This window comes from Vulpes vulpes, chromosome 1 (genome assembly GCF_048418805.1).
Source record: "Vulpes vulpes isolate BD-2025 chromosome 1, VulVul3, whole genome shotgun sequence".
Classification (NCBI taxonomy): domain Eukaryota; kingdom Metazoa; phylum Chordata; class Mammalia; order Carnivora; family Canidae; genus Vulpes; species Vulpes vulpes.
Genome location: NC_132780.1, coordinates 3,729,429 through 3,789,425, shown reverse-complemented (window position 1 = coordinate 3,789,425; position 59,997 = coordinate 3,729,429). Strand labels below are relative to the sequence as shown.

Below are 59,997 nucleotides of genomic sequence, written 5' to 3'. Positions count from 1 at the left end.
ACGACCTACCCCCCAAGCCCGGGCCCACGACCTGCCCCCCCAGCCCGAGCCCACGACCTGCCCCCCCAGCCCGAGGCCACGACCTACCCCCCAAGCCCGGGCCCACGACCTGCCCCCCCAGCCCGAGCCCACGACCTGCCCCCCAAGCCCGGGCCCACGACCTGCCCCCCCCAGCGCGAGCCCACGACCTGCCCCCCCAGCCCGAGGCCACGACCTACCCCCCAAGCCCGGGCCCACGACCTGCCCCCCCAGCCCGAGCCCACGACCTGCCCCCCCCAGCGCGAGCCCACGACCTGCCCCCCCAGCCCGAGCCCACGACCTGCCCCCCCAGCCCGAGGCCACGACCTGCTCCCCCAGCCCGAGGCCACGACCTACCCCCCAAGCCCGGGCCCACGACCTGCCCCCCCCAGCGCGAGCCCACGACCTGCTCCCCCAGCCCGAGGCCACGACCTACCCCCCAAGCCCGGGCCCACGACCTGCCCCCCCCAGCGCGAGCCCACGACCTGCCCCCCCAGCCCGAGGCCACGACCTACCCCCCAAGCCCGGGCCCACGACCTGCCCCCCCAGCCCGAGCCCACGACCTGCCCCCCCCAGCGCGAGCCCACGACCTGCCCCCCCAGCCCGAGCCCACGACCTGCCCCCCCAGCCCGAGGCCACGACCTGCTCCCCCAGCCCGAGGCCACGACCTACCCCCCAAGCCCGGGCCCACGACCTGCCCCCCCCAGCGCGAGCCCACGACCTGCCCCCCCAGCCCGAGCCCACGACCTGCCCCCCCCCCAGCCCGAGCCCACGACCTGCCCCCCCAGCCCGAGCCCACGACCTGCCCCCCCCAGCGCGAGCCCACGACCTGCCCCCCCAGCCCGAGCCCACAACCTGCCCCCCCAGCCCGAGCCCACGACCTGCCCCCCCAGCCCGAGCCCACGACCTGCCCCCCCCAGCCCGAGGCCACGACCTACCCCCCAAGCCCGGGCCCACGACCTGCCCCCCCCAGCGCGAGCCCACGACCTGCCCCCCCCAGCCCGGGCCCACCACCTGCCCCCCCCCAGCCCGGGTGCACCACCTGCCCCCCCACCCCGGAGCCCACCAGGCCGCTGTGCGCAGAGCAGGGCGGGGGCGTACAGAGGGCAGGACCCTGCCAAAGCAGTGCAGGGCTCAGGCCCGCATGCCCCGCCGGTCGCCCTGTTCCCACCTACCCCAACCCGCGCCCCTCCTTTGCCCACCACCCACCGGCCCCCCTGTGGATCCCCAAGATGCGTCCTTGGAGCCAGGCTTGCAAGAAGATACTGGGCAACGGCTTAGGCCTCTGGAAATTCACCCCTTCCGGGGACCCCTGAGCCCACCTGACCGCCCGGGTCATGCCCTGGAGCATGGAAACGAGGCTTGCTTTTCGGGCTTGGGGCTGCCCCTTGGGAGTGGTGCCAACCAAGGGCCTGGTCCAGAAGAGACAGTCACCTGGGACAGACGCGGAGAAGAGCTGAGGACCCATTTAGAGTCAGGCAGGGCCAGCCCTCCTTCCCGGCACCAATGAAGTCACAGGGGTCTTGACCTCTGCGCCCCGAGCCTGCCCTGAGCTGAGGCTGGGAGCTCTCTCCACTTACCCCCACTCCCTTCCACACCCTCCCTTTTGGAGAGAAGGCAAAGAGGAACTGAAATGGCATCAGTGAAAGGTGTAGACCCAGTAACTCACTAACTCCTTACAGTGCAGGCCAACTGGGTTTTAATTTTTAAGAAGCGAAGGGGGAACACCTTGTAGTTTTTCTGCGAGCGTGTCCGTTGTCTCTCTTCTAATTCCATTGATGAGTTTTCAAAAGCCGACTTCTTCTTGAGAGACCCGGCACATGATTTAAGAATCAAATAGCAAGATAAATGGCTCGTTTATGGTAAAGAGCACCAGCCTACAATAATCTGGCTTCAGAATTTCCCCGAGACTGCAGAAAAATGCGTGGCAAAAATGTCCAGCAGAATTGCAGAACTGGCAGGGAATGTCCACGGTTGCGTTTCCACCTGAGGATGCTTTCCAGATGCGAGTCTTCCCAAGCTGTGAGAGGAATCCGTGGTGGAGAGCAAGGCTGTGGGGGGTCCTATGGGAGCCTGAAGCAAAAGGGAAAATGTGAGCCCCTATATACATTTATCAAAATACCCTCCCAGATGTTTACCTAAGTGCAAAGATGAATAAAAGCTCACAAAGTTGCCCCATTTGTCCACACCCCTTTGTCAACCCTCATAAACCCGCATGGCAGGGGGACAGCCCAGCTACCTGGGAACTTTGGACTGGTTAGAAACAACTGTTTCCATGGCACACGATAGTTCAGGATCCGAAAACAAACAGCCACCACCTATCTGTAGTTAAACTTTTGATATTTTGTTCATTGTGGATTTTTTTGCATTTGTTTTTTTAAATAACTTCTATTTTTTTTAAGATTTGTTTTTAGATTGTTTATTCATTTATTTGAGAGAGAGAGAGAGAGAGTGTGTGTGTGTGTGTGTGTGTGTGTGAACGGGTGGGAGGGGCAGAGGGAGAGAGAGAAGCAGACCACCCCCCCCCACCCCCCACCCCGTTGAGCTGGGAGCCTGATTCGATCCGGGGCTCAGCGCAAGGCTGGATCCCAGGATCCCGGGATCATGACCTGAGCTGAAGGCAGCCGCTTAACCGACTAAGCCACCCAAGTGCCCCTAAAATAACTTTTAAAGACTTGGTTTATCTTAATTAATGAGTTTTTTGGCACAAAGTGACTGCTTGCCCACATCCAGATCATAGCTACCTGGTGCCCCATTTCTAGTTTAGTGCCCCCTAGAGGCTGCCACCCGGGACAGGGCTCCAACTCGGGTTCCCCAATGTAGCCCTGGCCTGGTCCTCTGCCCCAACCCAGCTAACCACTTCTGGAATGGTTCCTGGCAGCCCAGTGTCTGCTGCGGGACTCAACACCCCGGCTCAGTGACCCTGCAACTTTTTAACAAACATCCTGATGAGCTCCAGCGTCCGTTGTAACCAGGAGTTTTCCATCACAGCCCAAACTCTTCCAACTAGTAGCGAATTTAGTGCTGGAAAGAGGGTGATGTCAGTAATGGCCCCAAGGACTTGCATGCCAGCAGGGGCAGATGAGGGAGGCACAGGGTGGGGGGCCCAGGCAGGGGCTCAGGGTCCTCCTGGCGGGAAGCAGGTCTCCCGAGATAGGAGGAAGCAAAGCTGCTGACACTCACGTGTGTTTCATGAGATGCGGAGTGTCGGCCACTGAGGCCTTCGGCCAATCTGCTCCAGGAGTGAGGACAGGGAAGGGGCAGAGTTGTCCCACAGAAACTTCTGTCCAGAAGAACGGGGTCACGGCCAATGCTCATTCACACTCCCCAAGAGCCCTGCAGGACGAGGAGGCCGCCACGGCTGCTGGAAAGCTCCCCAGAGCTTCCTCCGTCATTCGCCTGCGGCCAGACACAAATGCAGGCCCGCTCTTAGCCAACCGGTCGCCAAGTTGGACGGTCACTGGCTTTCTTGATTTTAAAGAGTGAGAATTTACTTGGGGATCAAAGGCTAACGGTGACTTCGGCAAGTAAAAGTATAACAAAGCTCATGACCACCTCATCCAGGTTTACTGCAGGTGCCTTCCAGGAGGGCCAACCCTTCTTTGTCCAAACTGCACTCCAGCCCGGACACTTCTCGCACTGCAGTCTGCGCCTTCCCCTTGGGCCCCGCTCAGGTCAGGTCACAGTCACATCATTTCCTGAGTCAATGACCCCCACCCTGACCCCCCCAACCCCAATGCATCACTAAGTCTTGACAGCTAGCTCCTACCATGTGTCTCAGCCGGCCACTTCTCTCCATCACCACGGCGCCTTCCTGGTCCATCATGTATCTCCGATCCCTTAGGTCTCTGCAGAAGCCTCCGGCACGGCCCCCTGCCTCCCAGTCAGCAGCTCACATTTTCAGCGTGCAAAATGGATCGTGCCCCCTGCATTAAATACTCCAGACCCGACCTCAAGGTTCTTACCCTGAGCTTCATGATCCCCTGGGATGACCAGCTCTGCCTGTCATCCTCTCCAAGCACCCCCTCCTCCACCCAACTGGTCCTGGCCTTGGAACATTTTCACTCTTCCCAGAGCTAATTTCTACTCTTCCCTCACTGTGCCAGGAGGATAGCCAGGAGACAGAGCCAGAGAGCACTTGGAGAGATGTTCTCAGCCCTGTGAGCAGCCTCTCCAGGATGTGGACATACTGACGGACCCCCAGGCTTCAGGCCCCCCTTGGAGAGAAGCACTCAAGCCCCCCAGGCCAGCTACTCACTCAAGCCATGAGAAGACGGTTGCTTCTGTATTTTGAGCCAGTCTCTCCTTGGACAGAAACTGTCCTTGGGTGCGATCTAAGATCCCTTCTGGGACCCCAGAGGAGCCTCGCAGGACAGCGGCTCCTAAATGACTATTTTGCTCCCACATACATTAGAATCCCTGTTTCTCAAATGACATTTTAAAATCTCAGCCATGTAGGTAGAAAGTGGCATGAAAACCCCCGTATGAGGGATTTCTGAATGGCAGCTCATATACAACTTTTGGAATGGGATGACAGGAGGACCGGAAAGGAGCTCAGAGGACAAAAAATAGCTTTAGAGAAAGGGAGTTACAGTTTATTTGAATTTAAAATACTAAAAATATCAGGGGGCACCTGGTGGCTCAGTCAGTTAAGCGTCTGGCTCTTGATCTCAGCTCAGCTCTTGATCTCGGGGTTTTGAGTTCAGGCCAGGCTTGCAGGGAGCCTGTTTAGAAAAAAATACTAAAAATATCAAAACCACAGTGAAACACCACTTTCCATCCATTCGGATGGCTATCAGTAAAAAAGGAAGAAAGAGAGAAAACAAGTATTGGCGGGAACGTGAAGTTAGAGTCCTCGCACGCCGCTGATGGGGATGTGTGACGGTGCAGCTGCCGTGGAAACAGGTGGGCTAGTTTCCCGAAAGGTTGCACATAGAACCGCCACGGACCCAGCAATGCCACGTTTGAGTATCTACCCAAAAGAACGGAAAGCAGGAGCTCCAGAAGATTCTTGCACACTCAGATTCACAGCAGCATCACGGGAGGCCACGCAAGTGTCCACGGGCAGATGGCTGGATAAACGAGGTGTGGCGAGTCCACGCACAATGGAATCTATTATTCAGCCTTAGGAAGGAAGGACACTCTGACAGGTGCTATTGCGTGGTTGTATCTTGAGGACATTACGCTGAGTGAAATAAGCCAGTGGCAAAAGGACGAGTAGTAATTCCACTTACGGAGGCACCTAGAGGGGTCAAATTCATTGAGATAAAAGGAGAATGGTGGTTCCCAGGGGCTGGGGTGAGGAAAGATTGGGGAGTTACTGTTTAATGGGCACAAGAGTTTCGGTTTCAGACGATGGACCGTGGCGAAGGCCGCCCAACAGTGAGAATGTACTTGATGCCACTTAAAGCCACACGATGCGGGTGGTTAAAATGGTAAATTCTGTGTTAAGTATATTTTACCATAGCAAAAAAAAAAAAAATTACTCCACGTAAAGTGGCAAAGGTGGGGTTTGTGACAACATTTCCACCTGCCCCCTATGGGGTGAGGCGGCCAGTCTGGGCTGCTGCTTGGGATTTCGTGTGGCTCCCTGGTGCCGCTGAATCCCACCCCCACCCCCAGAGCCTTGGTCTGCCAGGGGGTGCTGGGGGAAGAGCAAGTCTGGGAGCAGGTGACGGGCTTGGTGCGGTCAAGCACATGTAGCCACAGACACTCTCCAAGTCAGTCCTGATTCTTACAGCTTTAATAGACCAGGGGCAGTAAAATCATTTCGCCTTCAGTATTGAGCAGTAATTTTAAAATTATAGGCCTGGAACAGTGATGGTAAGTATGTCGTAAAAGCACCACTCCAAAAAAAAAAAAAAAAAAGAAGAAGAAGAAGAAGACTTTTATTGCAATAAAAATGTTAGCACCAGGTCACCCCTTGGTTTACATAACCCTCTCCACGGTAATTTTGAATGATGAGCGCAGTTCCAATTTTCAATCAAAAAGCTCCCCTCGGCCTTTCTGAAGCACTCAGAAGGGCTCTGAAACAATAATCATTTGTGTATTGATTTGGGGCAGAATCAATCCAATTCAGTCCACCTCACTAAATTATTAATGGAGCAGAGCACATCAGAGCCCCGAGGTGGGTTAACGGATATAGGTTTGTTCTTTAACCCTGTGGCTGCCAGAGGAATAAAAGTGACAGGTTGAAAGGGGCCGGGTCCAGAGGCAGCACGTGCAGATCTGGGAAAGCCGTCGGGACAGGCCCTCACACCCCAAGGAGTCGGCCAGGTGGGTTAGAAGGGAGACCAAGCTCCCCTCCAGCACGTGCAGGAGGTGAAAGCAGGACCCCACTCCCCCACCCCCCCAGGGGACACGAGGCAACACGTGCAGCGCTCCCCACCCGCCGGGGCTCAGAGGGCCCCTCCTCCACATGCTGGGCAGCAAACCTTTATTACGGACTTAATGGTCGTGTTTAAATCGACTCATTTTATTCGACTCAAGCATTTCCTACTTCAAAAGGAAATTCTATGTCATTGCCTTGAAAGTAGATCCAGACTCCCGCTATAAAAAGAGAACCATAAATAAAAGCACAGCCCTAACGAAACATTGTACATTTTGCCGCCTGCATCCCTTTTTCTCTGTCTGCCTGTTTTTCTGTGTGTCTGTCTGCCTCTGTGTGTGTGTGTGTGTGTGAATCTCTACCAGGGAGATTTGGGAAGTAGTCCGGAGCGTTCAAGACACACTAGCATCAAAACTGAGAATCTCGGGCAGGCCGGGTGGCCCAGCGGTTTAGCACCATCTTCGGCCCAGGGCGTGATCCTAGAGACCCAGGATCGAGTCCCCCGTCGGGCTCCCTGCAAGGAGCCTGCTTCTCCCTCTGCCTGGGTCTCTGCCTCTCTCTCTCTGTCTCTCTGTCTCTCATGAATAAATAAATAAAATCTTTAAAAAGAAAAGAAAGTGGGATATTAAAGTCCCCTACCAAAAAAAAAACAAAAAACAAAAACCTGAGACTCCTCTATCAAATGAGAAAAACTGGAGGAGAACTGAAGATCAAATAATGTCCTTATATTGTGATTTCGTGGTATTTACTGGAGGTGCCATTGTCCCGACCCAGATCCTCCTGGTCCCACTGAGAGTCGCCGCAACCGCCCCACCCCAGGAAGCGTGGCGTGATTAGGCACGGACACTGGAGTTGACCTGCGGAGGGGAGGACTCAGTCTGGCTTCCCCGCTCCTTCTCCATGCGAGAGGCTTTTTAATTTTTATGAGCCTTGACCTCCTTACTGGGTCCCGGCAGTACCCACCTCGTCAGGTCACGGCAAGGGCTGAAAGTGTTGATCCCTGCGAGGCACGTACAGCAGCGCCCGGCACAGAGGTAAGTAAGTGCCAGCCATTGTCCACGCTCATCTCCGGGAAAACTCCTATTCAGGCTTCAGAACCCAAGCCAGCAGTATCCCCGCCCTCCCACCTCACCGCTCCTGCTCTACTTTGAATGGGCTTCTGGGGCTGCACACATCATCCTCTGATTAGCGGGCTCGTTTTCACGGCTGTCTGTGTCCTTCAGCCACCAGCTCCCTCCCGGGGGTGTCAGCAAGCCCTCCGCCTCCCCATCACTGGGGCAGCTCGGCCCCGCCCTGCGGGAGACCATCAGCAGGTGTCTCCCAGCTTGACTGAGGCCCAGGACAGTGTGGCTCCGCTGCGTCCAGGAATAGGGTTCTTGCATCCTGTCTCGGGGCGGGGGGGGTGGGCAGTGCCACCAGCATCCTCGAGAACCAGGTGTCCTACCGGTAACCCTACCCCTTCCCACGCTCCCTCCCTTCTTCCTTGTTCTACTTTTACTACGTACCTTGTACCCATGGCCGGTGCATCACAAGCTTAAAAGGGTTTTAAGCTTTTACATGAGCAGCAACATACAGCTCGTATCCTCTGACGACTTGCTCTTTGCACCCAGCATTTGCCTGCAGGGTTTATGCACCCCGATGTGCGCGGGCCCATCTACTCAACCAGGAGCCATGAACGTGCCCTTGGCCCGTGCTGCTCCCGCCGGGCCTGGCAGGGGACAGGTGCCCGTCCACGGCTGTGAGACGTGGGACTGCTTAGGGGCAGCTTCAACTCAAGGGCACCCGACAGCCTAGCCAAACCTTTCTAGAAATGTGCTGCATAGGAGCCTCTTCTTACCCGCTCCTCCCTCATTAGGGGTCACGTCCCCTTTAGGTGCGGGGGCTTGTGCCCCCTTTATTGTTCAGGCGTCCTCTCTCCAGAAACATCTTAGGAGATCTATTTTTTTAACTTTATTTTATTTATTTATGATAGGCACACAGTGAGAGAGAGAGAGAGAGAGAGGCAGAGACATAGGCAGAGGGAGAAGCAGAGGGAGAAGCAGGCTCCATGCACCGGGAGCCCGATGTGGGATTCGACCCCGGGTCTCCAGGATCGCGCCCTGGGCCAAAGGCAGGCGCCAAACCGCTGCGCCACCCAGGGATCCCATCTTAGGAGATCTAATCCCATTGTAGTGTCTGCTCCTCAAAGAACCCAAACATGCAATTCCTTTTAACTTTTTCATCCTTGTTCTACTACGCAGAACGCCACCCGTCCCGTCTGCGGCACGCGCAGAGGACACGCGCACTGTTTCGGGGCTTTGCTATTGCCACCAGAGCTGGTACATGTGACGGTGTCTGAGCCGTGGAGACGCACAGCTGGGCCCACCCCCTTAGCCGGTGTCAGGGGATTTGTGGTCCACAGTACCCCCCCCATCCCAGGCTCCTGGCAGTCACGCTTCTGTGGGACACCCCCCGCCCCCTTGAGCATGACGGTGCCTGCACACTCCTGGCTACCAAGAGCAAAAGCAATGGCTGTCACCTGCAAGATTAGGTCACGAAAAGTCATCACAGGTTCCATCATGGGCTGTCCCCTTCCCTCCATCTCTCACCCAGGCACTTGCCCACTCTACTCCGGGGCTGGGAGCTGCCCGGGGACAGGCCCACGTGGTAAGGAAGACGAGGGTTCCCAGCCAAAGCCATCGCGAACTGAATCCCACGGACAGCCCGTGCGTGAGCCAGGAAGACGATCCTACCCCAGTGGAGCCTTCAGATGAAACCGCGGTCCCTTGATGGCAACCTCCTGAGAGATTTTGAGTCAGAGGCATCCAGCCAAGCGGATCCTTGGCCCACAGAAACTATGAAACATAAAAGCCTATTGGTTTTGAGGCCACTAAGCTTTGTAGCAATGGGTCGTGCAGCAGTACCCAACTAATACCATCTCTAGATGTGTTCATAGCATCCGCCCAGGTCCCCCCACCCCACAGCTGGCAATGGGGCCTGGGCTCTTGCCTGTGATGAGGCACGACCACCAACCTCTTCTAATTACAGGCTTATTTCACCCTCACTCAGCCTCAGAGGCTTCTGGGGGCGGCACCATTGCCACCTTGGACACGCGTGTCAGATCTTAACTTCCCGGTGCCCTCTCCTCCTTCCACCATCCTCTGTCCCTCTTCCCTCTTTCTTTCTCTCTCTCTCCTTTCTTTCCATTATTCTCCAAATATCTTTGAACCCTCATCATGTACCAGGCAATGCTCTAGGCAAGTCCTGTCTTCCACAGCAATGGAGGAGCGGACCAGAATCTTGCTCAGGACGGCTATGGGATGAACTGTGTCCTCCCCAAACTTGAATGTTGAAGCCCTAACCCCCATTGCCTCAGAATGTGACTATGCCTGGAGGTGAGGTCTCCCAAGAGGTAGTTAGGTTACATGGAGACCATTGGGATGGGCTCTGATCCCATTGGACTTGTGTCCTTGTAAGAAGAAGGAATTTGGATGGAGATGTGTGAGCACATAGACGAAAGGGCCACGTGAAGACCCCGTGAGAAGATGGCCATCTGCAAGCCAGGGAGAGAGGCCTCAGGAGAAGCCAAACCTGCTGACACTTAGAGCTTGGGCTTGCAGCCTGCAGAACCAGGAGGGGACACATTTCCATGATTTAGGCCCTGGTCTGTGGTTTTTTGCGATGTCGCCCTCGCTGATGAGTACAAGGACTAACAGAGAGGAAGCTCCAACCATGCCCATACCCTCAGGTGAAGATAGGACACTAGAGAGAATAAAACACGGGCTCAGGACTGAGGGCTCTCAGGTGGCCTGGCCGAGGGACACACCAGGTGGCACAGCCTGCGCAGGCGGCCTTCAAGCTGAGAGCCAAATACTGAGGAGCTAGTCAGAAAGGGTTGGAGACAGAGCACTTCAGGCAGAGGGAACAGCTTGTGGAGAAGTCCTGGGCCCTGAAAGATGACTGCCGAGTGGACAGGCTGCACAGGTACAGGGCTTACGTCCCGTCCTGGTCCCATGCCTCAGTTTCCTTTTGAGGATGCTCTGCTCCTTGCCATTGCAGGAAGTCCAGAAGCCTCTTGGTCTACACATTCTGTCCTGCTCCCTGCGAGCATTGACATGCATGTGACCAAGGTCAAGCAGTCATCCTCTCTCAGGTGCTGGTTCTAGAGCAGAAAGAGCAGGGTGGGAAGTGGGGACAGAAAGTGGGGCAGGGCGGGGGCAGCGGGGACAAGGAGTTTGGCAGCTGGCCCTTGGGACCGGCCCTTGGTTCCACCAGTGCCAAGCTGGTGGTGCCAGCATGGTTGCTGTGCTTTCCAAGAACTGCTCCCCAAATGTCCTCCTCCTCCTCCCCGACAAATGCCCCCGGTGGCTGGGATGGGTGGTGGTGCCCAGGTGGGTAAAACCAGTCTCCTGGGGCTGAGACCAAAGTTCTACTGGGTCATGAGTCAGGTCTGTCCCAGGTCTGTCCCCTCAGCTGTCGTGTGGAAGTTTGGGGAGGGTGGAATTTACAGTAAGGGGGAGCAAGAATTAGCTGTTTGCTTTTAAGGGAACATCTGACAAACAGAAACACCTGAGGGAAGGTGCGGAAGCAGGCTCCAAGTCCACATAGCAACATTTTAAAAAAGTAAACAAAAATACAGCCATTCAGTGAATTCACGGCTCACCGGTTGGCCAGGACTGACTCACAGAATATAGAAATACTATATGCTTGCTGCAAAGAAAACAAACAAAAACTAACCACACAGAAAATAACACTGTTATTTTGGCAAATAGCTGTTCAGTTCCCTAAAAAATTCCGGGGTGGCTCAGCCGGTTATGTGGACAAATCTTAATTTCAGCTCAGGTCATGATTGCAGGGTCTTGGGATCGAGTCCTGCATGAGGCTCCCTGCTCAGAGGGGGGTCTGCTTCTTGCCCTCTTCCTCTTTCCCTCCCCCCATTCACTCTCTCTCTCTCTCTGAAATAGATAAAGAAAAAAAAATTTTTTTTTAATTTTGTGGTAAAATATATGTAATATGACATTTACCACTTTCACCACTTTTAAGCAGTTAGTGGCATTCGGCACACTCGCACTGTTGTGCAGCCATCACCACCATCCACCTCCGGTATTTTTTTTCATCTTCCCAAACTGAAACCCTGTACCCATGAAATAAAAACTCTCATTTCCTCCTTCCCCCCGCCCCAGGCCCTGGAAACCACCGTTCTACTTCTGTCTCTATGAATTTGACTACTCCAGATGCTTCGTGTAAGTGGAATTATACAGTATTTGTCCCTCTGTGCCTGGCCAGGCTACTTTTCTAAATGCATATACAGATGTCGTTGCGGAAGTGGAATCACAAATAAACACAGTTCTGGAACTGTTTTTGCTTGGCAGCACTTGGGTGACCCGTCTCCACATTCACGTACGGAGCTCTGCACCCTCATTCTCAGCACCAGGCCCACACCCCACAGAGAGCCATACGTGTCGTTTGTCTCACCCATCCCTGCTGGTGGACGTTAGGTTGTTTCTAGTCTCTTTGCTGAGCAATCTCAGTAAATGACCTCAGTCTTCATCCCCACAAAGGGATCCAATCAGGCCTTTTTTTTTTTTTTTTTTTTAAGATTTTATTTATTTATTCATGAGAGAGGCAGAGACACAGGCAGAGGGAGAAGCAGGCTCCCTGTGGGGAGCCCGATGTGGGACTCAGCCCCAGGACCCCGGGATCATGAGCTGAGCCAAAGGCAGACGATCAACCCCTGAGCCATTCAGGCACTCCTCCAGTCAGGTCTGTAAAATGAGCCCACAGGTATAGTTTCTGAGCCAAAGCGAGCAGTTTAAACACGGATGCGCATTGCCAATGTACCTAGAAGGTGGAATATAAAAATGCTCATTTTCTCAGCAACTCTAAGAGTTACCATCAGCCTTTATATAATATTTTCTTATGTGGCTGGAGGAAAAAAAATCTCACTGCTTCAATTTGCTTCTATTCAACTGCACATCTTTTCATATGTTTTCTTGGCCACTTGCCTTTCTTCCTTTGTGAATTGTCTGTTTCTACTTTTTTTTACAGCTTTTTCAAGGAAAAAAAAATTCAGAAATAGAGAGGTATGTGTGCTGCCTTCAGGAACAAGACCAAATAAAACTGGGCCTCCTTGAGCCTCTCAGAAGGGCACATTTGTCAACAGAATGAAAGTGTGTGCCTTGAAATTCCTCGTTTAGCAGGTTTCCAGGGCATTTTATTTGTTCAATATGTGAATCATTAGCATCACAGCAGCTGAAATAATCAGAGCCAAGAGGCTTAAAGGTTTCCTTCTAGCTCCTAAATCTCAGATAACAAAGAAAAAAAGCAAGTTATCAATCACGGGAAATATAAATCTACATTTTCTCAGGTAGCTGAGGCCAAGTGCAACTGAACATCACGCTGGCACCTAGTGAGCTGTATGCAGGGAGGAAGTCGCTGAGATCCTTGGGGTGTGCTTTCTTCCACTTGAATCCCTATACTGTTAACAAAGAGAATGGTGCAAACACAAGGGAGTGATGTATTTTTTTTTACCAGAGAATGAGCATCAGAAATGTCCATTCCAAAAGTTCATTGAAATATTTATTGAGGGCAGCCCGGGTGGCTCAGTGGTTTAGCACCACCTTCAGCCCAGAGTGTGATCCTGGGGTCTCGGGATCAAGTCCCACGTTGGGCTCCCTGCATGGAGCCTGCTTCTCCCTCTGCCTGTGTCTCTGCCTCTGTCTCTCACTCTGTGTGTGTCTCTCATGAATAAATAAATAAAATATTTTTAAAAAAATAAATAAAAACTCTAAAAAAAAACAAAACAAATATTTATTGAGATAACTTTCTGTCACTTGGAAAGCCAAGAGGTAATATTCTTTATATTTTTTCTTTGTTTTTTTTTTCTAATTTTTATAAATAAAGAGGAGAAAATAAGCCCAGTTTTCCTAATTTTGTCAGCAAGAGTCAAAGTCCAATTGGATTCTATCTACAGTGTGGCCACAGGTAGCCACGTTTGAAGTAGTCAGGGGCAGGAGGCAGGGAGAACAAGGGCAGACCCAGAACCACGGTGAACTCAGAGCACCCTGTCAAGTTGAACTGCAACAGTGATGGCAATGACAACAACACCAGTAATAACTGCTCTCGGGAGAGTTGTGATGCCTTCAAGGCAACAAGTTCATTTTCTGCTCCTAGGTAGGCAAAAATCCCGAGTCGTCATCCCCATTGTCATTGTCACTCTTTGATGTATCTCAGCCCAAAATTCAGATCATCTCAAGGCAAATCTTGGTGTCCTTCCTTACAACATCCTTGTCCTGGATGCCCTTTGAGCACCCTCTCCATGCAAGATCCCTGCATGCAGGAAGTCAGAAAGACTTTTCTTCACTTTACGTAAGGCCAAGGTGAGGAATAACAGGGTGTGGCTTGGCCACAGTGGCCCACCACTTAGACTAAAGAGGAAGGAAAGCGGCAGGTGATATGGGAAAACCAGCCTCTCTAGAAGAAAACAGAAAGCGTCTAAGGAGAGACATTTGAGCATTAGAATACATTGAGCTGCAAGTCACAGAAACCCAACTCAACTTTTCCTCCGGGACTCAGGCCTGGGGTGTGTCCCAAAGTTTAACACAGGAATGCTAGAGAAACCTGGCGGCAAACTGTGTGGTTTGGGTGGCTCATCCCAGCCCCGCTCCCTGTGCCTGATCTGGTCTCTTCTCCAGCATCTTCTGTTTCCTGAAACCACACGGCAAGGAACATGGCACCCCAGGGCCACTATCACCATCACCCACAGCACCTGGGTCTGCACATTACAGGCCAGCCACTCAAGTTCTAAATTCCATGAAGGGGTTCTGATTGGCCCAGCTTGGCCAGCTGCTCTCCTCTGTAGGCCATCCTGGATCAGGTGTCCAGCTGTGGGCAAGGGCTAGGGTTGTCTGGCCTTGAAGTCCTGGGAATTGGCATCAAGCAGGAGCCTTTCCTAGGTATTCCCACAGTGTGTCCTACAACTTGCCATGAACTTCTGAAATGAAAGTTTTTGGTGTGAACACAAGTTTTCAAGCCATGTGGGTAAATACCTAGGAGTAGGATCGCCAGACTGGATGGTAAATGTATGTTTAACTTTATAAGAAGCTACCAGAGCTCCCCGAAGAGGAAATAGATAGAGCAAACAGTGCTCCATCTATTAAAGAAGTTGAATTTTTAATGAAACCTTTCCAACAAAGAAAGCTTCAAACCCAGATGGTTTTGTTGGTGAATTCTATAAACAATTAAAGAGGAAATCATATCAATCCTATACAACCTTTTCAGGAACATAAAATAGGAGGGAAACTTCCCAATTCACTATGTGAATTTATCCTGATACCAAAAGCAGAGAAAGACTTTACAAGACAAGAAACATGGCATACGTAGATGCAAGATTCCTCAACAAAACAGTAGCAGATTAGTCCAGCCATCTATTATTATTATTTTTTTTTGTCCAGCCATCTATTAAAAGAATAATATATTACAACTATATGGAGTTTATCTCATGGTTTGCAAGGAAGGTTCAACACTGGAAAATCAGCCTGTATAATTTGCCAAAAATCCATAGATCAGTACCACTAAGAATAAATTTTACTGTGTGCTAATTTTTAGAAATCACCCAGAATATCAGGGAAATCCAAGATGGAATGCACAGAGTGGTCAACGAACCTGTTTACAAACGGATGGCTTCCCTACACTCAACCTGGTGAGGCAGGGAGGAGCTAAGACAGTGTTTTGATAGATTCTCTAGGAAGAAAGAAAGAAAGAAAGAAAGAAAGAAAGAAAGAAAGAAAGAAAGAAAGAAAGAAAGAAAGAACTACACATAAACTCACGTGCCGGTTGGTAAATATGTTTCTCAAACAGATACAGGCTACAAATTCCAAAGCTATGTTACATGTACAGTAGAGTTGAACAAACAAGGAGATATTTGGAGAAGATATTGGAGATAAAAAGAGGTTTTTCATTGACTAAGAAAGAAGTTACAAAAAGAAAAAAAAAAAGCAAGGTCAGGGAGATGCCAGAATGAACACCCTGGTGCTGGATTGGAGTCAGAAATACTAGTATGAACTCATTTGTTAAAGTATGTACACAAAAAATAAATAAATAAATAAATAAATAAATAAATAAAGTATGTACACAGACAGAAACACAGATACACATATTTACATGTTTAGAATAGATACACAGGATTCCCTGACTCAGGGCACTGACTCAGGGGAGCTCAGTTGGTTAAGCGTCTGCCCTAAGCTCAGGTCATGATCCTGGGATCCTGGGATCAAGCCCCAAGTCAGGCTCCCTGCTCAGTGGGGAGCCTGCTTCTCTCTCTCCCTCTGCTCTGCCCCCTCCCCCCATGCTCTCTCATTCTCTCTCTCTCCCAAATAAATAAATAAAATCTAAAAAAAAAAAAAATTCCTTATCTCTTTCTGCTGAGAGAGCCTAGAAGCAGTGACACCCCAGTAGCAGTAAGCACTCCCAGGACCTTGATCTTGATCTCTAAATGCTGTTCTCTCATTTAAGGAACCAGGGATCTTGGGAGAAGGGTTGATTATTCTAGGGCTGAGATGGAGAATACAGAGATGAGCTGGCTGGCAAAGCCAGAAAATAATAAAATGATATAAATAAATAAATAAATAAACCTGTATGACACACTCCCTCAAATCCATAATATCATCCTAATTAGGAGAAAACATCAGACAAATCTAAATTGAGGGACATTCCACAAAAACCTGACCAGTACTCTTGAAAAGCATCAAAACCATAAAAGACAAAGTCATGAAAACTGGTGAGCAATCACCTATCAGCAGAGACTGAGACACAAAGGCTACATGCAATGTGGGATCCTGGATAGGATGCCGGAAACAAAAGTGGACATTGGCGAATAAAAGTCTGTAGTTCTGTTACTAGTATTGCATCAACGTTACTGTCATTTTGATACACGTACCATGATTATGCAACACGTTAATATCAGGGGCGCTGAGTAAAGAGGACACAGGAACTCTCTGTGCTATTTTTGCAACTCTTCTGTAAATCTAAGATTGTTTCAAACTAAAAAGTCTCTTTAAACACACAAATGGAAACCGGCACACACTTATTAGAATGGCTAAAATAAAAACATTGGCAATACCAAACTCTGGTGAAGTTGCAAGGCAACTTGAATTCTCAAAATTACTGACGTGGCATTATGGAAAACAGTGTGCAGTTTCTCATAAAGGCAAACACACACGTACCCTATGATTCAGCCATCCCACATGTAGGTATTTCCCCTGGAGGAATGAAACCTTAGGTACACACATATCTGTATTTGAATATTTATAGCATTTTATTCATAAAAGCCCCAAACTGGAAATAACTCAAATCTCCTTCAACAAGACAAACTGTGGTACACTCCAAAATGGAATAGTACCCAGTAGAAAACAAGGAACAAACTACCAGTACATACAACATGGATGAATCTCAATATGGAGCAAAGAAACCAGACTCCAAAGGGTACAAACTGTATGAGTCCATTTATACGACACTCTTTGACAGACAAAACTGTGGTGGAGGGTAGATCGATGGTTCCCAGAGGTTGGATTTGTGGAGGGGTTAACTAACTCCTAAGGGGTTAACTACAAGGGATTTTGGGGGCCTGATGAAACTTGTGCTTTATCATGATTGTGGCAGTGGTGATAGGACTTTATGCCTTTGCCAAAACTCAAAACTATACACCAAAAAAGTGAATTTTATTATATGTAAACTATTTTTAATTCAATTTTTTAAAATTCAATTTTATATGTAAACCCAAAGCCCTCTTAACACCTCTTTCCGGTCTCCTCCCTACTTTTCCAGAAGTAACCACGAAAATGATTTTAATGTAGGTTGTTTTTTTTTTTTTTTTGACGTACTTATAGGTATTCCCATAGAAAATATACCATTTGTGTGTTTTTTAAAGGATAATAAACACTATCACACTGCATATATCTTTCTTCCTCTAGTTTCCTCCCTCAGCTGTCAGGGGCATTTTCAAGGGTCCCTTTGGAAGCTCTCCGAAGTCATTTGGGAGGAGATGCTGATGTGTCACCAGGACCACGAGAGGACACTGTGGACTCCAGCCACCCTCTCTCCCTCCCAGTAACGGCATCTCTGGGCCCTCATGGCCCCTGGGCTCAGTCCAGGGGGTAAGTGCAGCTGGCCAGCTCCCCTCAGCCACATCTCAGGGACCTGCCTGTGACCCAGGCCTGAGCCAATCACTGCACATTTTCTATTCCTTCCCTTGGTCTCAGAGGCCACATTCAGGGAAGACCTGAGGCCCAACTCTGCTCACAAGACTCAGCCCAAGATTCCAGAGCACTGGGAAACTCTCCACCCTGGGCTGCTGGGGCAGTGGGCTGTCGGCGTGGAGGTCCCAGCGGCCCACTGCCCCCTGACGTGGAGGCAGCCCCAAAGGAAGCAGAGCCAAGGGGTGGAGAATGAGCTAATCGGTCCTGGAAGCATCACCAGAGACCCTGGAGCCACCCCAACCAGAAGCCAGCACCACCCTTGGACTTCCCAGTGCCAGGAGCCAGTGAAGGTCTCTTTCTTCCGTTGAAGGAATCCTGAAGAGGACGCATCCCCAAGCACCAACCGCAGAGCAGAGACCAAGCGTTTACTGTAGGTCACCCGTTCCCCCCTCCAAGAGATCACCTCCCTTCCCATAGGGCTTTGGTTCTGTAAGCTGCCTGCCCTCCATGGGCCTTGACACCCACCCCGCTTCGACTGGACCCACATCCAAAAGGCACTCATGGGAATACCAGGCCACACAACTCAGCCAGAGTAGCACACGCTTTGTTTACACCCACTTTCTCTCCTCTGGCCTCCTTGCCAAGCACTGGTTCCTACATTTGCATCTTCCGTTCCATCAGGTTGCATGTTTAGCTTTTTGGTGGTGGAAGTAGTTTTAAGAAATTATATTATTATTTTTAAACCGTTACACAAATGATAGGTCAAAAGATGCAACAATAAAGTACACATGCCTTGCTGTGCCAGTTGGTTGCAAATATAAAATCGAGCATTATCTCAAAATCACTGGGAGACTTCGTAGATGTTGGTGTAGCTCATGGGTTACAGCTCGCTGGTTACAAGTTCGCTCGTTTTAGTAGGTAGGGAGTAAAGACCGCAGTAACCAGCACACCGGGCGGCCTCTTCATTGGTTTGCCTGCAATCTCATCTTGAAATGTGGTTGATCTAGAATCAGTTCTTAGCTCCATAATGAGATTTTATGGGGTCTAGAAGCATTTGTCGGATGAAATGGGTTTGTACAACTATATTTCTGTGCTACCTGTTATCCGGATTCAAACAAAATTCTTTCACGAGGATCCACTGAAAAGAGCTTTGGGATTCACTGAAAAAAAGGGACATTTGGGGTACATGTCCCACCACGAATGGGACACCTGGGGTACATGTCCCACCATGAATCTGGTCACCTGGCCATCTCCAGGCTTGATTCTCACATGTGTGGATTTACTGAAAGCCACCAGCCTGGCAACCATCCAGCCCCCAGGGCTACCCAGCTGTGTGCCCTTGGGGCTGCCCCACGGAAGCTCTGCTGGGGCCTTGACAAGCAGACTCGTGCCTGGAGCAGCAACAGCTTCCAGAACCCTCCTTAAAGCCAGGTTCCCAAGCTCCTTGATGCAACGTCACCCCCGGTACATGCAGGTACACCAGGGAATAGGCCACACACAGCAGAGTGACTGCAGCTCATGGCCAACTTGGCACCATTTTATTTTATTATTTTATTTTTTATTTTATTTTATTTTATTTTTTAAACAACTGCTTACAACAGCCTTCTCGGGAGCCACCCTCCATTCAGAGGGAGGCAAGACCAACTCAGGAGCTCAGACCACCGAGGAACCAAAACAGAAAGGCTGGACACCTGCCCATGCTAATTCCTGCCTGGGCCCTTGGCTCACCACCTTCATGCCCCACCAGCCAGAACCTGCGCCCTCAGACCTTCTAGCCTCGTGTTTACAGCCCCAGAGCACGTGGTAAATCGTCCTGCACCTAATAGACACCCTCACTCCATGTTTGCTCAATTTAAGTTGAATTTTGATGAGTCTCTTGTATTAATGTATAATCTAATTAATTATAAGAAATCACATGTGGTGAGAAATGTAGCATATGTATTAATACATTCAATGTTATGGTTTGATTTATTAAAAAAATAATGATCATAACCACATGACTGAGTCAGGATGGGGTGAGAGAAATCCACGAGTGGTTTTGTGTCCGACCCCCCCCCCACTGCTCCCCCCAACCCAGCACGGTGGAGACTCTCCCCCGGGCCCTTCCCTGGCAGCTGGGCGCGCTCTTCCCCGAGGCCAAGGCCACTGTCCCGACAGTCAGATGTGAAGCTCTCCCAGGAAGCGACCGACAGCAGGTGCACATCCCCGGCTTCCTCGCCCAGAAGCACCTGTAGCCGGCACCCCCGAGGCTGGAATGGCACCGGAGGTGGAAATCGGGGGTGCTGGGAGGGCCCAGGCAACAGGGCACGAGGAGTTGAACCTGCACGGGGTGGGGGCGGCGGGGGTGACACGCGACAGATCTGATGCTGTCAACGTGACTCTGGTTGTCTTAGAGTTTCATTGAGATGAGCAACTGCCTAGATCTCACGTGTACAACCAAATGGGTTTGGATAAATACACACCCACACCCCTACCAAGATAAGGAACGTTTCCGTCGCCCCGAAAAAGGATTCGTGTTACGTGTCAACTTGACTGGGCCACCGGGGTGCTCAAATATTTGAACAAACATTACCCTGGGTGTGCCCGTGAGGGTGTTTCTGGAGGAAGGTGACGCTGAGCTGGGAGAGCCAGAGGAGCCCACCGCCCTCCCTAACGGGACAGGCCTCAGTGGATCCATCAAAGACCTAAACAGAACGGTGAACCCCCTGCAGCACCTGCCTGCCGTTAGGGCCACCACGATCATGTAGCCCTTAGGGGCAGTCAAGCTGAGACAAGGAAACCGAAGGGACCTCAGAAAGAAAAAGCTGTGGGTTGTTATTTTTTTTTTTTTCCTTTGCTTCTGTTCCCACTTCCCTTCTTGCCAGGACCTGCACGCCCACCTCACACCTGCCTTCGCGTCTGTCCTCCTTGTAAAGGTCCAGGGGTTCGTGATTTCGGAGCCTTCCAGCACAACAGGTAACATCTAAGGAGTGACAGGCCTGGGCCATCGGGAACGTTCTCTAAGACCACCGGTTCCAAACCCCTTGACCCCAGGGCTCCTGACCCCAGGGCAGAGGTACCTTGTGGAGGACCCTCGAGCTCCCAGCCTCGATCGACCCGTTCCTGGGGGCCTGAGGACACACACCGGACCGCCGTCCTCAGTAAAGACTCCAGACCCCCAAGGAAAGACAAGACTCACGCCCCGTTTCCTTTCCGAGTCTCCCAGACACTCCATCCACTTCTGCTCTCTCCACATCTTGGGTAAACCCTGCCCTCCCCTCCTGCTCACCTTTGACTTCCATCCCGCACGAAGCCAAAGGAACCTCTGGGTCCCCGGACCCAGCCAGCCTGCATCAAAATGACATCTTTATTACCATTGTCCCCATTTTACATGTGCAGAAACGGAGTCACAGAGAGGTTGACAAATGTGCCCCGTGTTTGTCATCGGCAACAAGCACACGCAGCCAGGCCCTGGCAAGGTAGCCTGCTCCAGGGTCCGCCTTCTTGCCCGTTCCTCCCCTGCTGCTCCTGTATCTCGGCCTATATATCTCTTATCTGAATTGTCATCATGAGGATTTACGAGCATGACGGTATAATCCTTAAATTCTATTTAAATCATAGTTCTGGGATCTAATCAAGATCACCCCCCCAACATTATCCAAGGAGTCACCGACCAGTGAAAATGGAGCTGTCACCAGAATTCAGAGAAGTTGTCCCATTGAGGGGAATCCATGCACCCCCACACCCCCCAGTACTCTCACTTATGCTGCCTCTACTAAAACCCTTCGAGGTCCCAAAAGCTTTTGCATTAAAGCAGTGGTTTTACAACCTTTTTGATATTGAGGTCTCTTCGAACTCTTTGTTTTTGTTGTTGCGTAAACCTTTAATATATTTCTTATTTATGAGGCGCCTGGGTGGCTCAGTAGGTTAAGCATCTGCCTTCAGCTCAGGTCGTGATCCCAGGGTCCTGGGATGGAGCCCAGACTCGGGCTCCCTGCCCTACAGGGGGTCTGCTTTTCCCCCCACCTCGGCCTACTGCTTCGCCTGCTTGTGCTCTCTCTCTCTTTCCATCAAATAAATAAATAAAATCTTTAAATAAATATATATATATAATTTCTCATTTATTTTTAAATTTTTTATTTAAATTCAACTTAGTTACCATATAGTGTATTATTAGTTTCAGGGGTAGAATTTAGCGATTCATCAGTTGCATGTAACACCCAGTGCTCATTCCATCACGTGCCTCCTTAATGCCCGTCACCCAGTTACCCCATCGCCCCTCCCCTCCAGTGTCACCCAGTTACCCCATCGCCCCTCCCCTCCAGTGTCACCCAGTTACCCCATCGCGCCTCCCCTCCAGCAACCCTGAGTTTGTTCTCTAGAGTTAAGAGTCTCTTATGGTTTGTCTCCCTCCGTTTTTATCCTATTTTTCCTTCCCTTCCTCTCTATTCATCTGTTTTGTTTCTTAAATTCCACGTATGAGTGAAATCATATGGCATTTGTCTTTCTCTGATGGACTTCTTTCCCTTAGCACGATACCCTCTAGCTCCTTCCATGTTGTTGCAAATGGCAAGATTTCATTCTTTTTGATGACCGAGTAATATTCCATTGTATATTTATACCACATCTTCTTTATCCCTTCACCAGCCGATGGACATCTGAGCTCTTTCCATAGTGTGGCTATTGGGGACATTGCTGCTATAGACATTGGGGTGCAGGTGCCCCTTTGGGTCACTATTTTTGTATCCTTTGGATAAACACCTAGCAGGGGAATTGCTGGGTCAGAGGGTAGCCCTATTTTTAACTTTTTGACCAGCCTCCACGCTGTTTTCCAGAGTGGCTGCACCAGTTTGTATTCCCACCAACAGCGTAGGGCCCCCCCCTTTCTCTGTATCCTTGCCAGCATCTGTTGTTTCCTGAGTTGTTCATTTTAGCTATTCTGACCAGTGCGAAGTGGTATCTCCTTGTGGTTTTGATGTATGTGTCCCCGATGCTGAGTGATGTTGAGCCTTTTTTCATGTGCCTGTCAGCTTTCGCACAGCAAAGGAAATAATCAACACAACTAAAAGGTAATCCACAAAATGGGGGGCGATGTTTGCAAATGATAGATCAGATAAAGGGCTACTATCCAAAATTTATAAAGAACTTATCAAACTCAATACCCCAAAAATAAAAAAATCCTGTCAAGAAATGGGCAGAAGCAATGAACAGGCATTTCTCCAAAGGAGATATATAAGTGGCTAATGGACACATGAAAAAATGCTCAATATTTCTTTGCACTCTCAAAATTTATTGAGGATCTGGGGCGCTTGGGTGGCTCAGTTGGTTAAGCGTCTGACTCTCGATTTCAGCTCTGGTCGTGACCTCAGGGTCCTGAGATCCACGCTCAATGGGGAGTCTGCGTGGGATCCTCCCCCTCTGCCCCTCCCCTCCTTGCACCTGCGTACACTCTGTCTCTCTCTCTCAAATAAATAAACAAATCTTTTTTAAAAAATTAGTGAGGATCCCAAATAAGCTTTTGTTTATTAGGAATATATCTGTAAGTATTTGAGACACTAGAAATGAAAACTGAGAAAAACACACAAATATCTCATTTATTTGATTTTTAAATAATAATAAACCTATTTCTTTTTTTTTAATAAACCTATTTCACGTTAACATAAATAACATTTTTTATGAAACTACTTGTGAAACAAAATTTACCGAGCAGCAGGCATTTTTTTGTAGCTTTGCAAATCTCATTTATGTTGAGTTTAATAGATGCCAACTGGATTGTCGTATCTACTCTTGCATTCGGCCTGTTGGGAAACGTTATTGAAGTAGAAGAAGGAAATCTGTCCTCAAGCAGATATATAGTTGGAAAAGGGGAGAGCATTTCAATGGGCTTTTCCAAAAAATGGTGGATATTCTTCTTTCATAATACACCAAAACTGAATAAATGGTGGTGTGGAATCTGAAACCACACCGACGAACCTTAAAATATACTGGTGTAGTTTGCTCTTCATGGATCATGCATCGATCATTTGGAAAATACCGGTTCACCAAACCATGCAAGTTTGCCAAATGCTGGCATATTTTGTTATGCAATATCAAAAAAAAATACATTCATTAATATAACCACCAATCTCATCGGAAAGTTTTTTAAACATCGGAAGGTTGTCCAGCTCACGGTGGGAGACACTTTCCTCCCCATCTGCTCACACAAAGGGTGAGAGTCGTGTATGCGAGTGTCTAGATTTCACAAAATTAATAATGTTTACTGCTTCATAAAGACATTCTTGGGTGAAACCGGCTTTTTCTTTTCCCTGCAAAAGTGGTGCTGAAGAAAGAATAAACAGTGACAAGTAGGGCCCTTTAGTGCCACTGTCTTGAGTCCAGCTCAGGTGCCAGCAGGTTTACTCACCGCTGCTTCCGCAGGTCCCCGCGAATGTCGACAGACGAGAAGAGCAACCCAACCTCCGAGTATCCTTATGAAGGTCGATGTGACCACCTGAAAGTCTTAGGGACTCTTAGGGACACTTTGAGAAGCGCTCCCAAAGCCTCAGGTCACGTAATCCAATCAAGATAGTATGTTCAATTTTTAAAAAGTCAGGTGTCCGCAAATGCCTACCATGTTTCAAGCACCCTTAGGTGCTGGGGGCCCAGAGGTAAACAGGCGCAGGAGGCTCCCCATGCCTTAGGGCTTAATTTTATTTGAGGAGACAGACAATAGACCAATAAGTAGTTTAGGCTACGAAAAGGCTATTAAAGGAAATAATTAAAGGAAATAATCCCTATAGGGTCCTGGAGGCTGGCCTGGGGCAGGCAAGGAGTCCTCTGGGGTGAGGGAGGTGATCCACCTAGGACGGCCAGAGAATGAGGAAGGCCCATCTCTGCCAAGGGCCCGGGAAAGCCTTGCAAGCACAGGACGCAGAGAGTTCAAAGGCCCCGTGGCAGACACAGCACGGGGGAGGGGGGTTTAAGAAGGGGAGGGGTAGATTAACCGCGGCCCTATTTGTCTCCTCCGGCTCTGCCACGGCCTGGGGGTGCTGCGGGGTCACCTGCTGCTCCACCAACGCTTGCCCCCGCTGGCTCTCCCTAACACCCAGGCTTGCGCCGCCAGCCAGGGTCTCCCCTGGGCCACCAAGCAGCCCTGTGAGCCGTCAGCTCACCGCCCTCGGCCTGCGGAGGTGGAGGCGCAACACGCCCCCAAACGAGAGGGGGAGCAGGGGAACCCAGACGCGCAGGAGAGGGGAGGGGGGAGGAGGGAAGGGGGAGGGGAGAGGAGGGGGGACTGGAGGGGAGGGGAGGGGAGGGAAGGGGAGGGGAGGGGAGGGGGAGGCGCAGCTGCTGGCGGCGCAGGTGCCTTTGCCCCGCGGGAACACGCCGCCCCCGCCGCCGCCCTTAGCGCTCCTGGGGGCCTGTTCAGCCTCCACCTGCCGCCGACCCGGCCTCGGGGCCCAGCCTCCCCGGGACCGTCCCCTCCCCGGAGCTGTCCCGTTCCCCAAGGCCCCGGGGCACGCCGGCTGGGTGCAACCTGGGCCTCGCCGGGCGCGTCTGTAGAATGGGCGACAGCGAGCGGAGCGGCGGCGGGAACGGGCGGAGGGGTCCCCCAGGGCCGCACCTGCCCTCGCCCGCCCGGGAGCGCGGACCCCCCACCCCTCAGAGGGAGGAGGGGCTGCGTAGACCGGGCCCCCAAAAAGAGAGCCGGGACGCTCGGTTGAGGCACCGCTGGGATTCGAACCCAGGATCTCCTGTTTACTAGACAGGCGCTTTAACCAACTAAGCCACGGCGCCGCCCGCACGGGTACCGCGAGAATCTGCTCCCCATTACCGTGGATTCTGCGCCATCGGCCGCGCGCATGCGCAGGAGCTGGGGGCAGCCGGCGCATGCGCGGTGGCCGGCCCGGCTCCCACCCGCGGCTGCGCGGGGCCCCGGCGGGCTGGTGTCCGCGCCCCGCTGGCGTCTCCCCCCGGCGCCGAGCCGCGGAGGCCGCTCACCGGGGAGGCCGCGCGAGGTCGCGCCTTCCGCCCTCCACACCTGGCGCGGGAAGCCCCGCAGGCTGTCCGGTCGGTCGGCGCGCGCATCCCGCCGCGGCCCCGCGTGGAGCTCGCAGCAGCCCCCGCGCCCGCGCCCGCAGCTCGAGGGGAGCGGCCCTGCCCGCCCGGGGCGCCCTCGGCCCTCGGCCCTCGGCTGTGCCGCTGCTCCCGCCGCCACCGCCCGGGGGGTGTCGCCTGCACTCGGCTCCCCGCCGGCTGCTTCTGGGCGCCCCCCCCCGCCCCGACACCTGCGAGGGCGCCTGTGAGCAGCAGCGGGGCCTCGGGGGGCGCCTCGGCCACGGAAACGTAAGTCTCGGCAGGTGTGTGTGTGCAACCTTCCTGGACACACAGCTTCCAGGTTGCACACAGCTGTCCAGCATCACCTGTCGTAGCAAGACCCCGAGAAGCGACCCGTGTGCCCATCAGTGGGGCCCCGGGGGGACCTGCAGCGCGGCCGTGCCCCGCAGCGGGGTGGGGGGCGCGACACACCTGTGCGCGTCCTGGGGGGGGAGGGGGACACATCTGTGCGCGTCCTGGGGGGAGGGGGACACACCTGTGCGCGTCCTGGGGGGGGAGGGGGACACACCTGTGCGCGTCCTGGGGGGAGGGGGACACACCTGTGCGCGTCCTGGGGTGGGGGAGGGGGACACACCTGTGCGCGTCCTGGGGTGGGGGAGGGGGGCACATCTGTGCGCGTCCAGGGGGGGTGGGGGGAGGGGGGCACATCTGTGCGCGTCCTGGGGGGGGATGAGAGGAGGGGGATACATCTGTGAGTGTCCTGGGGGGAGGGGGCACATCTGTGCACGTCCTGGGGGGGTGGGGGGAGGGGGACACATCTGTGCGTGTCCTGGGGGGGTGGGGGGGACCACTTAGCCCCAGGGCATGTCATTGAAAGAGAAGTTGCTGGGAGGGCGCCAAGTGGAGCTTCCACCGGTTCCTGCCTCGCAGGTGAAGCGGCGACACACGCGGACCCGCAGCTCCAGCCTGAGGGGCCAGGCCCCAGGGCTGGGGCCGGGTGAGGGCCTCGGAGCCCTGCCCACGGCCGCAGAGCCCACGGAGGCCCACGCGCTGACGGGACATCAGGCCTGCAGTTAAGCCCGATGGGGCTTAACCAAACCGAGGCCGAGCTAAGTCATGGAGCCCTCCCGCTACCTGAGACCTCTGTCCCTCTGGGCCACTCAGGGGTGTGGTGTGGTGGGCTCTGGAAGCGGGAAGGGGGCCGTACCCCTGCCTGGGCCTTCTGGAAAGGGGAACGCCTGCGGTGGAGAGCCGGAAGCCTCCTGTGATGGAAATGCCCTCGGCCCCGCTGCCTCACCAGACCTCCCTCTGCTCAGCCCCCTGGCACCGGGGAGCCTTAGCCGGGAGGTGCCCGCAGTGCCGGGCTTCCCAAGGGGCCCCCGTGCATCTTCCTGCCCAGTTGATGAGCCCCATCAACCGAGGAGCCTTACAAGGCAACACTGAGACGGAGTGAACGCCGGGACACAAGGCTTAGATGGAGCAAAAAGCCTTCTAGAATTCACAGGCTTGTTTTCGAAAGGAATCTAGATATTTATTCTGCGTGAAAACTAAGAACAAGGTGTGTGATTCCCCAGCGTGCTGTGGAGCTGACGCTGTGCCCCAGTGTGACCGCCCACCTCCGGGGCCAGGGCGGGGGCCTTAGCCGGAGGTCCCTGCGTGACAGGTCACCTTACTCAAGCCAGCCAGCAGGCCCAATGGCCGTCAGTCGTCTGTGCCCAGGCTGCACTCCCTTGACCGTATATCTTCCCCTCCTGAGGATGATGACAAGGCTTCTGCTGACAAGGCTTCTGATGACAAGTCCTTCTCGCTCATTCGGCAGAACACACATTTGGTGACTGTTTCAGAAAAGATGTCACTTTCGTAGGTGGAGAAAGGCTTCTCACATACTTCACACTGACATGAAATATTTAAAAAGAGCAAAAAGCAAGTGCTGGTCAGAGGTGACCAAGGCATCCAGGTTAGAGTGCTCCCTCCAGATCCAACCACCTGGGGTTGGGCCAGAGCAAGTGCTGCCCTCCTCCCTGTGGTCTCTAACCCCACAAGGGTGGAGCTTGCGGACCCCTGGGAACCACCCCGGGCCTCCCCCCCCCCCCCCCAGCAGAAGCTGTGCAGATATGACCGCAGCAGCTCGTCCCCTGCTATGGGAAGCCTAGGGGCAGGAGTGGGGAGCCACTTGACAGTGGAGAGGATGGGGTGAGTGTCTGACCCCACCCTCTGTCCTTTGTAGAGCACAGCTGTGGGCCCTGAGGGGCTCTCCTAATTCCATGACGGCCTGGGGACCTAACTTACAGAACCAAGAGAAGCAAGTAGGCGAGATTTCTAAACAGAGCAGTAATTGTTATTAGATGCTGAAGGTGCTGAGCATCCTCCTCCCTCTCAGCCTGTTTCTGGCCAAGGCACACAGAGAGCAGTGGATACAGTGGCACAGCTCACCCACCATATCTGCTTCCCACAAACAAGTGAGCAATACCACAGGGAGGGGGGCTCTCAGGCCATGAGCAGAGGGCTTGGGGATACTCACCACAGCACCATCCCCCTGCAAGATGGCATGCCCTGCTCTGGCACACCAGGCCCCTGTGCTTTGCCCCCTTTGCCCACTCAGGGCACTGAGGCCTGTAGGAGAGGCAGCCACACACACCCCAGGGCAGGCCCTCTGGGAAATCAGGCTTTGAGGTTTCTTATATTGATTTTGACCAAGACAAATGCGGAGGGCTCATCTTTGGAACAGTTTCAAGTATGTCTCTTTCTTTTGTTTTGCAAGAAAGAAATCTGGTCCTTACCTACCTTATCCTATGGCATAATTTCCCGTGACCCAACCCCAAAACGTCAGAGGAGGCAGTGCGTGGGGGCCCTGTTCCAGGTGGCAGGTGGAGGACATGGGCAAGCACTGCTCTGTAGCTAGTCAGCTTCTAGGGCCTAAGGGCCCACATGGCCACACAGGCCATGAGGACCAGCTGGCCACAAAGACAAGGTCCATGTTGGTGCCTCCCCTCATATCCCTGCCCTACAGTGCTGTTCCAAATTAGCCATTCCCAGCAGTAGCTCCCAGCTGGGCCTTCTAAGAAGAGAACCTAGGTGGCTCCAGGGAAGGAGGACTGTGAGGACCCAGCATAGACTCCTCAAGCCTCTCAAGGTGCAGCCAAGTGTCTGTAGCACAAGGCCCTCATAAGGACTGGCCTTCAGCACCCAGGGATGGACTCTATGGCCAGCCCTGGCTATACCTGGTGAACTAGATGTGCCCACCCTACCACCACCCTCTGCTAGAGAAAAACAGGTACCTGGGCCACTTCCATGGGAAGGCACTGGGGGCCTGGCCAGGGGGTCTACTGAAGCGGCAGAAGCTAATATCATGTCCAACTGTGTGCCTCGCTATGCTCTGACTCACTTCACTCCTCAGACACCCCAAGAGAGCTCCTGCCTCAGAGTCTTCACACAGAGGGCTTTCCCGCTGCTGGAAAGTCCTTCCCTAAACACCTGCACAGCTCACTCCCTCACCACTTCAGGTCTTTAACAAAAGCTACCTTCTCAGTAAGACCTATCCTGACCACCCTTTCAAGTGTCACCAGCAGGGACCCTGGGTGGCTCAGTGGGTTGAGTGGCTGGACTCTTGATTTCAGCTCAGGTCTTGATCTCAAAGAGTCCTGGAATCAAGTCCCACCCTCAGTGGGGGGTCTGCTGGAGGATTCTCTCTCCCTCTGCCCACACACGCTCTTTCTCTTTCTCAAATAAATAATGTGTCACCAACATTCCCACCCATTCCCTTTCCCCCTGTTCTTTTTCTCCAAATTATTTATTGCCATGTGACATACTATATATTTTTCTGGCTTCTTTGTTCATGGTCTCCTCTTTTAGAACGTAAGTTCCCTCAGGGCAAGAATTTCAATCTCTTTGTTCGTGGTTTTTATCCCCAGCTGCCCAATAAATGTTCAAAGGATAAATTAATTTGTGGAGGAAACTAATGAAAGCCTTCATTGAGCTTAATATTACCCAGTACTAACCTGTTTCACCTTTAAGCCCAGGGCCTTTTTGTACTTGATTACCATAGGAATTTGGTCAATTTCTTCAATATTCCACAGTCTCACCGTCCTGTCCTAAAACAAATTAAACAGCAAAGCAGCAGTCACCAAATAGGCTTCTTCAGCCAGGAGGCCCTAGGGAGGTGCATCGCATCCAGGTTCCCGTGTGAAGAACCTCACCCTGCAGAGGAGCAAAATTAGGGTGAGCAACTGTCCCGATTTGTCCAGGACCACTGCGCCTTTAGTACAAGTCCCACATCCCCGCAAACCCATTCCAGGATGCATAAAGTCCCACTTGTCAGCAATGGATGCAGAAGTCTGAGGGGAAAGCACAAAACCCATACAGTGGCCCCCAAAAGAGGAGCCAAGAGCAAAACTATTTTTAATGACAAGTGGATATGCGTAGACAGATGATTCGCCTTCCATAGTTGCTGCCACTTTTCCATGCCTTGCAGTTCACATTAAGTTCCCAAAAATGGGCCATCCGTTACTGTGATTCACCCCCACTTGATGTGATTTAAGCATTCCGTGTGACTGCATTGTGTTAACACAAGTGTTAACAGTCTGCCTTTGATTTTACCTGTGCAACTGTTGTGCTTTGTTTCAAGATATTGCAAGTAAAATGTTTATCATTATGAATATTACTATTGTGTTTTCTAAGAGTTCTGATCATGAAAGTAAGAATAATTACAAGACCAATGCCAACATGGCACAGACATCACCAGAAGCAGAGGCTAAACAGCTGTGTTTAATGACAGCTGGACAGACAAAACTAGAGTGGAGGCAGGGGTGGGGTGGTAAATAACCAGAACACATCCTACTGCAGGATATGAGGAAAAGAATTTGGAATTGGGTATGGTGGAGACAAGAATGAGTCTCACAAGCCTAGTATGAGATGGGCAAATTCTAAATCAGTTTTTTCATATCCCAAAAAGACACCAATGTGAAAGAAAATGAAATGTGAGCCGTCCAGATTGGAAAAAAAAGTAAAACTATTTGAAGATTACTTAACTTTGTATAATAGAGAATTGTAAAGAATCAACTAAAAACCTATTAGAAGTAACAAATAAGTTCAGTAAAACCAAAGACACAAAAATCTATTGTATTTTTATATACTTGCAATGAACAATCTGAAAGTGCAATTTGAGCAATTGCATTTAGAATAGCATTAAAAAGAAAATGTTTAGTGATGATTTTAACAGAGGAACTGCAAAACTTAGACCAAAAACTAAAAATATATTGTTGAAAGAAACTAAAGATGTGAATGAACAGAAAGAGATCTCATGTTCAATAGATCAGAGAACGTAATATTGCTAAGATGACAATAATCCACAAAATGTTCTATAGATTCAACACAATCTTTATGAAAATCCCAGATGACTTCTTTGCAGAAATAAACAAACTGATCTTAAAATTTATATGGATATTCAGGGGAGTCAGAATAGCCAAAATAGTCTTGAACAAGAACAATAATATTGGAGGATATACATTTCCTTATTTCAAAACTTACTACCAAGCAGTAGTTATCAAGATAGTGTAGACACAGTTCAAAAGAATGGAGAAACTAAAAATAAAACTGTTCATTTATGGTCAGGTGGATTTTTGACAGGGGTGCCAAGAGCTAAAACTATGAAACTCTTAGAAGAATACTTAGGAGTAAATGTTGGTGACTCAGGATAAAACAGTGGTTCCTTTGACCTGACACCAAAAGCACAGGCAACAAAAGAAAATATAGAAAAATTGGATTTTCCCAAAGTTAAAAACTTGTGCTTCAAAGGATATGCATCAAGAAAGTGAAGATCTATAAATGGCCGATAATTACATAAAAAGATGCTCAACATATTAGCCATCAGAGAAATGCGAATTAAAACAAGATACAATTTCACAACCATTAGGATGACTAAAGTAAAAAAGAAAATAACAAGACTGGAGAGGCTGTGGAGAAGTTGGAACCCTCCTGCATACTGGTGGGAAAATGAAAGAGTTCAGCACTTTGGAAGACAGTCTGGCAGTTCCTGAAGTGAGTAAACATACAGAGTTACCATTGTGACCCAGCCGCTCCACTTCTCAGTACATACCCAAAAGAATAAAACACAGGTGTTCAAACAAAAACTTGTTCACAAACATTCATACCACTATTGTTTACCATAGCCAGGTGGTGAAAAGAACTATGGATAAAGTGTGATATATCCGTATAATGGAATATGATTCAGCAGTTAAAAGAAATTACTTAAATTACAGCATAAATAAATCTTGAAAACACTATGCTAAGTGAAATAAACCAGTCACAAAGGGCCATATATTGTATGATTACATTTAAGTGAAAGGTCCATAATAGGAAAAATCAGAAGCAATAATAGAATAAATGAATAAAAACTAAAACGAGGGGCACCTGGGTGTCTCAGTCAGTTAGGCATCTGCCTTCAGCTCAGGGCAGGGTCTCAAGGTCCTGGAATTGAGCCCCACATCAGGCTCACTGCTCTGCAGGGACTCAGCTTTCTTTCTTCCTCCCTCTGTCCCCACCTCTTCTTGTTTTCTCTCTCTCTTGTAAAATCAAATCTTAAAAAAAAAAAAAACAACCCTAAAACAAAAATAGATTAGTGTTCCTAGGTAACATAATAAGACCAAAAAAAGGAAGTAAAAGATAAACAGATTGGGAAAGAAGAAATAAAACTCTTTGCTCACAGATGACATGATGGTCTATGTAGAAAATCCAAAAGAATTAACTACAAAAAAAGTCTTATAATAAGTGATTACAACAGGGTTGCAGGATACACAGGTTAATGTATAAAATATATATACAAAATATACATATGTGTATATGTACAATACATACAAAATAATATACAAAAGTCTATTGACTTTCCTATATACCAGCAATGAGCAGTGGGAACTTCACATTAAAAACACACTAGTGGGGATCCCTGGGTGGCGCAGCGGTTTGGCGCCTGCCTTTGGCCCAGGGCGCGATCCTGGGGACCCGGGATCGAGTCCCACATCGGGCTCCCGGGTGCATGGAGCCTGCTTCTCCCTCTGCCTATGTCTCTGCCTCTCTCTCTCTCTCTCTCTGTGACTATCATAAGTAAATAAAAAAAAAAAAAAAAAATTTAAAAAAATAAAAAATAAAAAAATAAAAACACACTAGTATTTACACACACCCCCAAATGAAGTACTTAGGTTTATATATAACAAAATACTTACAAGATCTATATGAGGAAAACTATAAAACTCTTCATGAATACGAAGATTGATTATTGTCAAGCTGTCCTTTCTTCCTAACTTGATCTATGGATTCAGTGAAATCCCAATCAAAATCCCAGCAGGTTATTTTGTGGATATCGACAAACTGCTTCTAAAGTTTTTATGAAAAGGGAAAAGATCCAGAATAGGCCAATATAATGATGAAGACAGGAACAAAGTTGGAGGCTGACACTATCCAGCTTCAAGATTTACTGTAAAGCTACAGTTATCAATACTATGGTATTGGTGAAAGAACAGAGAGATCATTGGCACAGAATGGAGATCCCAACAATAGACCCACATAAATATAATCAACAAAAGAGCAGAGGAAATACAATGGAAGAATTATAGTCTTTTCAACAAATGGTGCTGGAAAAACTGAACATTCATGTGCAAAAAAAAAAAGTCTAGGCACAGACTTTACTTACATCCTTCACAAAAATTAACTCAAAATGTGTCACAGACCAAAATGCAAATTTATAAAACTCCTAGACAATAACATAGGAAAAAATCTAGATGACCTTGGGTTTGATGATGACTTTTAGATATAATATCAAAGACATGATCCATGAAAGAATCAATAAGCTAAACTTCATTAAAATTAAAATTTTCTGCTCTGCAAGACACTATGTTCTGCTCTGCTACACACAGAGTATTTGCAAAAGACATAGCTGATAAAGCCCTATTATCAAAAAATCTATAAAGAACTCTTAAAACTTAACAATAAGAAAACAAAGAACCCCGTTTAAAAATAGACCAAAGATCTTAACAGGCCCTCCGCCAAAAAAAAAGGCATATAGATGGCAAATACACATGTGAAAGATGTTCCACATCCTACGTCAGCAGGGATTCACAAATTAAAATGATGCCTCTAAACACCTGTTATAATGGCCAAAATGGAGAACATGGACAACGATAGTGCTAATGAGCATGCGGAGCAACAAGAACTCTTATTCACTGCTGATGGGAATGCAAAATGGTAGAGCCACTTGGCTTTCCTGCAAAACTAAACATACTCTTACCATACACTCAAGCAATCAAACTCCTCGATGTTGTCTAAGGGAGTTTAAAACTTATGTCCACACAAAAACCTCCGCAAGCATGGTTATAGCAGCTTTACTCACAACTGCCCAAAGGCGGAAGCAACAGAGATGTCTTTCCGTAGATGAATGGATAAACTGTGGTACAGCTGGACAGTGGACTGTTATTCAATGCTAAAAAGAGCTATTAAGCCATGAAAAGACACAGAAGAACCTTAAATGCGTATTACTAAGTCCAAGAATCAATCTGGAAAAGGCCATACACTCTATGGGTTCAGCTGTATAATATTTTGGAAAAGGTAAAACTATGGAGACAGTAAAAAGGATCAGTGATTTCCAGGGTTTTGGGGAGGGAGGGATGACCAGGTGGGACACGGGATTGTGAGGGCGGTGGAGCTGCTCTGTATGGTACCGTGGTGGCGGATACATGGCATTCTACAGTTGTCCAAACTCCTGGAATGTGCACCATGAAGCGTGAACCTCACCGTAGACTCTGGACTCCAGATTATAATGACCAGGGTAGGCTCATCAGTTACTCTAAATGTCTCACTGGTACATAACGGGGGAGGGCCACGTGTTTGTGAGGGCAGGGAGCATATGGGAAATCTCTGTACCTCCTCTCAATTTTGTTGCAGACCTGAAACTGCTCCAAAAACACAGTCTAGGGGCACCTGCGTGGCTCTGTTGGTTAAGCACCCGACTCTTGATTGCAGCTCAGGTCATGATCTCAGGGTTGTGAGATCTCAGCCCTCATGGGGCTCCACACTGAGCTCGAGCATGCCTGGAATTCTCTCTCCCTCTTCTTCTGCCTCTGCGCCCACTAGTGCACACTTGTCCCCTTCCTCTCTCTGTCTTCTCAAATAATTACTCAGCCATCAAAAAGTTGGAAATCTTGCCATTTGCGATGACGTGAATGGAACTAGGGATATTACACTAAGCGAAATAAGTCAGTGAGAGAAAGACAAATGTCATATGCTTTCACTCATGTGGAATTTAAGAAACAAAACAGGATCATAGGGGAAGGGAAGGAAAAATAGGGTGAAATCAGAGAGGGAGACAAAGCATAAAGGACTTTTAACTCTAGGGAACAAACTGAGGGTCGCTGGAAGGGAGCGCTCCATACTATTAGCCTAACTCTGTATACCCAAAACTGCTCTACAAAACAAAATCTATTTTTAAAAAAAGACACCAGTACTCCTGAGACAGTAGTGGGAATACTGCTCAAATGAACATCCATCATCGTATCATTCCTGTGATTGTTCTTAATGGAGTCAGCAGAACAATGCCCACCTCCCAGAAGTCCACCTCCTAATCCCCAGAACCCGTGAACATATCAGGTTACAAAAGGGAATTAAGGGGGGACGCCTGGGTGTCTCCGGGGTTGAGCGTCTGCCTTCAGCTCAGGGCCTGATCCCAGGGTCCTGGCATCACGTCCCGCATGGGGCTCCCTGCAGGGAGCCTGCTTCTCCCTCTGCCTATGTCTCTGCCTCTCTGTGTGTCTCTTGTGAATAAATAAGTAAAATCTTTTTTTAAAAAGTGGGGGAGGGAGCGAGGATCCCTGGGTGGCTCAGCAGTTTAGCGCTTGCCTTCGGCCCAGGGCGTAATACTGGGGTCCTGGGATCAAGTACACGTCAGGCTCCCTGCATGGAGCCTGCTTCTCCCTCTGCCTGTGTCTCTGCCTCTCTCTCTCGAAAAAAATTTTTTTTTAAATGTGATGTTTTAAAAAAAATTATATTAAAAGGTGGGAATTAAGGTTGCAGATGGAACAAAGTTCGCTAATCAGCTTATCTTACAATAGGGGGAATGTTCTGGGTTATGCAGGTGGGCTGGGCTGGACAAAATAACAAATGTCCTTAAAAGTGGATAACACAGTGACAGGAATATGACACTATGGAAGAAAGGAACAGAGAGATACAACATTGTGGGCTTTGAGGATGGGAGAGAATGCAGGAGCCGAGGAATGCGGGTGGCCTCTAGAAGCTGGAGCGGGGAAGGTAATAGATAATTCCCTATAGCCTCCAGAAAGGAATACAGTCCTGTGGGTGCCTGGATTTTAGCCTAGCAAGACTTTGTCATACTTGTCTCACAGAACTGTAAGATCTTCAGTTTTTGTCGTGTAAGGGATGAAGGGTATGGTGACGTATTACAGCTGCAACAAGAGACCGTGAGTCATGTTACCTTTCCTGAACCAGCAGGTACCACTACATGTCCTGCGGCAGAACAGGAGGGGCACGCGATTACATCCTGGCTGGCCCCTCGCCGAGTGGAGCCGTCAGGTTCCACCAATGATCATACACTCCACAGTAAATCAAGTGACTTGTCGAATCCCCACCACCTACCCTTTAAATACTTTGATTCAAAAGTTGGGAGTTTCAAATCATCTTCTTGGTTTCTGTGAAGATTTTAGTGAAAATGCAGAAAACCTAAAACAAAAGCGTGTTGACATCTTATCTGAATACTAACTAGACATTGCTCATCTATCTACATATTCAGCAGACAATGCAAATGTAAATTCTGGCAAACTCTATTCAGCCTAATTTCCTCCCAAATAAATGAAAAGATCTCACCTGTTAAACGGCAGCACATCCTGCACTCCACCCACCAAAAAGGAGTGTGATTTGCTCACCCGTGATGTTGGGTCCTTTTTTTTTTTTTTCATTCAAGATTTTTATTTACCTATTTGACAGAGAGAGACAGTACAAGCAGAGGAGCAGCAGGCAGAGGGAGAGGGAGAAGGGGCCTCCCGGCTCAACCCCAGGACCCTGGGATCATGACCGGAGCCAAAGGCAGATGCTTAACCAACTGAGACACCCAATTGCTCCACGTATTTTTTTAAATTAATTATTAGAGAGACAAAGAGAAAGGGGTTGGGGGGAGGAACTGAGGGAGAGGGAAAGAATTTTTTTTAAGATTTTATTTATTTATTCATGAGAGACGCAGGGAGAGGCAGAGACACAGGCAGAGGGAGAAGCAGGCTCAATGCAGGGAGCCCGACGTGGGACTCGATCCCAGGACCCCAGGGTCACCACTGAGCCAAAGGCAGGTGCTCAACCACTGAGTCACTCAGGGGTCCCAGAGAGAGAGAGACTCTTCAGCCGACTCCCCACTAAGCATGGAGCCCGACGAGGGGCTTGATCCCGTGACCCTGAAATCAAGACCTGAGCCAAAACCGAGACTGACACATAACTGACCGAGCCCCCTGGGCCACCCTGTGGTCTTTCTTTCTTTCTTTTTTTTTTTTTTTTGCGACTCCGCCGGGACCCCTGTGGTCTTTCTTATTAGAAGTTTTTAGTCGCTTTTCCCCTTCCTCAAAAGGTGCAGAAGCACTTAAAGATGATGACTTTGTAGAAATGGAGGAAGATGTACTCTTTAAACATGTACCTCTGAGATGGCCGTTAGCATTGCCGGCTCTAGAGAAGGTATTTAAAATGTGGGCCTGCCACAGAATCGTATTTTTTTTTTAAAGTGTGGCATAAGAGGAATGTCCTCTGGCTTTGAAATGCATTGAGGACGAGAGTGTAGGAGACAACAGAATTAACAAGAAAGGTATACACTGTTCTCCAACAGCGTTTGAGGGTCTTCAAAGAGGCCACGGCGAGCCTGTAGGTGGGTGAAGTGACTGTCCCTCGGTTGCAGGTTGTGACAAAAATTCATACAGTGAAAACAGGATTCATTTTTTTTTGGAAATAGGACTGCTTCAGTACTTAAAAAAAAAAAAAAAAAAAAAAAAAAAAACCTGGGGCATCTGGGTGGCTCAGTGGGTTAAACGTCTGCCTTTGGCTCAGGTCATGATCCCAGGGTCCTGGGGTCGAGCCCTAGGTCCGGCTCTCTGCTCAGCAGGGAGTCTGCTTCTCCCTCTCCCTGCAGTGGGCTCTCTCTCTCTCTCTCCCTCTTTCTGTCAAATAAAAAAAATATTTTTAAAAAAATTTCACCAGGGATCCCTGGGTGGCGCAGCGGTTTGGCGCCTGCCTTTGGCCCAGGGCGCGATCCTGGAGACCCGGGATCGAATCCCACATCGGGCTCCCGGTACATGGAGCCTGCTTCTTCCTCCGCCTGTGTCTCTGCCTCTCTCTCTCTCTCTGTGACTATCATAAATAAATAAAAATTAAAAAAAAAAAAAATTTCACCAGAAAATGACAGTCACACCAACGAGGACATTCTCAATGTCTGTACTAAAATCAAACCTTATTTGGAATCCAGCTTTATTATCACAAATTCAAATCACCCCTGTGCTAAAGCCATTTCCCTGAGAAGGAGAAGCTCGAGTTTCGACGGCATCCGGTGTACTTCCGAGGGCTTTACAAGAATGGCCACTCTCGGCAGGGCCGGCCTAGCCGGTGCAATTATCATGGCAAACGACCTGTCGACAAATGCTGCTCGTCCACTAAGAGAGGTTTGCAGACTTAGCGCAGCCAGACGGCTTTGGAGAGCCGGAAATGAATTCCCACAAATCTAAAAACCGCTGGTGTCTAGTAAGTAAAATCCCGAGTGCTCCACTCGGAGCACTCAGCAGCCTTTGTTGAGAGGCTGTTTAGCTTGATGGCACCTCGTGGCCTGACACCGAGAATGGGTGACAAGTGGGCTTGAGAGCAGAGCTGCAGGCCAAAGTGATTATACATTGGTGAGTATTTTGTTTTACTGCTACAGCAAAGAAGGGCCTCCCGAGGCTGCAGCAGCTCAGAGAACACAGTCCCCCCTTGAACTTAGGCCATGTTATATGTCAGTTATAGCTCAGTAAAGCTGGAGAAATAGATACACAAATAAATAGAGGTAATACCTCTTTAATCAATCCTATGGTATTTGTAGTCACTTTTTAAAATCTTATGTTTAAAAAAATAAAATAAAATAAAATAAAATCTTATGTTTATGTATCTTAAGCATACATGATGGCATATATAGCCCACAAACCTTCAGTGTCCTGTGAAGAGTTTTTTAAAGTCTAAATAAATTGCTATAAGACAGAAACATTATAAAATAGTTTTATATTTTTAAAACATATTTAATGAGTCCTATCTATTATTAAGTACTACCAATTGCCCCCGTCAAGTAGTCCAATTATTATTGTTTCAATACTAGCCTTTATGGAACAGAGAAGTGAAAAATACAGACTAAGACATACATTTCAAATAAACCTTCATTTTTCTTACTTTGGTTTGCACTTTTACTTGTTTCCAGCTTTACTGAGATATAGTTGCCATAGTCATTTTTCACATTTTTTTAAGATTTTATTTATTTATTCATGAGAGACACGGGGAGAGGCAGAGACACAGGCAGAGGGAGAAGCAGGACTGCCTGCAGGACTCCATCCTAGGACTCCGGGGTCACGCCCTGAGCTGAAGGCAGACGCTCAAGCACTGAGCCCCCCAGGCGCCCCCATTATTCCTATTTTTAAGTTACGATAACATATGTCATAGAACTTTCATTACGTGTTATATTTTTATGGTATTTGGGTCCAGTTGGCAGCGTCTGGGTTGGCTCTCTGACAAGTTGGTCACGGTAGGCAGATTCTTGCCCACAGTCCCGTACACCTAGAAACCCCCAGGCTGGAGAATGACATGGCACTAATCAAGGCCAGCAGGGGAGCAAGGCGGCACCCCCACTTGTGCTCATACCCCGGGATACCCTGGGTGCGCTCTTTTGTACCACTGGCATGGAAATTCTAGGACGCAGTGATGCAGAGAGGGAAGGCTCACTTGGGAGCTCAGGGTGGCCTCTGCTCACCAGCGAGCTCACACCTTGCCCTCTACGGGCCCTGCTGGCTCCATCACTCACCAGCCTGGGCAGGCCTCTGCTCCAGCAAAGCTCAGATGCCAACGGCTGCAGACCCAGAAATACCCAGCAGCCCCCCACATGAGCAGCCATAGGGACCTGCTTTCCACATTCCCCGCCAGCTCCCTGAATGAGGATGGCCTGGCCAGGAGGGTGGTGGAGGGTGGGGGGTGGGGTGCTCAGACTGCGCCAGCCCAGGAATTCTGCTTGACAGGAACACCTCGGTTAACACCTATCTCACAAATGTGAGAGAAATTGTAAGTTACCCGAAGGTTGGCCACGTTTACCTTTGAAGCAGACAGGACCCATTTCTTGTTGTTGCTAATGGCAACGTCTGTCACCCAGTCATTGTGGCCCTGAAGAAAAATTAAATTTTAACAGGCACCTAGAGGAAAAACCTCGGTGAGCACAACAAAAAAACACAGAGTCGGGCCCCCGGGGATGCACACATTTAGGAGCTGCTCACTGTGCCTCCCTGGTGGAACGGGAAGGGTAAAGGTGGTTGATGCAAGTGTGCATTCTGGCACTGTGTGTGTGTGTGTGTGTGTGTGTGTGTGTTAAATGGTATTGTCTGAAGTGTCTAGCAGGAACGTGGGGCGGGGGCGGGCAGGGGCGGGGGGTGATGACTATATTCCCAGCTGGTCCAGAGGCCTCTTGCAGGCTCCCGTTTGCGTTCTTTGAGGCTCTCCTGGTGCGGGGGCTTTTGCTTCCAGTCACTGCAAACCTATCCGCTGCAGCCAGATGAAGCAAATGGGGGGTGGTTTTCCTCTGGTAAAAGGGAGCTCAGAGCAGGGAGGTACCACTGTGGGTTCAGACACTTACTGAGGTCTTTTAAGGGACTTTTTAACATGGGGAGGTTGAATGCTCAGCTTTAAGCCATTTATTTGCAGTGATGTGAACTCCCTTTGGCTCCCCCAGAACCCCTGCAGAACAGCACTCCAGACAGACCCGGCCTGGGATCCCAAATGTTGTGGTGATCAAGGGGACACAGTCTATGTTGGGGCCACGGGGACAGAGGGGCCTGGTGGTGGAGGCAAGCATTCGCAGCCAGACCACAAGATCACAAGACCAGGGAGGATGCGGGAACCTCGGGCCGGGCGCTCCGCAGAGGCCCAGCTGAAGCCAGCCCTGGGCCCGCCTACCGTCTGCACTCTCCCAGTGTCGGACTCCATCCCCTCGTTAGAGCCACTTTGCGTTGCGTCTCCTCTAATTGGAGGCAGAAGCACTGGGTGGGTCGCCATCACTTTGGAGCCCACACTTCTCCACCTCTGAGTTTCTGCATTTGCAGTTCCCTCTGCCTAGAACACCCTTCCCCCATTCACCCAGTCTTTCCTTACCATGGAGTTCTCAGCTCAAGTGCCACCTTCTCCAAGAAGCCCTCCCTGCCCACCCTCTGTGGATTAGTCCTTGGGGTCTGTTGCTATCACATCACCCTGTTGTGATTTCTTGTCAGTGATCTGCTTGTCGGTTCCTCGTCAGTTCTGCACAGAGGTGTCAGCTCCAGTGGGCACCTCTAGGCCTGTCTCACCGGCTGCTGTATCCCCAGCACCCAGCACCCCACCTGACCCTCTACCTGGTACTGCCATTGGTACCTTCAAGGAGAGCTTCCGGTAGCCTTCTCCTACATCCCAGATGGCCACGGTCCTGTCAAACCCTCCAGACACAAGAAAAGAGGCTAGGACACAAAATGACAGAGTTTCAGGGGGTGGGGGGTTCAGTGGGAGGGAGGGGGGGTCATCCTCCCCAGCCAAGCGCCTCCTCCCTCCCCGAGGTCAAAGCAGGCTGAGAGGTTGCATTTGTGAGGTGCCACCGCGGTTGGCTCCGAGGACACCCCAGCCCCTTCCTGGAGCAGCTGCATGACCCCCAGCCCATCACAGCCAATTCTCAGTACTCAGGGCTGTGACGATCCGTGAAGCCAGCGGTGCGTGACCTGGTTCGGGGTCTGTTTCTGTTGAAACCCGCTCTCTTTGATCCGGACTGTGTGTCCATCACCATGAAGTGTGCGCCCTTCGGGGCTCCAGCTCCCGCCCGGGCCGACCCCCACACCCGGTGGGCTCGGGGCTCCGTAAGCAGCAGGGGCAGCAACCCACGCCACAACATGCAAAACGACTGGGCACCACAGAGGCCGCAGAAGGGACGCTTTACAAGAAGAGAGCTGAGACAAGACGACGGGGCGCCGCCCAGCTCGGCGGCAGGCGGCCTGCAGCGTGGCCCCGGGTCCACGGCCCCTGCGGCCTCCCGCCCGCGCTGCACCTGCTGATTTCAGGGTCACGGGTAAATTTTACCCAGGATGCTAATGCACAAATGTGCAATGTGAGGATAGTGCTGGTTGACCATAGGCAGCCCCGAACCCCCCAAAATGCAAGGACGGACACTGGTGGGACCCCTCATAACGGGGCCTGACTCACACAGAGGCCACTGGGGAAGAGGAGTTGTTCAAAAGCGCCCCAGCATTTCGCCAGCCAGGCTCTGGTTGCTTCTGTGCTGGCTGGGGGCCCCTGAAACACACACAGAGCGAACCCCACTCCTGACGAGGATGGAGGAGGAGTAAAGCCACCGGGTCCTGAGTGTCGGGAGCAGTCGCTTCCCTCGCCGAGGCTAGTGGTCCGAGGCCGCTTCCCGTCATCACCCGTTGGCATCCCCGACCCTTCATTTGGCAACAGCGCCCCGATTTCCCACGGGGAAAGAGCCCACATGTACTCTCAGTCCCTGTGGAGGGTAGACTCCGACGGGGGGGGGGGTAGCTCGATCCTAGCCAATCAGAGGCCTCCCCTGCTAAAGTGATTGGCTCAGAGGTGGGTGTGTCCCAAGCTGAGCCAATGAAAAACTTCCCTGGGACTTGTGCTGGGAGCATCTTAAAGATGGTTCTCTCTTCCCAGGACTGGCTCCCTGACAGCATTGTGTGGTGTCTGGACCCAGCCACACCTGAACTGAGACCTGCCCTTGGACTTTCCCATTATGGGGGTGAACAGCTATCTTTGGCCGCTAAGCCACAGTAAGCTGAGTCTCTGTTACTTGCACATTTCTGTGTGTGAATGTCCCTTTCAGTTTTTGTTCTTTTTTTGTTTGAAAATAAATCCACCCTCACCATTGGCATCATCAGAAATTGCCTGTCCACCCTACGGAAAACCCGTGTGAGTGGAACGTGAGGAGAACCACCCCCAGCATTCTCACAGGTGTGAAATCTTTCCACGGGTTAATTACTCACTGTCTCTGGAAAAGTGGCAGGAGCTCACAGAACCTTCATGGCCCTGCATTAGAGTCACACAGGCTCCAGAGTTTCGAAACTCCCCTGTGTGCACATTCCATATTTTTAAGGTTTTATCCCAAGAGCTTGTACATAGGAAATGGCCACTGACGGTGAAACAGCAGTTTGAGATTGCACTGGAATGAGCCCTGAAACACAGACGGAAGGGTGCACACATTAGCACTTCATGCCTGGAGGATGTGAGGACACACCCAGGGTGACGGGCGCTGTAGCTGATCCCCTATGACCTAATGGACATCATTCCTTCCATCACTGCCTACCATGGTCCAGATCTTTTTTTTTTTCCCCAAGTTTTTATTAAATTCTAGTTAGTAAACATCCAGTGTAATATTGGTTTCAGGAGTCGAATTTAGTGATTCCTCATTTATATACAACACCCAGTTCTCAACACAACAAGCGCCCTCCTTAGAACTACCCATCACCCATTTAGTCCATCCCGCACCCACCTCCCTCCATCAACCTTCAGTTTAAGAGTCTCATATGGTTTGCTTCCCTCTTTCTCTTTTCCCCCCTTCCTCTATGTTCATCTGTTTTGTCTCCTAAATTCCACGTGAGTGAAGTCATATGGTATTTGTCTTTTGCTGACTTACTTCACTTAGCATAATACACTCTGGTTCCATCCACGTCATTGCAAATGGCAAGAGTTCATTCTTCTTGATGGCTGAGTAATATTCCATTATGTATATGTTACCATGGTCCAGATCTTAATTGCTCTGACTGTGCCACACTATCCCAGGATTTCTCAATCATGGTTATATTGACATTTTGTGCCACTCACAATTCTTTGCGGTAGGGGGTTGCCCCGTACATCGTGGGATGTTTAGCAGCAACCCTGGGTTCTACCCACTAGATGCCAGTAGTCCCGACACCTAGCTGTGACAACCAAAAATGTCTCCAGACATTGGAAAATTGTCCACTGGGGGCGGAGGGCAAAATTGCCCCTGATTGAGAACCACGGCACTACTTAGAGCTACCTCACCCTTGAGAAAAAAGAGCGTCAGAAAATCCGTTAGTGGTGGTCAAAAGAATAATGCCCTGTTGGGTTTGGTACTGTGACCACACTTAATAGGTGGGCTTCTCCTGCTCACCCTCTGCCTCCTTTCTCTCCGAGACATGGGAGCTTGGCTCCTTCTACCCGGTACTCCTGCCCCAGCCCTCTTACCACACCCTCCTACTTACCTTCCCAACTACTCCCTCTTTTCTCTCCCTCTCTCCTCATCTGTATTCAGTGTAATTAAAGCATAGCTTAATGCTGTGTGTTCAATTAAGTTTTGAGTCATCCATTCTCAATTTTTCTGTCTCTTTTTATGACAGAAAAAAAATTGCCAGAACTTTGCTATTTTTATTTTCTTTGTGATCCTCAAAGTATTTTCCCTGTGAATCTCATCTTCTGTTATAAACAGCTTTCAAGAGAACCTATAAACATAAATGAGCATCTCTGAGTAGTCTGGATTGTAAAATCAGTCATTTTACTTGAAAGCAGGCTTAGAAAAAACTTTTTCCTAGAGCTCAGGTCAGAGTTTTGGATTCTGTTTCAGTTCTTTGTAATGCACAGACTGAGTAAGAGCAAAGGAGAAGAAACGTCAATGTCCCAGGGGTGTCCAGGATAAAATTTTCCAAATTCCTGTGGCTGTTAGGCTAAGAGCTATCCCAGCATTCACTGGAGATGGATAAAAAGCCTTCCCCAGAATCCAAACACTGTTGTTGGGATTTAAGCCAGCGCTATCTCTATTTTCCAGGATGGGGTTCTCATTTCAAATAAATTCCACTTCTCATAAGAGACTGTTGTACTTAGTACAAAAGTTTGAGGAAAGAGCTTACATTGTACCTGTTTCTGGACAAGATGGAATCAATGCACTTCTCCCTATACCTCCTGCTAAGGGCAGCCAACAATCCTGGGCATTTATAAAGCAAAGAGGAGACTAGAAAAGATGGAGACAAGAAGGCAGACCAGCAAGATATCTTGGGACCCAAGAATGGTATGCTGGGAGTCCCTAGAGTTTATTTTTCTTCATATATCCTGTAGTGAAAAGCCTATAACCCCCAAAACAATGGGGACCATAAAAAGGCCCTCAAGAAAAGCCTGTTCTCCCTAACCAAATGGACAGCTGAGCAAGATGGAAAACTTTTAGACACTACCCACCGTATTCCAGCCAAACATCTCAGGAAAACCTGCCTCCCATCCCCCACCCAGGTCAGCAAGGGCCAAGACGGGAGCCTAGACTGCCGTGTTTGCCAGGCTCTGCTTAAGTGGCCTGCGAGGACAGGTTTTAAGACTGAGTATTGGGGTGCCTGGGTGCCTCAGTGGTTGAGTGTCTGCCTTTAGCTCAGGGTGTGATCCCAGAGTCCCAGGATCGAGTCCCACATCAGGCTCCCCACATAGAGCCTGCTTCTCCCTCTGCCTGTCTCTGCCTCTGTGTGTCTCTCATGAATAAATAAAATCTTTTAAAAAAATACGACTATTTCCTAATGTAATTAATACACACAACGTCCATGACACAAAAGAAAAATCACCCATCATACTCAGAGCCAGGAAAATCTCATTGTGAATGAGAAGATAATCAACAGATCTCCAACAATGAGATGACACAGACATTAGAATTACCTGACAAGGATTTTTAAGCAGTCACCATAAAATACTTCGACAAGTATAATCATGCTTGAAACAAATGAAAAAAATAGAAAGCTTCAGTGAAGACACAGATGTGACAAAGGACCAAATGGAAACTTCAGAACTGAAAAATATGATATCCAAAATTAAATATTCAATGAAAAGGACAGAGGAAAGAATCAGTAAATATCAACAGACAATATAAATTAAACAGTCCAAAAAATAGACTGGGGAAAAAAACCTGAAAGACTTGTGGGACTATAACAGAAGATCTGAAATTTGTGTCATCAGAGTTCCAGAGGAAAAGTAGGTATCGCTGAAAAAGTAATCAGAGACTATATCTGAAATCTTACCAAATATGGCAAAAGACATAAACCTATAGATTCAAAACCTATAGCCACCTGAAACTAAAGTAGGGGGACACCTTGGGTAGCTCAGTGGTTGAGCATCTACCTTTGGCCCAGGGCGTGATCCCAGAGTCCCGGGATCAAGTCCCACATCAGGCTCCCTGCAGGGAGCCTGCTTCTCCCTCTGCGTGTGTGTCTGCCTGTGTCTCTCATGAATAAATAAATAAAATCTTAAAAAAAAAAAAACTAAAGTAGGAATAAACCCAAAGAAATCTACACCCTGACACATCATAATTAAACTTCAAATACAACACTTGACCTCTAGGTTATGAGTTCGAGCCCCCGTGTTGGGGGTAGAGATTATGTTTTTAAAATGAAATTAAATACATAAACTTCTGATAACTTAAAACAGAGAAAAAAAATCTTGAAAGCAGCAGGAGAGAAATGGCACCTTACTTTGGGGAAAAAACAATTTGAATGGCAGTGGATTCTTCATCAGAAATCATGAAGATGAGAAGTGACAGGACAGATTTTAAATAATGAAAGAAACAAACCTGTCAACCCCAGTTTTTATATCCGGCAACAATATCCTTTAGGAATGAAGGAGGGGTGCCTGGGTGGGTAAGTGTCCCACTCTTGATTTTGGATCAGGTCGTGATCTCAGTGTTGTGAGATCGAGCCCTGGGTGGGGCTTGCACTGGGCAGGGAGTCTGTCTGAGATTCTCCCTCCTCCTCTCCTTCTGCCCCCTCCCTCCTCTCTCCCTCAACCCCTCCCCCCACCTGTGAATGCACTCTCTTGAAAGAAAGAAAGAAAGAAAGAAAGAAAGAAAGAAAGAAAGAAAGGAAGAAAGAAAGGGGGGGAGGGAGGAAGGAAAAATCAAGACATTTTCTGAATAGAGAACTCTAAGAATTTGTTGCTTTCAGAAGTACCCTCAAAGAATAGCTGAAAGGAATTGTTCTAGACAGAAAGGAAATGGTGAAATAAGGAAAACTGGAACATCAGAAAGGAAGAACATAAGCAAAAGTATGGGTAAATACAATAGACTTCTCAAGTTTTCTAAATTGTGCTTGACGTTTGAAACCCCCCCAAAATCATTTATTTATGTTCATTCCTTTTATGTTTACTCCTTGCAAGCTTCCAAATCCCTTAAGATGATGAATTTTGAAAGTCCTCCAGCTCTATAATTGGCAGGACCCAGGGAAAAATTAAAATGCAAGGCCCTGGTTCCTCAAAAAGCTACATATAGCATTACCATCTGATCCGGAGGTCCGCTCCTAGGCATACAGACAAAAAAACTGAAGGTGGGAACTTGAACCGATACCCGTCTGCTGATGTTCTTGGAAACACTGTTCAATGGTCTGAGGACAGAAGCAACTGAAGGGTCACTCGACAGATGAGCACATCAATGGAATGTGGTAGATCCATACAACGGAATATCGTTAGGTCATAAAAAGGAATGAAGTTTCTTATAAATGCTACTGGGTGACCTTTGCAAGCAGTGTGCTGAGTGAAATAAGCCAGACACGAAAGGGCGAATTATGTACGATGGCATTTGTACGGAATATCCAGCCTAGGCAAATTCCCAGAGGCAGAGGGTAGAACAGAGGTTACTAGGCTCTGGGGTTGGAGGGAGTGGGGGTTACAGTTTAGTAGACACAGAGTTCCTGCTTGGGTAATGAAAGGGTTTTGGAAATAGACAGTGGTGATGGTTGCACAATACTGTAAATGCCATTAGTGCCAGGGATTAACTTTAAAATGGTTAAAATGAGGGGCACTTGGGTAGCTTGGTCAGCAAGGCATCAGACTCTTGGCTTCTGCTCAGGGTGCCATCTCAGGGTGGAGAAATTGAGCCTTGTGTCAGCTCCACACTCAAGCTTGAGATTCTCTCCCTCTCCCTGTGGCCCTCCCTGATGCACTCTCTAAAATAAATAAATCTTTTTTAAAAATGGTCAAAATGAAAATTTTATGTTGTTGGGACACCTGGGTGGCTCAGCAGTTGAGTGTCTGCCTTCAGCTCAGGGCATGATCCTGAGGTCCCGGATCAAGTCCCATATCGGGCTCCCTGCATGGAGCCTGCTTCTCTCTCTGCCTGTGTTTCTGCCTGTGTCTCTGCCTCTCTCTCTCTCTCTGTGTGTCTCCCATGAATAAATACATAAAATCTTTAAAAAAAAAAAGGAAAATTTTACGTTGTATATTAGTTTTGTTGAAATTTAAAACATAATGTGATATCCTCCAAACCACTGAACTGTTCACTTGAAATGCGCGCGTTCTCTGATATGTGAATTATCTCTCAATAAAGCTGCCAAGAGAGAACGGAAGACAGGCAGGAAGGAGGGAAAGCGGGAAGCACATGACCATGAGGCAGGTAAGAGAGATTGTTCACTAGAGATCCTTTCACTCCTTTTTAATTTTGTTCCGTGTTTCACGTTTTGCCTTTTCAAAAAGTAATTTACAGGGGGTTCCCAGGTGGCTCAGCGGTGTAGCGTCTGCCTTCAGCCCAGGGCATGACCCCGGGGTCCCGGGATCGAGTCCCGCATCGGGCTCCCTGCATGGAGCCTGCTTCTCCCTCTGCCTGTGTCTCTGCCTCTCTTTCTCTGTATCTCTCATGAATGAGTAAATAAAATCTTTTTTTTAAAAGTAATTTACATATTTTTGAAATAAAAACACGCAAAGCCCCTTGTTCAAAAACTAAGAATTTCAGGACATTGACAGCAGAGCATGAAATCCCGTGTGGGCAACTCCGTGGTGGGGAGGCCCTGGGTAACTCCAGAGGCTGCAGGCCATGAAGCCAGCACTGTCATGTGGCACCCAGAACCTCTGCCTCTATATTTTCTTACTGAAAGCTACATTTCCAAAAATAAAAAATAAAAATCACACATTTGGGTTGATCGGAAATACCGATACACACTTTGCTTATCTCCCCTTCCATCCCCATGAGGAAAACAGAGCGCAGTGGACTGTGACACTTGCCCACCGCTGGAACTGTGGCCACCCCTGTGGCCCACACCCCTTGCTACCCTAGGGAGGTGGCCCCCGGCGCCCCCCATCCGGGTGGCCCTGGGAGTCCCTCTCAGTAACAGAGCTTGTGTGGCCCCAGGCGAGGACCTGTCTGTGCTAACCTGCTCAGACCACACCTGTGCTCCATCTGCAGGTGCGGAACGTAAGGTCCAAGATCACCCAGAATAGGAAACTGCGCCCTCTTAATCCCTGGCCAGATCCCCAGGGGCCAGCAGGGCTCGTGACAGTGCTGCAGGCAGGGTGACAGGGCACAGGTGCCTGCTGGAGAGGACCAGCGCGCTTGGGGCAGCCACCTGCCTTGTAACCCTCACAGGCCCCGTATTATCACATCTTCCCACTTTACAGAAGATGCTGGAAATTCATGTTTGGGAGGCAGGAGGGGAGCCTTGCGCCGTGCGTCCCAGGGTTGGCTCACGTGGAAACAAATGCCCCTGAGCCAGGCTCATGCTGTGCCCCCAGCTGCCTCCCTCCTTCACCTTTCCAGCTCCGGCCTCCTCCGAGCCCTGGGACCAAGCCAGGGGATGCCCCGCGCGGCGACCAGGTCGCTGAGGGCATGCAGGCCGAGCCAGGGGGCGCGCGGAGGGGCCTCCCCGCCTCAGGATGGGGCCCCTCCTCACTTGGTGATGCTGAGCAGTGTGGCCTGGGACGCAAGATCCCAGATCTTGATGTTTTTGTCCAGGGAGACAGAAGCCACCTTCTGGCTGTCAGAGTCGAAGCAGCAGGCGGTGAGAGAGCGGGCGTGATGATCTGCGGCACAGGGAAAGCGGCTGGTCAGGCTGGTCACCCTGCATTCCGGCCCCGCGTTTCACTGGGGACTCTTGCCCAGACATCTTCCCGGGGGGCCAGCCACATGCCAGGCTCAGACCGAGGAGCATGGCTGACCCGCTCCCTGTCCCCGCAGAGCTTCCCATCCAACAGGGACGGCCTGGTGCCAGCAACCACCCACAGCACGCGGGGGGCCACACAGTGGGGGAGGGGAGGGCTGTAGGTCACGGCTCCCGGCCCGCAGAAGGTTGGCCCTGCCCTGAGAGGTCAAGGAGTGGCCCCCAAAGTCAGCAGGAGACACAGAGTAGGAAGAGGGCCCCCCAGCAGTAGGAGCAGCACATGCAAAGGCCCGGAGGTGGGCCAGAGCGTGTGCAGGAGTGTGGTGTGCCACTAAACCCTGGAGCCTGAGAGCAGGTGGAGTGTGAGGTGACCCAGGAAGGAGAGGTGCTGGCCGTGGGGCAGCACCCGTGTCACAGGTTCTGCTCAGCAGCAGAAACAGAAAGTACACATGGGAGGGGGCTTCGGGCATGTGAACACACACACATGGGTGTGCACACTCTCTCTGAGGTCAGGAAGGCCACCCAGCGATGTGTCATCAAGAACAGACACCCCGGGATCCCTGGGGGGCTCAGCGGTTTAGCTCCTGCCTTCCGCCCAAGGTGTGACCCCGGGGTCCCAGGATCGAGTCCCGCATCGGGCTCCCTGCGAGGAGCCTGCTTCTCCCTCTGCCTGTCTCTGCCTCTCTTTTTCTGTGTCTTTCATGAATAAACAAATAAAATCTTTAAAAAAAAAAAAAAAGGAAGGAAAAAAGGAAGGAAGGAAGGAAGGAAGGAAGGAAGGAAGGAAGGAAGGCCGGCCACTGTTGGTCAAGTGACAAGAGGCTGTTGCCCCGGCAGGTGGAACAGAGTGGGGAGCCCGTGCAGACTCACTTTTGATGTAGGACACGGTGGTGGCAGTCTCTGCATCTGTTATACAGATTCCGCGGTCCACGTCCAAGGCTGAGACCACGTACTTGCCGTCGGGAGAAAGCTTACAGGAGGCTATGAAGGTTTTGTGTTTGATCTTCCACTGAATGGGGCAACAATTAAAAGGTTGTTTTCTCTCTAGCCCCGCCGTCTAGGCGAACTTTCTGATGATGGAAACGTCCCATCTGTGCACCGTCCAGTCCGTGAGCCTCTGGCTGCACATGGCCTCTGAGTCCTCGTAATGGGCCAGGGCAGCCAAGGAGCCCAATTTCAAAGTTGGTTTCATTTCACCTAGTTTGACTAGTAGATGTAGTTAGCAAGGCTGTGCCCAGGCCAGAGCGACGAGGCCAAGTAGAGCACCTGGCAGGACCAGCAGTGCAGTTCTGGCAACAGCCAACTTTCCTCCTACCCAGTTCGGTAAACGGGGGTTCGTCCAGTGCCTCCCTGAGCCTCGCACCACAGATGAGACCCTGCAGCCAGGCCCCAGGTCGCTCACTGTCCCCTTGGAGCGGTTGGCACCCAATCTCGGGGAGGGGACAACGAGCCGATCAACATTCCAGGAAAGGAGGGCCTCTCTGTATGTTACTGTTATGGTATTGGCACTGTCACCATTTTAAAGTAAGCCCACAAGGACACCCAGGTGACACCCAGGGTTGGACGCCTGCCTTCGGCCCAGGGCGTGACCCCGGGGTCCCAGGATCGAGTCCGCAGCAGGTTCCCTGCAGGGAGCTGCTTCTCCCTCTGCCTGTGTCTCTGCCTCTCTCTCTCTCTCTCTCTCTCTGTGTCTCTCATGAATAAATAAATAAAATCTTTTTAAAAAAAATAGTGAAACACAGCCTGACTTAACCATGCATCCCTGAAAAAGGATGACACGGATGTAACCCTACCCACCATTTATTTTTGAGTGAAAAGAGAGTCAAGATCCACAAAGGATGCACAGAAGGACACTGGGCTGTTAGCAGCTCATACTCACCTGTGCTCAGAGGAAAATTCGCACAGATGTAGGAAAAGAGATGCCAAGGTATTGACTATAATTTCTGGGCTCCTTACAGTGAATATAAACTGATCTTTGCAGTGAGAAGAAAAGAGGAGAAAGGGGAGGTGATGAGGAGCTCCCTGGGGAGCCTCCCCAAACCCCGACAGAACCAGGGCTGCCTGGGCACGGGACAGACAGACGGAGTGTCAGCCTGGTCCCCGATGGACTGGACGGATGGACGGACGGAGGCCCCTCCAGGCTGCTGCGGAGAGGCTGCTCCCCAGAACACTCGTGGTGTTTTGACCACGTGGTCTTTGTCTCATCAAATCCCAACACCCCACAGGGCGGGTCTCTGATCCTATGCACTTCCCTGAGCCTGGAATGCCGTGCCCTCTCTCCCCCACCCCCGCCCCCGCTCCTCTCGTGTATCCAGTCCTTCCAGCAAAAGCCCTCCCCTGCCTGCCCCAAGAAGCTCTCTTTCCCGATGCCCGACCTCCATCACCCAGGAGAAAATTCTCCTCTTCTGAGAGCCTGGTTTCCCTTCCTACACCCAGGGGCCCAGCCCAAGCCTCACCCCCCCCCCCCAAGATGCCCAGTCAAGACCTCGCGCTGCTTGCTAGGGGGGCCACACTCACCAGCAGCTTGCCTGTCTCAAGGTCCCAAGCCCTCACCGCTTTGTCGTGGGACGCTGTGACAAATCTGCCAAGAAAATGATCCAGACAGTTATAGCTATGGGTTCTATGAAAAAAGAAAAAAAAAAACATAGAAAATCTAATTCAGGACCAAGATTGTATGTAAATACCCAAATTTTTCTCAAGATGCTCCCCAAGTCCCCTCCATGCTCCTCCCTGGACACGGATGGAACCTAATGCCAAGGCACCGCTGCCCGCCGTTGCTAAGTCCCCTGCCACCCAGGGAACTTCTCCCATATTCGGGGCATTAATGGGACCGTTCCCTTCTGCAAATGACCGTCTTCTGCTGAGGGGATACGTGCGGCTCACACGGACCGACCCCTTCCTTCTCTGCTCACCTGTCTGTTTTACAGAAACACTTGGGCAGCTCCCTTTGTTCTGGAATGTTTTCTTGGACGCTTAGCAACACAGCAGCCGTGTGCCTTTGTACATAACACTGTACGTGCACCGCCCACCCGTTGCGTGTTTCCACGGCCCTCGGTGCCCCCGTGTGAGATGAATTCCCACCCAAGTCTTTCTTAGCTTTGTAGTAGCTGCGGGGGGCGGGGAGGGGCCGGAAGCTCGAGCAAATCTATTTTCATGCAAAGCCCTTGTGTCCTATTGCGAACACGAGGAGCTCCAGCCTAGGCCTCCCAGAGGCAGGGGGCACCCCTGGGCCTCCGACTCCCCTGTGAGATGCCACCCGGGCCTCCAGCGCCAGGGCCCCTTGCCGTGTAGCAGGCCACTGGGGGGCCACGGAAAGGCAGGTCCACGAAGGAAAGGCAGACTGGAGCCTCGATGCGCGCTGTCTTTTTAGCACTTTATGTTTTCAAAGATTTGTCACGTCCCCTCGACGCTCACACAGAACGTGCACACGGTGGGGACACAGGTGGGAGCCGGAGGCCGCCCGCCCAGGGCAAGGCGCGGGGAAGGTCACCTTCTGCTGTCGGCCGTCACGCTGCAGTCTAAGACAGGAGCTTTGGGCCTGTGCTCAAAATCCCGGACCACGGAGCCATCCACAGCATCCTCGGAGCAACGGGGGACAGGGGCAGGAGGCCGCTGAGCAGCCGGTGGAGCACAGCCAAGTGCGACAACCTAGCGGCCCCTCACTCCTCGCTCCACCCCAAAGGCCACAAGGGCTTCCTGGCCTCCCCAAGTGTGGGGTCCCTGGAGAGCGCCCCCTCCAGGGCACCGGCACAGCCCGGACCAGGCCACTCTGCGGGCAGCGCTGCTGACAGTTCTGTCCATCTCTACTGGCTGAAGAGGCTTTGCGAGATCCAGCAAGAGCTCTCAAGAACTTTTTACAAGTCCACACCCTTTGCACACCTGGGTGGCTCAGGTCATGAACCTGGGGTCCTGGGATCGAGCCCTGTGTCAGGCTCCACACTCAGCGCAGACTCGGCTTGAGATCTTTCTCCTGCTGCCCCTCCCCGTGCTCACTCTCTCTCTCTCAGATAAATAAATCAGATCTTAAAAAAAAAAAAAATTCACACCCTTCGACCCAGCACCTCTGCTCCGAGGGGTCTCTCCTAACGAACTGAGGTCAAAGGCTTGTGCGTGGGAAGGTTCACCACGTGTTCGAGAGGACAGCAGACACGCTGGCACTGGCCACCTCGAGGCAGCAGGTGAACCAACGCCGGCACCGGGGCGACAGTGGGGCGGCAGCCACTGCGAGCGAGCTGGCCCTTAGTGCCTAGAGAATGTGCCGAGATCGACGCCAGGGAATAACTCAGTAAGATGAAGAGAATGAGGTGAAGAGAATAAAACACGGTGCCAAAGTGAAAAGTGCCCGCTGCGGCAGAGATGAAGTATTTCCAGTTAGAAATGTGCCAAGAGCTTTTCAGGATAAGCTGGGGTGGAAAAGTCCCCTGGAAAACCGGTGGCTGCTAAGACAATGAATTCCTAGAAAGCTCTTGGGTGAGAATGCGGTGCCCCGGGCTCAGGAGCTTCTGGCCCAGCCGGGCGGGCCTGTGACGGCACAGACCACTCCGCGTTAGGAGCCCAATCGTGCTGGGTGGGGTGGGAAGGACCCCGTGTCAGGGGTCCCCAAGACCGCCCCCCAGGCTGGGTGATTCTCCAGGACCCACAGATAGACCCACAGCTGAGCTGTATTACAGCAAAGGACAGAGCAAAATCAGCAAAGGGAAAGGAGCCTGAGGTGGAGCCCAGAGGAGACGGGGGGCAGGGGGGTGGGAGGGCAGGCAAGCTTCCAAGAGTCTCTCCCAGGGGGACATACGGGACACGACTAATTCTTCCAGCCACCTGTGACGTGTCTTCTACTGGGGAGATGTGCCCGAGCCTTGGGGCCCAGGGTTTTTGGGGGGATTTTCTCGTGTACACCAAAATGCAGACTCCCAGAAGGAAAGCGGGTGCTCAGCATAAACCACATGGCTTATGCCGCAGTCTGGGTACGCTGAGCCCCCTTTATCTCTTAGCAGATTGCAGGACACCATGGGTCAGTCCAGCTCCCAGATGCTGGCCAATGCCATCCTTGCCGGCGGCCTCAGACCTGCCAGGTGAACCCTTTTCTGCATGACCCAGGCCCTCAACCCTCCTTCCCTAAGACATCAAAGAGTGGGGTCACGTTTGGGTAGCACAGCAGGCCCTGATCAGCGGTAGGAGGGGACAGCAGGAATCCAAGGAGGAGCTCACCAGGGGTAGGAGGGGACAGCAGGAATCCAAGGAGGAGCTCACCAGGACAGGACACATCCACGGACTCACAAGTCTAGTGGCTTCGGAGGAAAGAACCGATCGGGCAGCCTGCGATCCGGCCTCCCTGGCTCGTGCTCCAGCACGAACACAGAACTAAGAAAACCATCGCTGTGGGGCCCAGAACCGCAGTCTGCGGGGAGCCCACCCCCGGGCCGGCTAAGGGCAGCCCTGGAAAGGAACTGCCACCAGGGATCCTGGGCATCTTCAGCATCTGATAGTGACACCTTACGGCCAAGAGAAGGAACAGCGCCCGCAGAGGAGCACCCTCCAGAACAGGTGCACTGCTGTCAAGCGAATCCCTCCACAGGAGATGGATGGCAAACAAGCCAGATTCTGTTAGCAAATTTCAGAGGCAGTGGAAATGTCTCTGTTTTGTATTGAATGTTTCTTTTTTAAAAAAAGGTTTTATTTATTTATTCATGAGAGACGCAGAGAGAGGCAGACACAGGCAGAGGGAGAAGCAGGCTTCCTGCAGGGAAACCAATGAGGGACTCAATCCCAGGACCCCAGAATCACACCCTGAACCAAAGGCAGATGCTCAACCGCTGAGCCACCCAGGTGTCCCTGTATTGAATATTTCTTGAAATAAATAAGTGAAAGACGCTCCCCCTTCACCTGGCATTTGGAGCCAGGAACCCCTCTGTGGACTCAGATAATTCAAGGCAGGGGTGCTGGTCAGACCTTAAATGAATGGGAAAGAGTGGCTCCAATGAATAGTTGGGAAAATAGGGAAATGTGACAATATCCCCAGGCCAAGCTTATCACGGTTATATAAACAGTGTTCCTTATGGTCTCAATTTTGTGAACCCATGTATACGTGGGAAAACAAGAAAAATAAACATATATTCCAACATTTTCACAGCACTTAGCTTCAGGGTCATGAAATGATGGCTCTTGTTTCCTCTCTGTGCCGTGAGAAAAGCCACCAAAGTTGCTATTTCTTAATGACTGGAAGAGGCATGCCGATATCGTAGAGGGATATTAGGTGCAGAATTAAGAATGATTTTTTTCTGCAGGGCTCCTGGGGGGGCTCAGCTGGTTAAACATCTGACCCTTAGTTTTAGCTCAGGTCACGATCTGACCATTAATGAGGCTGAGTCCTCCTTCAGGCTCCACACTCAGCACAGAGTCTGCTTGAGACTCTCTCCCTCTGTCCCTTCCCCCTACCACTTTCTCTCAAAATAAAAGAAGATTTTCCCCCCCAGCTTCTTCACACATGTATGGACTTTCCAAATCATTCACAGGGGTCCACAGCGAGGGTGAAGGGAACTTCCAAAAGATTAAATCAGATGCTTGGGCTCCAGAGGAGACCCAAGAGGAGGAGACAGGTGATGGGAAGTAACAGGAGTGGGGAGCAGAGGGAGAAGCAAAGGGACATTTTGGCCAAGATACTGCGACAGGAGAGGGCAGTATGCCGGGTAATGGCTGAGTCCTCTCCCCAGGGAGTGCTCGGGAATGGCAGCTGTGCCAGGGCAGGGAGAGCCACAGTGGGAGCCAGCCAAAGGGCAAAATTGGGGAAAAAAGAACCAGGAGGAGGAAAGAGGACTTCTTGGAGGAAGTGCAATCAGCCAAGGTAGACAACTGCAGACTCTGGGCAGGGAGGGGTGCAGGGAGGGACCTGGAGAAAGTGGCACAAGCAGGCAAGGCTATGAGCAAGGCTGGTATCAGGACACTTGGAAAGGCCAAAGTGACCGCATCCTGGATACAGCAGCGTGGACGAGGCAGCCAGGTCACTGTGGGTAACCAGGGACATCTCAGTGGATGGTCTCTCATTTTGGGACAGGAGAAAACAGGCAGATTTCCCTTTTTAGAGTCAAGAGCCTTTTGGCCCAAACAGATAGAAACCCTGTGAGTCCTTCCGTGAATTCAAACAGAGAGAAGAATGTGGGGGGGGGGGGGGGGGGATGTGAGTTGGCCAAGCAGGATGCACACGGGGAAGCTGCCCTCCCCCTCCCCTGGGTGATGACAACCAGCAAAGCCCCCTCACCCCTGGCTTCTCAGTCACCCCAGAAGTTTGGGAAAGGGTTTAAGGCTCCAGAAGGAGATCATAAGCCACAGCAGAGGTGAGGATGGATGCCTGTTAGAGCCAGGTACGGGCCAGGCAGGCCCCACGGTAGCCCCAGCATGCAGCTGGACCTGGAGAGTTTCAAGGAGGCCCAGGAGGTCATGTAAACACCCAGGGTCACACAGCTGAACCACTTGGACAACCCCCAAACCTTCCTGTCTAGTGTGCCTGGCCTTGGTACCCCCTGATGACACAGAAGATGACCTCTGTGGTCATCTGGAGAGTGAGGAGCTATCCTTCACCTGAACCCAGGAACCAGCCCAGATTCAGTTCTATTCCCTTCCGCCCCTGAAGCCAGAGGAGATGGCAAAATGCAGAAAGGACTGTCGTCCCCCATGGGCCCAGCCCCAGCCACACAGCCATCTGTGGCCCAGCCCCTGATGGCCATTGCCATCCCCCATCTCCACTCCCTCATCACTCTCCCCTGACTGACCAGCAAAACCCCAGACAGGCCTTCCAGCATCTGTGGGTTATGCCCAGTGGCTTTGGAAGAGTTCTCAGGGGTCACGTCTCAGCAGCCTCATTTGCTCATCACACCCCTGTTCCTTGTACCCCTGCTTCCTACACGTTGGGGGCACTGACCCATGCTCAAGCCTGCCTTTCCCTACCACCCCTCATGGACAGGTCCCAGTCCTGGCCACTTCTCTGTCCACTGTGACCACCTAGGCTTGGCCAGACCATCTCTGTGGATGGAAGTGAATTTTCTAAAGTGGGGAGGAGACCCAAAGAGATGTCACAGGTCAGAGATCCCAGGTAAGCCCTAGGCACAGCTGGACCTGTCCAACAAGAGATCCCCATCCCCCCTTCCCACTGTTTCCAAGTCAACAGGCTGGCAGCAACTAACACTAAACCCATCTCTCTCCAGTGGTTTGACACTAGGGCTGGACCCTCCCTGGGCTTCTCCTTATTGCATTTTGCTCAGAAAGTTCTCTCTGAATCTTTTGGATCCTTGAATATCTGGGGACTCAGTACTGGCGCACTCTCCACAAGATACATCCCCTCCTGGGATGTTGTCATTCCAGCTACACCAGGCCACCTACCCACAGCTTCACAGTACAGTCATAGGACCCACTGAGGAGCTTTGTGTCATCCACACAGAAGTTACAGGAAGTGACAATGTGCTGGTGTCCCTTCATAATTTTAAATGGGATCTGAAAAAAAGATTGAGTAAGTTCAGCAGGTTAGAAAACACAAGATTAATATCAAAACATCAATTGTCTTGCTATACACTTGGAATGAACACTCTGGGGGGAAAATTAAACAAAATCCATTTATAAAGGCATCAAAATAGAAATACATTTAACAAAAAAAGTGTAAAACATACACTCCGGAAGCCATAGAACATTGTTGGAAGAAATTTTAGAAGTCACAAATACATGGAAAAGCATCTCATATTCATGGATTCACTACTAGCTCACTGTTGTTAAGGTAACAATACCTTCCAGAATGATCTACAGATTCAGCAGCATCCCATCACTTTTCCAAAATTGACAAACTGATCCTAAAACTTATATGGCTACTAAACAAAAGCAAAATAGCTAAAACAACCCTGAAAAAGAATAAAGGTGGAGTACTCACAATTCCCAATTTCAAAACTTACCACATACAAAAGGTGACAGGAATCAAGCATTACAGTACTGGCATAAGAACAGACATATAGATCGATAGAACAGAACTCAGGATCCAGAAATATGCCCTCATATTTTAGGTCAATTGCTTCCTTAACAAGGGTGCCAAACACTTAAGAATTGAGAGATTAAGATTAGTCTTTTCAACAGATCATGCTGAGGCAAATAAACTCCTACCTGCAAAAGAATGAAGTTGGACCGCTGCCTCATGCCATCTACAAAGATTAGCTCAAGACACACCAAAGACCTAAATGTGAGAACTAAAGCCACAAGGCTCTTGGAAGATCACATAGTTGTCAATCTTTGGGAACTTGCATTATGCATTGGTTCCTTAGCTACGACACCACACACACAGGCCATAGGCAGCAACAGCAGCAATAATGTGAAACTGGGCATCATCAAAATGAAAAACTCTTACACTTCAGAAGGCACCATCAGGAGGGTGAAAGAACAACCCACACAACAGAAGAAAACTTTTGCAAATCATATATCAGATGAATGATTTGGGTTTTTTAAAGATTTTATTTATTTATTTGAGAAAGAAAGAAAGAAAGAAAGAAAGAAAGAAAGAAAGAAAGAAAGAAAGAAAGAAAGAAAGAACGAGCAGTGGGGAGGGGCAGAGGGAGAGAGAGAAGCAAACTCCCAGCAGAGCAGGGAGCCCAACGTGGGGCTGGATCCCAGGACCCAGGATCAAGACTTAAATCACAGGCAGACGCTTAACTGACTGAACCACCCGGGTGCTCCCAGATGAGAGATCTGTATCTAGAAGATGTCACAAACACTCAAAATTCAACAATAAAAAAACAAAACAAAACAAAACTTGATTTTAAAATAGGCAAAATATCTGAATAGGCATTTCTCCAAAGAAGATATGTGAATGAGCTCTAAGCACACGGAAATGTGCTCAATATCATTAGCTGTTAGGAAAATATAAATCAAATATAAATTGAGGGGTGCCTGGGTGGTTCAGTCGTTTGGGTGTTTCCCTTTGGCTCGGGTCATGATCTCCAGGTCCTGAGATGGAGCCCTGCGTCAGGCTCCCGGCTCAGCAGGGAGTCTGCTTCTCCCTCTCTATGCCCCCCTCTGCTCATACTCTCTCTCTCTCTCTCTCTCTCAAATAAATAAATAAATAAAATCTTTTTTTAAAAAAAGACCATATAGGGACACCTGGATGGCTCAGCGGTTGAGTGTCTGCCTTCAGTTCAGGTCATGATCCCAGGATTCAGGATCGAGTCCCACGTCGGGCTCCCTGCATGGAGCCTGCTTCTCCCTCTGCCTGTGTCTCTGCCTCTCTCTCTCTCTCTCTCTCTCTCTCTCTGTCTCTCATGAATAAATAAATAAATCTTTTTTTAAAAAAGACCATATTGAG

The 59,997-nt window shown here is 50.2% G+C and overlaps 2 protein-coding genes and 1 non-coding gene across 3 annotated transcripts; 1 reads left to right on the top strand and 2 right to left on the bottom strand.

The window, feature by feature from the left end:
* Positions 1-25,201: 25,201 nt before the first annotated feature.
* On the bottom strand, positions 25,202-25,275 carry TRNAT-AGU (transfer RNA threonine (anticodon AGU)). The gene has a single exon. It is a non-coding gene; the product is annotated as a tRNA-Thr (tRNA).
* Positions 25,276-25,304: 29 nt separating this feature from the next.
* On the top strand, positions 25,305-48,311 carry LOC140597951 (uncharacterized). Its single transcript, XM_072750012.1, has 3 exons — positions 25,305-25,824; positions 42,481-42,596; positions 48,128-48,311. The coding sequence occupies exons 1-3, from the start codon at positions 25,369-25,371 to the stop codon at positions 48,180-48,182; spliced, it is 627 nt and encodes a 208-aa protein (XP_072606113.1). The 5' UTR covers positions 25,305-25,368; the 3' UTR covers positions 48,183-48,311.
* WDR88 (WD repeat domain 88) lies at positions 27,043-52,586 on the bottom strand. Its single transcript, XM_072750018.1, has 9 exons — positions 52,355-52,586; positions 52,188-52,251; positions 50,541-50,679; positions 49,464-49,593; positions 42,810-42,997; positions 41,194-41,276; positions 39,889-39,957; positions 29,535-29,627; positions 27,043-27,429 (listed from the first exon to the last, which is right to left on the bottom strand). The coding sequence occupies exons 5-9, from the start codon at positions 42,856-42,858 to the stop codon at positions 27,238-27,240; spliced, it is 486 nt and encodes a 161-aa protein (XP_072606119.1). The 5' UTR covers positions 42,859-42,997; positions 49,464-49,593; positions 50,541-50,679; positions 52,188-52,251; positions 52,355-52,586; the 3' UTR covers positions 27,043-27,237.
* Positions 52,587-59,997: the final 7,411 nt, after the last annotated feature.

Coding starts and splice junctions, on each gene's coding strand:
- LOC140597951 (XM_072750012.1), top strand. CDS start 25,369: ATGCGCGGTGGCCGGCCCGGCTCCCACCCGCGGCTGCGCGGGGCCCCG. Junction 25,825..42,480: donor GGCGCCTCGGCCACGGAAAC/GTAAGTCTCGGC, acceptor CTCTCTTCCCAG/GACTGGCTCCCTGACAGCAT. Junction 42,597..48,127: donor TCTTTGGCCGCTAAGCCACA/GTAAGCTGAGTC, acceptor CTCTCAATAAAG/CTGCCAAGAGAGAACGGAAG.
- WDR88 (XM_072750018.1), bottom strand. CDS start 42,858: ATGCAGGGCCATGAAGGTTCTGTGAGCTCCTGCCACTTTTCCAGAGAC. Junction 41,277..42,809: donor CTGCCACTTTTCCAGAGACA/GTGAGTAATTAA, acceptor TTTGTGTCCTAG/CCTCTTTTCTTGTGTCTGGA. Junction 29,628..39,888: donor GGGTCCTGTCTGCTTCAAAG/GTAAACGTGGCC, acceptor AATTTGTTTTAG/GACAGGACGGTGAGACTGTG.